Raw genomic sequence first — 72089 nt, forward strand, 5'->3', positions numbered from 1 at the left:
GTAGCAGCCAAAAATATGTTCTTAAGAGAACAAAGAAAGGCAGGGTTTATAAAGGCTTGTGTGATTCTTTATCTGGCCCTCTTTATGCAAATGCAGGATTCTGGTTAGGTTAGGCTAATTGGGACTGGTTGATTTTAACATGCAAACGAAGTAGGCTGGTTGGCAAAATGGATTGGTTCCTTTTAAAGCAAAGAATGTAGATTCTCTGGTTGTCATCCTGAGGAAGAGATAAGGTCCAGGCATGACTGAGAAGTTCAAAAGTTCATGGAATAACACGCTGGGTAGAATGTGTGCAAGATAAACTTCATCATGGCCTCTTGGCTCCATTTTAGTCCCCCTGATGTAAATGACTCCATTTTGGTCATCTCTGTTTACAAAAGTCACCTAAAAATTAGTTAATCTATTGCTTTGATGCTTGTAAGCATCTTATGGGATCAAAATATCTACTAAAGCCCAGTGGTTTCAGGAACAACTAAATGATTATAGGTTCATATTGTGAATTGGGTTTTTGAAGGTGAAATCAAGTTGTCTTGATGGAATTTTTACCTCTAAAAAAAGAGCAATAGCTTTTGTAGAGGTTCAGAATGAGTTACCCCAAGATGTGCCTCCGTGGTATATAAATTGTTTTGAGTTATAGGCAACAAAGACCCAGTGGGCTCAAGAGAAACTTCTGCCCTCATCCCTTAACTACCTGGCAAAATCTTAATTATGGACCTTGCCTAAAATTAGAGATTATCAGTTATAACCCATCTATAAGATGAATACAACTGTATAGTCAAATATATGGCATATACTGTAGTTCTTTCATTTTAGTTTCTCTTTTGTATAATTAATATTTTCCATTTGTAATTAAAAGTAATTTGTGAAAATTGTGTAAACATCTTCTATCTGAAAGCAAAATTTTCACTGGAAACAGTTAGGTAGGACCATCTTATCCAAGGCTATTGCAGAGGGTAGAGGTCAGAACTGAGACTGAACTAAATTCTGTTGAAAAAATGGCTGGATAATAATTCTGTTGAAAAAATGGCTGGATAATGTTTAAGAGCTGGGATAAATTTGGAGAAATCATAGTCCATCTGTCTTTCCTAATTGGACTTATCCAAAGGAAAAGTAAACTTTCTGTGTCTTAATGACAGGAGACAGGGTTACACCTTGGAGGAAGGTGCCTGCTGAAGTTGGTTAGGCTTTGCACTCCCACAGAAATTGGGAGATAGCTGAGCTGTCTTCCCTAATGATTGCACTTCAAATGATGGCTGTCAAGTCATTTAGAAAGAAGGTTCTGGGTTTGAAAACTATCAGGAAGTTTTTAAGGATATCTACATCTTAAAAGGACAGAGAAAGAATTTGCAACATCAAGTTTTCTAAAGCAAAGGCACAGTGGAAAGGGAGATCACAATAGAAAGCCTCTGAGAGGCAGGAAGTAGCCTCCTAAATGTGGGTTAGCCCACAGAAACATTAAGACCTTGGTGAGGCTTATGGAACTTCTCTGTCTAGATTTATAGACATTGATTCTTTTGCCTAATTTTTTCTCTTTTTTTAACAAACATGTTTTTCTAGCTTCCCCCTACTCCCAGTTTTAAGTTCACAACAATATTGAGAGGAAGGTACAGACATACCTCACATATTTTCTTTCTTTAAATGTGCATAACCTCCCCCACCAGAATGAGACATTTGTCACAATCAATAAACGTATGGTGACACAGCATAATCACCACACTAGGGATTATTCTTGATATTTAACATTTGATGGGTTTGGACAAATGTATAATGTTAAAAAAAACAAAATTCAACTGAGTGAATTTGAGAAGCTAATTAGATTTATTAAGAGATTCATGAATCAAGCAGCATCGTATCTAGCAACTAGAAGGGTACTCTAAGGGATTGTACAAAATGGAAAGTTTTTTATAGGGAGAAATGTATGGCAAGAGGGCACTCAACAACCAAAAACACAACAGGATTATTTTGGGGCCTGGACATCTTGTCTTTGGGGAAAGAGAAGGGGTAATATGCTATATCATGCAGATTGCCTCCTCTTTCTATGGTATATCTAGAGGGGCCCTGTGACACATTACCTTAATGGTGCTTGACCAGAAAATTCCATACTGGTTGATTAAGATTATGTTTCCAGAAGTTGAACCCAGTTGTAGTGCATCGACCTATGAACCAGGAGGTGACGGTTCGATTCCTAAGATTCCCAGTAGGGGGTGGGCAGGAGGCAGCCGATCAATGATTCTCATTGATGTTTCTCTCTCTCTCTCCCTCTCCCTTCCTCTCTGAAATCAATACAAATATATTTAGAAGTTGAAGCTGTAATTGGATCAGGTGTTAAATCTAGGTTAGGTAGCAGAGGCTTTTTGCATGAGCAATGCCATTTTAGGCCTTTTGTATTCTTTTTAATTACGTGTATTCACCATTATAATATGTTAATGTAAGAAACATTTAAACCTGTGAAGAATTTTTGTAAGTTTATTTGAACCAAACTGTAGACAATGCCGGGAAGCAGAAGCTCTAGAATTGAGATAATGCTCTGGAGAAAGGCAGTTTTGCACCTTGTTTTATACATTACAATCAAAAGAGGAAACATCTCGGACATGAAATCCATTGGTGACAGATTAGGGAGGTAAGAGAAAACAAAATGGGGAAACCTCTTGGATTTGATAAAAAGTAAAATGATAGACACATACTTCTTTTACTTAAGTGGTTTCGGGATAGTTAATAGTCAACAAGTCACTCAATAACCATGAGGGGATTTGTGGTGTCCACAGAGTGGTGTCTGTGCTGTGAGAGGCCCAGGAAAAGGAAAATTACTTTGACTTTCCATCTCGTCGTGGAAGAAATTCAGCTTCTGGGGCTGCACCAAGCCCAAGAGGAGGGCCAGGGCCCAGAGAAGCTGGGCCATTTCTCCGGCATTGGCATCTGGAGCTTCAGCAGTCTGGTTTAGTTTAAAAAGTTGTCATTTATACTTTAGGTCTCTGCGTTTGCAAGGCTACCACACAGGCTTTCCCTAAGTTAGTCGGGTTGGCATGTGGCCCCTTTGTGTCCACAGTATCACAAAGAGTTTCGCTGCCCTCAAACTTCTCTTTTCTTTCATTCACTCCTCTCCTCCAACACCTGGCAACCACTGATTGTTTTACTGTCTCCAGTTTCACCTTTTCTGAAATTTCATATACTTGGGATCCTATAATATGTAGCCATCTTAGATTGGTTTATTAAGGTTTTGCAATGTTTTTCATTGCTTGATAGCTTGTATTGAAACAGTATAAGCACTTGGGCCTGGGAATGAAAAGAAAAACACACAAAAAACTGGGTTGCAAGGAAGCCAAGGTAAGACCAGGTGGCCAGAAGATATGGAAACCACTGTTCTGCATGCACAGTTCAAGGTTTGGTCATACTACCTTAATAAAATCTACCTGAAAATTTCTCTGGGCTTTCCTATTTCTATCTTGAGGAACCCAAGAACCCCAAAGTCAGTAACAATATCTACTTATCATTAGTATGAAAATATATGTGCTTATTTCATTCAATTGTTTACAATACAGACTATTGCCAGAGGAAATAGGATTAGTCCACAGAGTCCTGGGAAATGCATTTTGGGGACCCACACATAGGAGAACTTGAGGAATAGTGGCAAGTTTTATTGGAGCAAAAACAAAGGACTGCCCCCCAGTACCTGATATGGCTCAGCTCCATCTCGTTGTGGGAGAAGTCCAGTCCCGGGGGCACGGGCATCTGAGGCTTCAGTAGCCTGGTTTAGTCTCTATTCCCATCTGGCGATTTTCAGGGCTGCATTTCAGTCCACACAACTGCAATAAAGAGAGTATATGCAAGCCCCAGGCCTTTGTTAGGCTTTGATTGTGTCTCCTTGGGTTTGGAAGGGGTATACTTTCTATCAAACTAAGCAATTTTTTTCTTCCTAATTGATCTTGAGCTGGTTCTGGGCCATCCCCCACCCCCTTCAAATCCCTTTTCTGGATCTTCCTGGGTTCTGAGTCCTTATCCTATCAGGTCTGTTTCTCAAATTTTCCCAGGCTAGATTTCTCTCTTTTGCATGCCTCAAAGTCTTGCCTTATCAGCTTGTTTTTACTGCTCATGTGCTCAGCAAAAGAATTTGTCCCTTACTGTTTTTTCTCCCCCAGCCCTCCAGTAATCTATGGGAAGGTGCCTGTTGTTTTTTGGGGAAATTGGAAAGCCGGCCCTTCCAATTCAAGGGATGGAGGGATGTTAACCCCCTTGGCAGAGCAATGCAGCTCTCCCCTAGACTAGAGCTTCTGGAAGTTATAGCCTCCAGATTTAATTAGGCTTAGTCAGTGTAGCTCCCTTCTCTTTTGTTAATACCTAACTAGCTGCCCACACTAACAAGACTACTCTTATTTATTGTGATACTCCAATACTCTCAGATGTGGTTAGTTGGTACTCTTTAAAGGTGGCTTCTAGGTTTTCATTTATGCACCCATTATATTTTAAGTTCCTTCTTATTTTATTTTATTTATTTATTTTGTGTGTGTGTGTGCAAAAGATGTTTCAGACTCATTTTGTACTGCTCTTACCTCAGCTATTTCTTGAAGAATAATACTTCCCCTAACAGTGATATTTAGAAATACTAGGTATACCTATTGCTGCTAGGATGTGATTGCTTCTAGGTCCCCTCAGCTGACAAATCTAATGTAGGTTAACTTGACTTCCAAAGTTTCCTCATTCTTCATTTGAAGCTTACATTTTTTTCATAGGGATTACCCTGGTTCCCAAGACATCATTATATTTACTTGTTTGTTCAATATGATAATTTACATCAAGTCATTAATCATTTCAAAATTATTACATCTGAACTACTACAACATATAATGCCAGTAAAGACGTGTACATTTTTTGTTTCCTTTTTTTACACTGACTTTATATTGTTTTTCCACTATGTCAAAAGTTACTTGGCTTAGATTATGATTGTTCCACTTTTAATATGGTTATATTATTAATTTGAAATGGATTTGGTCTCAGTTTTTTCTATTTACATTAAGTTTTAAAGTTATTATTCCTTTATATATGTTGATTTATTTAACATATGTAAAGCAGTAACATGTTTATTAAAATCAAAAGTATAAGAAAAGTTATATTAGAAAAATGTTTTTATTCCCTATCTCTTCCCTTTCCCCCCTTTCCCTTTTCCAACTATATGCAGACGCAGACACACACAAATTTGTTTTTTTCTCTGCTTTTTTACACAAAGAAGTATTCACACTATATACACTCCTTTGAACTTAGGCTTTCTTTCTTTTTTATTTAATATAGGTTGGAAAACATTCCATAGAAATTTATATATATATATATATATATATATATATATATATATATATATTCCTCATAGTTGCCTAAGCACCCTATTGCATAACTTAACTTTAACTTTGTTATCAACTAGTCTTCTATGTTTGGTAATCTAGATAACTTCCACTTTTTGTAATTAAAAATATTGACAACAACAGTACATGTGTGTTATATTTTCCAAATGTCACAGCCATTTATTGTAGTGGAAGATAAAGAGAACAACTATTGAACCAACACAAAAGTCACTACTTCCTCTTACATTATAAAAGAGGGTTATCAGAGTTAAACTATTAGTGTGCTTTGTGCACCCTGAGAAAGAGGATACTTACCATGAAGGGCTCCTGGTGGCTAACTGGACTCAAATTGAAAAAAAAAACAAAAACACACACACACAGATTCTAGCAGACATTTCTAAACAGGTGCCGCGCACTTAAGCCATGCTTCAGGGAGAAGCACTGAACTGCCTGCCTACCTGCACTGTGTTCTTGCCATCTGAGCAAATCCTTATTTTAAAAGTTGCTGGAATCTTTTTTTTTAATGTTTTTATTGATTTCAGAGAGAGGAAGCAAAAGGGAGAGAAAGAGAAACATCAATGATGAGAAAGAATACTTAATTAGCTGCATCCTGCATGACCCCTACTGGGGATCAAGCCAGCAACCTGGGCATCTGCCTTGAACAGAAATTGGACCCTCACGTCTTGGTTCAGGGAATAAGGCTCAACCACTGAGCCACACCAGCCAACCAGTTCCTGGAATCTTATTTCAACCAATAGGATTGAATCGTTGGCCATACAAGAGGAACTGCACTGATACATCCCCATTAGGATCTTCACCAGCCAATCAAAGCAGCTCCAATATGACCACTCAAGACAGTGCTTTTTGCACCAAACTGTGAAGATTTGGAGTCTTCATTTGCATAAAGGCAGACCAATCAGGGACAAGGGCAGGAACTTCTGTCTATATAAGTCAGCTCTTCTCTGGCTTGTGTACTTTCTCTTTTAACCAAAACCTGAAGACTGCATTTTATCAGGCTGGAGCTGAAACACTAAAGATGTCTCATTGGACTAAAGTGAAACATAGCAGAGCAGCACAGCAGAGCAGGGCAGAGTGTTTAGCTGGAGACTAGCCTTGCCCCAGGGCCACCTCACCCCAGAACCCCTAACCCCAGGGTCTCCTCACAGCTGTGTTGTTCCACATCCATACTGCTTTACAATTCAGCTATAACACTATTGAGCTGTTCCAGAGCCATGCTATTATCACAGCCTTGTATATCACAATTGAGCTGTTTGCACTGAATAAAATTTCATTCTTCATTGCACCCCAAATTGGAGATTCCTATTGGTGTTGAATTTTATGATAAATAAATATATTTTCTAAAGAGATATACATGAAAAAATACTTTATGTGAAATTCTACAATATTGAACTTGATGATATCCTGGACAATGAGTAGGAAAACAATATGTGTGTATTTGTGTTTGTATACAGGCACATAGAAATGTAGAATCTGAATGCATATGTAATATATTCACTTCTAAAGTTATAAATTTTCTCAAACTGTTGAAGAATTTTGTTCTTTTATTTAATTAGCTGGCCAATATTTATTAAGTAAATATATTTTATGCCACTGTCCTGACCTCTCATGTCTTTATAATTTGGTATGGCTTATGTACTTTTGTTTAGTTTTATAGTCTATCTCAGTACTGTGGGTAGGACAAAACTCTCCTCACACCTCCTAGATTCTTTTGGCTTGTCTAAAAATTAAATCTACATGAGGTATATTAACAAGAAAAAATAACTAAATGTAATTTGTATCTGTATTCATGGAAACCCCACATACACAATAGAGTCAGAGACCTCCACATATATGAGAGATACAGAGACAGAAATTTAAAATGAGGTAAATATGGCATTCTGAACTAAGGATGATGTAGCTTCAAAGAGTCATTGTAGATCAATAATAGTAGATGTTCAGTAATAAGTAGGTTTTCCTGCCAAATAGAAAGATTTAAAAATGTTTATCTTTGATAATCTCTTACAGGCAAGGTTTCTAAATAAAATTCTTCAAGTAGTTAAAGGGGTGTGGGGATGGTCAGGGCATAAGATTATCTTGAGCCTGTGAGATCTTGGTTGCCTTTAGCTCAAAATAAATCACGTATCACTGAGACATATGTGGGAATGACTAGTTCTGAACACCTACAGTATTTTAAATTGAAAACCTTGATTGAAAAAAATTTTAAGTATAATTTTACTAGAGGCCTAGTGCATGAAATTCATGAACTGGCAGGGTCCCTAGTGGCTGCCAGCTGCCAGCTGCTGGCCGGGGCCTCCCTCCCTTCCCCCAGGCATCCTTGCCCCCTGGTCAAACTCCCGGACAACTCCCAGTCACGGGGACAATTTGCATACTACCATTTTATTATATAGGATTGATTTCAGAGAGGAAGGGAGAGGGAAATAGAGATAGAAACATCAATGATGAGAGAATCATTGATCGGCTGCCTCCTGCACGCCTCCTACTTGTGATCGAGCACACAACCCAAGCATGTGCCCTTGACTGGAATTGAACCTGGGACAGTCCAGTCTGCAGGCCAATGCTCTATCCACTGAGCCAAACCAGCTAGGGCTGGTTGAAACTTTTAATCTGATAAGACAATATCCAATGAGATGATGATATTGTACAGGGTAATTTTTCTACTTTTCAAGTACCTAATAAAGCATAATGTAATTTTACTTATTTATTTTTACCTTTATTATATAACCAGGTAATTCAGAATGAGAATCATTATAATAAATATCTAGAATTGTTTACAGTAAAATTTCTTTCCATTTCACTATTACATAGACTAGAGTCCCAGTGCACGAATTCATGCACCAGTGGGGTCCCTCAGCGTGACTTGTGGGATCGGGCCAAAACTGGCTCTCTGACATTCCCCGAGGGGTCCCAGATTGCGACAGGGTGCAGGTCAGGCCGAGGGACCCCACTGGTGTACGATTGGGGCTGGGGAGGGACGCAGGAGGTTGGCCAGCCAGGGAGGGACTGCAGAAGGGCTCCAGGGCATCTCCGACCTGTCTCTCTCAGTCTCCATCAGCCGGACCCCAGCAGCAAGCTAACCTACCTGTCAGAGCATATGCCCCCTGGTGGTCAGTGCACGTCATAGTGAGTGGTTGAGCAGCCTTAGCATATCCTACCTAATAAAATAGTACTATGCAAATTGACCGCACCTTCGCTATGCCCAAGCCACGCCCATAAGCCAAAGCCACGCCCATCAGCCAATCAGGGAGAGTATGCAAATTACCCAACAAAGATGGCAGTTAATTGCATACGCTGAGGGAGGGAGGAGTGAAGACTGAAGACAACTTAGAAGGAAGAGGGAGGAAAAGCGGAAAGCAAGGTGACTGCTGGGCAGGGTGGAGCAGGGCAGAGCGGAGCAGGGCGGGCGGCAGTGGCGCACAGGTGCAGGCGCGGAAGCCACAATGGCGGCAGCGGCAGCGCATGCAGCCGCAGTGGCTGCTTGCAGGATTCTTCCTGCAAATGGGCTACTAGTCATTAGCATATTATGCTTTGATTGGTTGAACAGATGACCGGATGACCAGACACTTAGCATATTAAGCTTTTTATTATATAGGATACTTCCATCATTAGACATTAAAAAAAAACACACACAAAAAAAACTTTAGAAGAAATTTAATACTAATTTTATCAAATTAGGTTTATAATTTTGGAAGTACTTTAGGGATAAAATATTTGCTAAAGTAGAGAAGGTAGGTTTATTTGTTAACATTTTGCTCAAAGAGTGCTCATAAAAAAATACCATATTGAATATTCCTGTTATTGAAGAATACTTTAATGATCATGTTATTTTTCTATGACAGTAATGTTTACTGTGCTTACTGTGTACCATTGTCTGTGTGAAATATTCTTCTTATCTAAGCCTTACAATTCTCTAATAAGAACTATATATGTAATATGTTTTCTTTATTCATGTGTTTGTGTGAAAGAATAATATTCATATATACATATATGTATATATATATGTTCATGTGTGTGTGTATGTGTGAGAAAGAGAGGGAGGGAGAGAGAGAATAAATGTATCAAAATGAATAAATCAGTTAGAAAATCCAGTATTATTTTCTCCTCTATTTTAATTGAGAAATGCTCAAGGTAGTCTTCAAAACTACGGAAATATCCTCAGAATGTGTTCATTTTTAATGACCAAGTCCACCAGAAAATAATAAGGAAACTCTTTTAATATGGTGTAAATTATAAATAATAATCAAGGGGGAAAAGACCATCAAATTGCTCTCTGCACTATAACGTATATGACAAAATCACCAATCATGTGGGTATTGTTTATATTAATTCAATGGTAGATAATAAACAGAAAGAACACTATATAGCTTTGTTGATATTTTGGCTTAAAAATAAGAGCTAAAGAAAAAAATTCACAAATCAGTGACCTGATAGCAAAACTGGCCATATATTCTTAATATATAAGACAAAGCATAGGTTAAAAAAATTTTTAAAGGCACACCTATATATACTGTCAAGGAGAAAGAATATTTAATTCCATTATTTTAAGTTCTTTAGGCTGATATAAGAATTAACCTTATGCACTCGGATGTCGAATGTGACTCGACACGGTTAGCATTAGAATAAAGGAATCGAGAAAAAAGCAAGCCAGTGCAAAGGGTTAAATTGACATGAGACCATTAACAGGAGAAAATCAAGTTTAATTTTGTATTAACGGAGGTCTCATAGATATGGGACCTAAATAAATGACCAAAGCAGGAAGCTTTTTTACTTTTTAGACAAAGAAACAATAAATTTGTGAAGAACTGACAGGACAAAGAGACTTAGACTTGGGTACTAATTAGCGAAGAAACTAAAGAGTTTGTTTACAGTCTTCTTGGCCCTGAATTTTCTGTCTCCGGGGATAAGGATGCCTCTTAACCTCCTGGTGCATGGAGGTTACCTTTCACACAGGAAACTTATTTCTTTCTTTCAGGAAGACAGAGAGAAGGGTCAGAGTGTCCTTCTTGCACCAGCTGTTTCTCAAGGAACTTTAATTCAAAGTAATCAATATGCCAAAGTGGCATATTTTGGGCTGGCAAATTTTGCTCCTCTACAAAACTTTTTACTATAGTAATAAAAGTTAAAGGGAAAACAAATACAATACAAATTTTATAAAACTTGTGTCTTAGAATAAAAACAAATATAGTAGTAGCAATAGCAAACAACACCATATCACGTTTTCTACCTTATGTTCAAATTTGTCTTTAAAATTATAGTAACATAAAATGTAATAGTGCTTTTTCTTTGTACACACCTATGATATCCTGAAAATATCTGGATATATGCAAGAATAAATATCCTTGGCCCATCCAGTATTAAAGCAGCCTGAAATAAGGAATAATGGCTCAGGTTACTAATTACCTATGTGCAAAGACTATGCTGAGACCTTCCCCAAAATTTTCCCATATAGTTACCTTTCAGTAACTATAAGTGGCAAATAAGAAAACAGATATACAATTGTAGGTAATTTGCTTAGAACTAGTGTACCATTTGAAAACTTAAATAATCTGATTCCAGAGATCAGTGAGATTAATAGTGTTTTGTTTGCTTTTATTCCTTTTTTTAAATTTAGTTTTCCCAAAATTCTTCAGATTTTTTAGGGGAATGTCCAATAAAAAAAACCTTCAATGGTCTTGAGTCCTGAAATGAAAAGCTTTAAATTAGGTTAGTAGCCAATGAGAAGTTGTTGATGATTTTTGGATAAGTCAGTGATGTGAGAAGAAATATGAGATGATTTATCAGTTAGGATATATACAAGAAAATTTTAGATTGAAAAGATAGATGATTAAGGAAGCTACTAATATTTTAATAATCTTATATACAAAAGGAATATTAAATAAAGATGCTCATAATAGAAATGCTATGAACACAAATTAAATAAGAGCTATGAGAGTAGATTTTACAAGAGTCAGTAATTGATACTGGGCAGTCATTCCAATGGGAGATCTTCAGAAAGGCTGATGAAAATTTGTAACAGAATGGTGTGAGAGAGGTTAGTAAGATTTATAATTAATTTTATCTACAGAAAATGTAATGTGAAGTTATAGAAATAGATTAAACAAACAAGTAAAACATTTTTTGAGTAAACGAGTAAACCTAAGAACAGAAATTTGGGTAAAAGTCATCATTTATAGGAAATAGAGAATGAGAAGACTTGCTAAAAGGGACAGAGAAAAAATGTTGCATATAGAAAAAAGTGGAAAAAATCACATTCCTGGAAGATGAAGAAAAGAGTTTAGAAAGACTTAAGTACAATGTAAAATTAGAGTTAAAGAGATAAAACCGTGACTTCAATGCTGTAATGATTTATTCAAAGACATTTAGTAGAAACATGGTTATCAAATGCATATATATTATAGAGTCATGAATAAATACAATAAAATGTGTAAATCACTTTTTTTAATTTGGAGTACATTGCAATTTAATATGTTAATTAAAGCATAAAAATAATGTTTTTGTTATATGCACATTTTAATGGAAATATAATTCACCACTTATATTTGATATTCTTGGGATCCAAATCCAAAATCTAAAGTAGAAGAGTTTAGTTTGTGAAGGAATAAGTAAATACTTCTCTTTAAATCCAAAAGTTTAGGAAGCAGAAACATGGGGAGTAAAAACAAAGAAAAACATTTTGAGATAGAGAGGAGAGTTGATTGCAGGAAAATGAGGAGGTGAGAGGACTTACAGAGTAGAAGCTCACATTTTTTTAAAAAGTGGAAGAAACATTTTGAAAGTTCTGGAATGAATAAGGTAAGAAATCAATTTACGCCCTGGCTGATGTGGTTCAGTTGGTTGGGCATCCTCCTGTGCACAAGGAGGTTGACGATTTGATTTCTGGTCAAGGGCGAAGGCTGGGTTGCGGGCTTGATCCCTAGTAGGGGGCATGCAGGAGGCAGCAGATCAATGTTGCCCTGTCACATCCATGTTTCTCTCTCTCTCCCTCTCCCTTCCTCTCTCTCTAAAAAAAAAAAAAAAATCAATAAACTATTCTTACAAAAACAAGAAATCAATACAAGATGAATAGAAGAATTATAGAGGATCAGAGAGTGTAAATTATTTTATGATTCTTTTCTGGGCTGCTCAGTAGCTGTAATAAAAGAAGATAAGATAGGAAGTAAATATTACTGAAAATCAGGAAATAGACAGACAAGAAGATAGAAATTTTATTTTTGATGATACATTCTAGATTGTCTGTGAGTTTACAAGTGGCTAACCATGAGTTAAAATTTGGCATGGAGGCAAGTGAAAATTACAACAAGAAATGATGAACTGAGTAAATAGTAACTGTTTAAACCTTTAGTAATATGAGAATGTAAAATTAAATTGGTAGGAAAAAAAGAATAGAAATCATTTAAAAATCAATGAGTTATATGACAACAAAGAAAAAAATTGACTGTGTTAGGAAGGTAAACAATTTTCAATAGTAATATTGACTTCGAAAGAGTTTTTAGTCAAAATATAATAAATAGGGAAGTCAAAATACCTAAAGATATAGGGAAAGAATAACTGTTGGAAGGAAGTTGGAAATGTCAACATTGTGACTGGGAAGTTTTAAAGAATATGATTTAAAAAAGAGAGAGTAATGGGAAAGATCCTACAATATCCAAAACAATTTTGAAAAAGAATAATAAAGTGAGAAAAATTATTCTTTCTCATGTTGAGGCTTAGTATATAACTATAATAACCAAGACAGAGGGATTGAAAGATGGGTAGACACATGAGTAAATGGGACAGAATAAAGATCCAGAAAATAGATCCAAGCAATTATGTCCAATTAATTTTTATAAAGGAGCAAATGTAATTCAACAGAAGAGAAAAATATGTTCAACAAATAGTGTTTAAACACTGAGGATCCATTAGCAAATAAATGTATCCTAGTCAAATCTCATACCTCTTATAAAACTTACCTCAAAATGGATTATGGACTTAAATATAATACATGAAACTATAAAACTTTTAGAAAATAACATGAGGAAATCTTTGGAACCCAGACTAAGCAAAGAGTCTTTAGATTTGGCACCGAATGCACAATTCTTAAAAACAAAAATTAATAAGTTGGACTTCATCAAAATGAAACACTTTCGCTCTGTGAAATATTTTAGAGGCTGGGAAGGGACTGCAGGAGGTTGGCTCCAGGCCATTTCCGGCCCATCTTGCCCAGTCCCAATCCAGGCCAATCAGCCAAGGAGGGACCGCAAGAGTGCTCCAGGGCATGTCTGGCCCATCTCACCCAGTCCCATTCAAGCCAATCAGGGCCATCAGGGCGGTCTCACCCAGTCCTGTCTTGTCCAGTCCTGATTGGGTCCAATCAGGGCCAGCCAGCTAGGGAGAGTCTGTGAGAGGGCTCCAGGGTGTGTCTGACTCATCTCACCCAGTCCTGATCGGCTAGACCCCAGCAGCAAGCTAATCTACCGGCCAGAGAACCTGCCCCCTGGTGTTCAGCGTGTGTCATAGCAACTGGTTGAATGGTCAAATGAATGGTCGGACACTTAGCATATTAGGCTTTTATTATATAGGATAATATAATACATAAATATTTTATATTATATATATAATAAATAAATTTATTATACATATTTTATAAATGTTGTATTTTTCATATTGGCCAACTAATGACAATTTTGTTAGTAAGAAATATGTAATTAAAGACATAAAGATAATGAATGATAATAAAGATTATATTTTCAGAGAGTTGTAATACTATAAGGTAAATCTAAAATGAATTATTTCAAATTAAGCTATCTAATGACTAATGGTTCAGTAATAGTGAATGAAATGAATATAAGTACTTATAGTTTAATGTGTTAATTTTCCAGATTAGATTGATTTTTCTAATAGAAATGATGAGTTAGACAATGAATATGAGTATAAAATAGTTTTAAATTCTAAATTTAACAGGTGCTAAAATAAATAATGCAATTTATTTTGTGAATTCTTATTTTTGCTTGGACAGTTATTTATAAAAATAAAAATACTACACAATTGTCTTATCAATGCGTTTTTCAAAATAATTTTGTGCAAATCAAACTGTCACTTTTCTGCTAGTAAATAAAGTTATTATAAGTATTTCAGTGCACAAAAAAGCATGATATATACTGTTTGTTTTTATTTATTTTTTGTTTTGTTTTTGTTAATCCTCACTTTAGGATATGTTCATTGTTTTTGTTTGTTTGTTTGTTTTGGTTGTTTTTAGAAAGAATGGGAGGGAGGGGATAGAGAAAGGGAAACATCAATGTGAGAGAGAAGACATCGATTGGTTGCCTCCCTCGCGTAGCCAGGGCTGGGATAATGCAATCGAGGTGTGTGCCCTTGACTGGAATGGAACTCGGGACCCTCCGTCTGCAGGCTGATGCTCTATCCACTTAGCCAAACCAGCCAGGCATACTGTTTATTATAAAAATACTTTGCTATATATACATAATGTTGAATTATCAAGTAAAATAATCACAATTCAATTTGAAACATTTCAGAAATATTTCATTGGAATAATAAGGAGGGGATTTGGTAAAGTATCTGAGATGGGTGAACATTTAATTACTCTTATAACAGAAAATTTAATGTATTGATATAGAGAACCAATTAAAAATATTAGAATGTTTTATTCTTTGGAGCAAATTGAGTATATGTTAAAACTTATATATGTAAAGTGTAGAATGCATTCAGTACATTTTATCATTTTAATGTAAATTTATGCTTACATTTTTAATTTCTCAAGAAATATTTCTGAATTTACTCATTATAAGCAAATTTATTATCAATGTAGTGTTTTCAAATAGTGGTAGGCTATGCATATTAATTAGGACAGCCTTATTTAAATATGGAACTATGGTTTAATGACAAAAAGAGAAAAAATATTCCAGAAATTGTGGATAATCAGTACACAGTATTTTTAATAAACAAAGTTAGCTATTCATGTCTTAGTCATTCTTTGCTACAATCTTAATAAATAATTTTTATGTATAATCTAAGTTCACTATTTTCTATCTCAAGTTGTAAGATGGAAACAAGTTTCTAAGAAAAGATGATTGATTTTATTTAAATTCCTTGATCAAAGTCAGCTAGAGATCTAAGTCATCAATAACCTAAGTGAAGATTAATTTTCACTCATTCCTGATTTTGAGTTGTTAGTAAAAGAACATTTAACTATAGCTAACTGTAATAAAGTCACCAGAGAGCCTTAGTAACATGTTATAGCACGTAAAAATTCAAGAAAATTGATAAATAATACACACACATACATAAAAATATACATGCATACTTTCAGAAACATATATATATATATATATATATATATATATATATATATGTCTTTGTAAGATATTGGCTTATAAGACATTTAAAATTATTTTACTAATGTGACAAATGTACATTGCTTTTCTTGAATATCTAAATTATTTTAATTTACTTAATTTTGCTCATGTGGTTTGCCCACACACAAATGCTTTCTGCTGCTTCTTCCAGTCTAGAAAATGTTTGAAGATCAATTTCGAATTTTCTTTGATATAAAATGTCTCCTTTTTGCCTCTAATCTTGTCATCAGACTTGTTCTCTGCCCTGCCCCAGCACAGTGCCAGACCTCCCAGCTCTTGACTCATGCAGGAAAGAATTCAAGAATGAATGTGAGTGAGAGTCTGAGTCCAAGTGAGAGTAAAAACAAGTTATATTCAGATAAAGAAGCTAGAACATATTGCTGTGAAAGAAGCAAAAGTACATGTTCAGTAGATGAGGGTGAACTCATGAGTGTGTTGCACAGTGGTCAGCCAGTTCCCGAAATTTTATGTGGGTTCTTTCTGCACTTTATGGTGCCAAATTTTGACTTCACCTTCTGCTTGGGAGGGTGTTTTGTTCCTAATATGGTTGGTTCCATAAGTGTCATGGTGTTGATCTCCCTCAGCTCCCCTTCTATTCGGGGTGTCAGTGTTTATTATGATGGTATAATGAACTTTGGAGTCAGTCTCTGGTCAATTTTTCCTCCATCTTGGATTAATCTGTTTTTAGCCAGTCCTTGTTGTTGACTTCTGGGACGGACCACCCAAAGCAGGAGTTGTTTGCCATAAACTGTTTTCCCTTTGATCATGTGTGGAGGTGGAGGCTCTGACAAGACGATATAGCAGCTTATCTGCTCCTACTTTCTCATTCCACTTGTCAGGAGTTTTCCCCAACTTCTTTCTACCTTGCTGCAATCCCTTCCATAGTTTCCGCGTGATATGAAACCCCCACGTGAAATCCAACTTTTACAATACACTAGCTAAACTTTAAAAGAAGCCATCAACAAAACAACAAGAAAGCCCACTGCATGGGAAAACATATATGCCAATGTTATCTCCGATAAGGGTTTAATCTCCAACATTTACAGGGAACTCATACAACTTAACAAAAGGAAGATAAACAACCCAATCAAAAAATGGGCAAAGGTCTTCCTGTCTGTGTCAGAGTAGCGGGTGGTCCACGCCGAGGGACCCAGACGCCCGGCTGCTTGCTAAGGATGACCGAGTGGGAGACGGCTGCCCCTGCGGTGGCAGAGATGCCCGACATCAAGCTCTTCCGGAAGTGGAGATCAATGACCGACGACGACGTGCAGATCAATGACATTTCCTTGCAGGATTACTTCGCGGTGAAGGAGAAATATGCCAAGTACCTGCCCCACAGCGCCCGGCGCAACACGGCCAAGCGCTTCCGCAAGTCACAGTGCTCCTTGGTGGAGCGCCTCACCAACTCCATGATGGTGCATGGCCGCAACAAGGGCAAGAAGCTCATGACCATGCGCATCGTCAAGCACGCCTTCAAGGTCATTCACCTGCTCACTGGTGAGAATCCCCTGCAGGTCCTGGTGAATGCCATCATCAACAGTGGTCCCCGGGAGGGGAGGACTCGACCCGAATTGGGCACGCTGGGACTGTGAGGCTACAGGCTATGGACGTGTCCCCTCTGCGCCCTGTGAATCAGGCCATCTGGCTGCTGTGCATGGGTGCCCGCGAGGCTACCTTTCAGAATATCAAGACCATTGCCAAGTGCCTTGCAGATGAGCTCATCAATGCGGCCAAGGGCTCCTCCAACTCCTACCCCATCAAGAAGAAAGACGAGCTGGAGCGTGGCCAAGTCCAACTGCTGATCCCTGGCTGCGGCTCTAATAAACCTGTCTGCCTTCTGGGCAGCATCGCCTGCAAAAACAAACAAACAAACAAACAAAAAATGGACAAAGGACCTAAATATACACTTTTCAAAAGAGGACATACAGAAGGCCGAGAGACATATGAAAACATGCTCAAAGTCACTAATCATCTAAGATGCAAATCAAAACGATGATGAGGTACCATCTCACAGCTGTCAGAATGGCTATCATCAACAAATCAATAAAGGACAAATGCTAGCGGGAATGGAGAAAAAGGAACTCTAGCGCACTGCTGGTGGGAATGCAGACTGGTGCAGTCACTGTGGAGAACAGTATGGAGTTTCCTCAAAAAATAAATAATGGAACTCCCATTTGACCCAGTGATCCCACTTCTAGGAATATATCCCAAGAAAGTAGAAACACCAATCAGAAAGGATATATGCACACCTGTGTTCATAGCAGCACAATTCACCATAGCTAAGATGTGGAAACAGCCTAAGTGCCCATCAGCAGATGAGTGGATTAAAAAACAGTGGTACATCTACACAATGGAATACTATGCTGCTGTAAAAAAGAAGGAACTCTTACCATTTGCAACAGCATGGATGGAACTGGAGAGCATTATGCTAAGTGAAATAAGCCAGTCAGAGAAAGATAAACATCACATGATCTCACCCATTTGTGGAATAGAATGAACAACATAAACTGATGAACAAAAACAGATCCAGAAAAGAGAAGCATCGATCTGATCGTCAAACCTCAGAGGGAAGGCAGAGCAGGGTGGGGGTAAGGGGAAGAGATCAACCAAAGGACTTGTATGTATGCATATAAGCCTAACCAATGGACACAGACACCAGGGGGGTGAGGGCATAAGCGGGGGGGTGGGGGGAGGGGCAATGAGGAGATAAGGACACATATGTAATACCTTAATCAATAAAGAAAAAAAAAAAGTAGGTTCACACTATGAGCTAATTCAAGGTAAGGTTTTCTTGAAAATGAATAGTCCATGCTACCTTTTTTTTTTTCCAATCTGGGATATGTCCAACACTTTGGATAATGGAGTTAACATTTACCTTATTAAAATAAGACAAAAATAATCATAGTTTTAACATGCAAGTGTTTAGAGATCAAAATTCTTACAAAATTTCACTGTCAATAACACCAACTACCATTTCATGGTACTTAACAAATTGAAGAAAAGCCTAGAGAAGCAGAATTTATACAATTTAAATGGAGCGGAAAGTGGTGGTGGGATATAAGGGGTCAATGGGGAAAAAAAAGGGACATATGTAATACTTTCAACAATAAAGATTTTTTTTAAAAAGTTTATAGCTTCAGCAGTACAAAAAGCTTATAATTCCTTCCAAGCTGCTTGTATTTTCACAACTTAGTAAAGGATCAACAAGTACCTTAATATTTTCCTTTAAATAAATATATACTCTGCCCTGGCCTGTGTGGCTCAGTTGGTTGGAGTGTCCATACACTGAAAGGTCCTGGGTTTGATTCCCAGTCAGGGCACATGCCCAGGTTGAGGGTTTCAATGTGTGTGGGAGGCAAATGATCAATGTTTCTCTTTCACAGCAATGTTTCTCTCTGTGTGTCTATCTCTGTCTCTCTCCTTCTCCCTGCCTCTCTAAAAACAATAAAATAAACAAATAAATAAATAAATAAATAAATAAATAAATAAATAAATATATACTCTGAAATATTTATTTACTCAGATTGTTTTTATTTTAAAAGGAATTCCAAGTATAGCTTTTGATAATTGTTGGCATTTAAAAAAGAATATTTTCAAATATTCTTTTCTGTTCTAGAAATTTATTCACTATATTTTGTATGAAAATCTTGATGTAGGCAGCTCGATAATAATAATTAAGGAAGGTAGCCAAGAGAACCAGACATTATTCAGCAGAGTAAATTAGTGAGCATGAGCCTGCTTGCTTCACTAGAAAGTTACAGCTTCACACACTCCCCAGCCATCCACCTGTGGGTTCCCTGAAAATCATTGGGGGAAGTGATAGAAAAACAAAGGGTAGGTAAACATATATGCAGTGGAAGCTAACATTATGACCATAGAGGCCTGTCAGTCCAGCCTGGGGAAAAGATCAGATTGCATAAGAGGTACAACCCTGTAAGATCTAGGAAATAGATTAGCTGTGGTGTGGAACCATAAGAATCCCACACAAGCTGGGGAAGTTAATTGGTCATTTTGAATAAGCATTTGGTCCTTCCCAAGCCCAAAATAATATATCCCACATAACAGATAGAGAGTTCTCTATTCCCACCCATGTAACACACACTTGCCCCATTCATCTGCACATTCTCTCCAGAGCAGCCATGAGGGTTTAGCAGTTGCCTACAGCCCAGGGGTTGCTCAGACCTGAATATGGACCCCAGCCAGGAAAACAAGCTAAGCACAGTTTACAAACCATTTGGTGATAAAGTCTAGACTGGTGTTATTTAAAACAACAGCACAGAATCTTTGCACCTCGTCCTTTGTTTTGGGCTTAACGAAGACAAGATTGGACTTTTCCCATGGTGACACAGATAAAGATGAGATATTGGGAATTAATGGTAGCCTTCCATTTCCACCCCAATGAACTTTACCACTGAACCACATGCCCCCATGTGTGAGTCTCTCAAAATTCTTTTCATGGAACTATGTTAAAGAACACAATTTCCAAGAGCAATAGTACCTAACATCTTTGATTATATACATAATTTTATACTGCTAAATGTGTCTATTTTAATAACATAATTCCCTAAAACTTGTGTGAGCAGTATGTACAATATTCATGTAAAATTATTTTTAAAAAGGCACTTTAGACTTTCCAAAAAGGTGGCAGACTAAGTGGAAGCTACACTGACACTCACCCAGGACCAACCTGGAATTACAAACTGAAATGTAGAAAAAGACATCCTGAGTAATTAACTGAAGACTAGCAGGAGAGAACCCTGATAATCAAGGACAGAAAGTGGAGACCACATAGAGAATGGTAAGAAGTGCAGAAGCAAGAGAGGGCTTTCCAGGCTCCCACAGATAGCAGCTGAAGTTCTGGAGGGATATTTCAACTGTGGGGGGTTCCCACTAATAACTCTGGGGTCTAAACCCCAAACCTGGCTCCCCAGGTCAAAGCACCAGAACTGATTAAGATGCCCAAATAACATCTGGTTGTAAAAAGCAGCAGGTTTGCTGTCTGCCAGGGAGAGATGGCTGGAAATGCGGCACCCTGATAAAGGGGCAACACACAACATTTTGGGTGCAGCCACTCATCTTGCCCTCTGGCAGAGGGAGAGCAGAGTGGACCTGAGCTGTGTAAGGATATTCCAGGGTTGGAATTAAAGCTCTGGTGGCAGCTGCTCGATTGCCTGTGCTGAGTCATTCCGCCATACTACAGAGGACATCTTTCTCAGGCAGACCTTACCATCCAGGCAACTTTTGTCAAGGGGGAGAATCAATTGCCCTGCCCTGTTGGAAAAATACTCACCCCATCCTGTGGAGTTTCTGAAGCCCATTAAGAGACTGAGAATAACAATTAGCCTGCAGGCAGAAGCAATTGCCCCACTCTGTTGGAACCTCTCTCCCCAACCTGTGGAGTCTACACCTTGCAGGGATCAATAGCCTGAGGCTCATTAAGACTGAGGATAACAGACTGTAGGCAGAGGCAGATCTCTGGAGGCTTTCAGTCTTTTCCGGACCTCTTTCTGGACGTGGAGCTAGAAAAAGCAGACATTGGGGAACATCTTTGTCTCTTTCCAAAGGTACCCAGTCTCAGCAGAGTGAGCCAAAAGCTGTGAATTTCTAATAGATCCAAAGTGTACACAGGGACAGCCACAAACAGTGTATAGCATTGTGCAGCACCAGAGATTGAGAGTCATAGCATATCTACCCAAACAGGCAGCCAAAATGGGGAGCCAAAAAAACAAGGCCCAAATAAAAGAATAAGAGAATACTCCAGAAGGAGAGGTAAATGAAATGGAGATAAGAAACTTATCAGACATGGAGTTCAGAATAATGACAACAAGGATGCTTAACAGCATGAGAAAAGACATAGAAACTATGAAAAATGACCAGACTGAAAAGAAGAAAGACATAGAGCTAATAAAGAACACATTAGAAGGAGATTAGGAAATTAATAGAAGCCAATGATCACATCCTTTCATTAGAAGATAGGGAGAAAAAAAATCACACAAAATGTGTGAACCAAAATGAAAAACAAAAACAAAAAACAGGAGGACAGCCTAAGGGAGCTGTGGTACAACATGAAACATAACAATATTCACCTCGTAGGAGTACAAGAAGGTGAAGAAAGTGAGCAAGAGATAGAGAAACTCTTTGAAGAAATAATGACCGAAAACTTTCCTAACCTAGTTAAGGAAAAAGTCACACAACTTCAGGAGGCTCAGAGAGACCAAGCAAGAAGAACACAAACAGGCCCATGATCAGACACATCATAATTAAAATGCCAAAAATTAAAGACAAAGAGAATCTTAAAGGCAGCAAGAGAAAAGCAATGTGTTACTTACAAAGGAGCTCCCATAAGACCATCAGCTGATTTATCATCAGAAATTCTGCAGAATGGAATGGTATGAACTATTCAAGGTATTGAAAAGCAAGGATCTAAAGACTACTATACCCAGCAATGCTATCATGCAAAATAGATGGTGAAATAAAGAGTTTCCCAGACCAAAAAAAAAAAAAAAAGACTAAAAAAAAAGACTCACACAAGTTTTAGGAAAGTATGTTATTAAAATAGACACATTATCACCACCAAACCAGCATTGCAAAAAATGCTAAAGGGACTGCTGTAATGAGAAGAAATATATAGATAGAGAGAAACATGGTCATATATAATTAAAATGGCAATAAATAAGTACCTATTGATAATATCCTTAAATGTAAATGGATTAAATGCCCCAATCAAAAGACATAGGGTAGTTAAATACATAGGAAAACATGAACCAAATATCTGTTGTCTAAAAGAGAGCCACCTCTGCCCTAGCTGGTTTGGCTTAGTAAAAAGAGAATCAGCCTGTGGACTGAAGGGTCCTGGGTTTGATTCTGGTCAAGGTACATGCCCAGGTTGCAGGCTCAATCTTCCTCTCCTAAATCAATAAAAATATATTTAAGAGACCCACCTCAGAACAAAAGACTCACACAGGATGAGAGTGAAGGGATGGTAAAAATTTTTCTATATAAATAGAAACAAACAAAAAAAAGCTGGTGTAGAAATATTCATATCTGACAAAATAGATTTCAGAATAAAGGCCATCAGAAGAGACAGTAAAGGACACTACATAATACTAAAGGGATTGTTACAACAAGAGGCTATAACGTTGGTAAACATATATGAACCTAAGATAGGAGCACATAAATACATTTAAAAAAAACAACATACAAATAAAAAAACTTCTGGAGGACTTTAAGGGAGAGATTGTCAGCAATACAGCCATAGTAGGACATTTTAACACCCAGCTGAATCACTGGATAGATCTTCCAGACCAAAAAAAAATAATAACTAATTAATTAATAAGAAAAGAGTAACTTTAAATGACACACAGGATCAGATAGATTTAATTGATATATATAGAATATTTCACCCCAAATTTGCAGAATATACATTCTTCTCAAGTAAACATGGGTCATTCTCAAAAATAGACCACAGGTTAGAACACAAAACAAACGTCTACAAATAAAAGAAGATTGAAATCATATCAAGCATCTTCTCTGATCACAATGGCATAACTTAGAAAATAGCTACAATAAAAACACTCAAAAAATTCAAGCACAAGAAGGCTAAATAGCATGTTATTAAACAATGAATGGTTTACCAATGAGATCAAGAAAGAAATAAAAAACTTTCTGGAAACAAATGAAAATGAGCACACAATAACTAAAAATCTCTGGTACATAATAAAAGCAGTCTTGAGAGGGAGTTCATAACTCCTTTACAAGCCTACCTCCAAAAACAAGAACAATCCTACCTAATAATAGACAAATATGCAAATTGACCACACCTTCGCTACACCCAAGCCACGCCCACAAGCCAAGCCACGCCAACCAAACAATCAGGATGCGTATGCAAATTGCCCAAACCAAGATGGCGGTTAATTTGCATATCAAGACAGTGTAGAAAGAAGCGAAGAGCTACAGAAGGGAGCAAAGCTGTGGAGAAGCAAGCAAGCCGGGGGGAGGAGAAGGGAGGAGCGGAGGCAGGGCAGGGGAGAAGGAAGGAGAGCGGGCGGGCTGGCGGAGAAGGGAGAAAAGCAGGCTGGCTGGCGGAGAAGGGAGAAAAGCAGTTGGGCTGACGGAGAAGGTGGGGCGGGGAGAAGGGAGGAGCCCAGGCGGGGCCGGGGGAGAAGGGAGCAAAACAGGCGGGCTGGCGGAGAAGGCAGGGCGGGGGAGAAGGGAGGAGAGCAGGCAGTGTAGTGTAGAGTGCTGCAGGAAACCCTATTGCAGGATTCTTCTTGCAATGGGAATGCTAGTTATGAATAAACTATCTAACCCTACAACTTAAAGAATTAGGAAGAGAACAAAAAGAAAAGTCCAGAGTAAGTAGAAAGAAGGAAATATTAAAGATCAGAGAGAAATACATTACATAGAGACTAAATAAATAAATAAATAAATACAAACATCAAGGAAACCAAGGGCTGATTCGTGAACAGATAAAAAGATTGATGAATCTTTAGCCAGTCTCATCAAGAAAAAAAGAGAGAGGACCCAAATAAATAAAATCAGACACAAAAGGGTGAAGTACCCACTGACACCACAGAAATAGTAAGAATTAAGAATAAAATAAAATAAAATAAAATAAAATAAAATAAAATAAAATAAAATAAAATACTATGAAAACTATATATCAACAAACTGGATGAAAAGAGGAAATAGGCAAATTTCTAGACAAGTATAATATTTTAAAATTGAATCCAGAAGGATCAAAAAACCTGAATATGCCATTAACAACTGATGAAATTTAAGCAGTCATCAAAAAACTTCTAGCACACAAAAGCCCACGTTATGAAGGCTTCACAAAAAAATGTTTGTTTCTTTTTAAATATTTGTTATTTATTTATTTTTTTTTAGAGAAAGAGGAAGAGAGAGGTAGATAGAAATATCAATGAGAAAGAAACATTGATCAGCTGTCTCCTGCAAGCCCCCAACTGAGAAATGAGCCTACAACCTGAGCCTGTGCCCTGACCAGGAATCCAACTGGTAACCTCTTGGTGCATGCAACAATGCATAATTCACTCAGCCACACTGGCCAGGCATCACTGGGGAGTTTTACCAAATATTCAAAGAACCAACACCTATTTTCTTCAAATTATTTCAAAAATCCAAGAGGAAAGAACACTTCCAAGCTCTTTTGATCAGGTTACCATAAGCCTAATTCTAAAACCTGATAAGGACACAACAAATAAAGAAAATTACAAGTCAATAACCCTGATGAACATAGTTGCTAAAATCCTCAACAAAATATTAACAAATCGGATTCAGCAATATATTAAGAAGACCATACACCATGACTAAGAAGGTTTATTCCAAGGATGCAAGGCTGGTACAATATTTGCAAATTAGTAAATGTGATTCATCACAAAAACAAATTGCAAGACAAAACATCACATGATCATATCAATAGATGCAGAAAAAGCATTAGACAAAATCCAACATCCATTTTTGATAAAATCTCTCAGCAAAGTGGGAATAGAGGGAGCATATCTGAACATGATAAAGGCCACATATGACAACCCTACAGCCAACATCATACTCAATGGACAAAAACTAAACCATTTCCCCTAGGAACAGGAGCAAGACAGGGATGTTTACTTTCACCACTCAATTTCAGCATAGTACTGGAAGTCTTAGACACAATGATCATACAAGAAGAAGAAATAAAAGGCATCCAAATTGAAAAAAGGAAGTAAAACTCCCATTATTTGCAGATGAAATGATAGTGTACATAGTAAACCCTAAAGACTCCACCAAAAAACGACTACATTTAATAATCGAATTAATCAATGTAGCAGGATACAAAATTAATATCCAGTAATCCCTGGCATTTTTATGCACCAATAATAAACTCTCAGAAAGAGAAACTGAAAATATAATCCCATTTACCACTGCAAGAAAAAAAATTAAGATACTTAGGAATAAACTTAACCAAGGAAATAAAAGACTTGTACTCTGAAAACTACAGGAATTGAAAATAGATATAGAGGAAGATATTAAAAAGTGAAAGAGCTCTAGCCAGTTTGGCTCAGTGGATAGAGTGTTGGTCTGTGGACCAAAGGGTCTCTGGTTCGATTCCGGTCAAGGACATGTACATCGGTTGCAAGCTCCTCCCTGGCACATGCAGGAGGCAACCAATCGATGTGTTTCTCTCACATCAATATTTCTTTCTGTCTTTCCTAAGGGTGAGGATTAGCAACAACAACAACAACAAAAGTGGAAGAATACACCATGTTCAGGGATTGGTAGAATTAACATCATTAACATGTCCATATTACCCAAAGCAATCTATAGATTCAATGCAATCCATATTAAAATACCAATGGCATATTTCATTGATCAAGAGCAAATACTCCAAAGATTTATGTGGAACAACAACAAAAAAAAGACCCCAGGAAGTGACAGCGATCTTGGGAAAAAGAAAAAAAGTTGTAGGAATCACAATACCAGATATCAAGTTGTACTACAAAGCCACTGTACTCAAAACAGCCTGGTACTGGCACAAGAACAGGCAGATAGTTCAATGGAACAGAAGAGAGATCTCAGAAATCAACCCAAGCCATTATACTCAATTAATATTTGACAAAGGAAGCAAGAGCATACAATTGAGTCAAGACAGTCTCTTCAATAAATGGTTTTGGGAAAATTGCAAAGGCACATGCAAAAAAAAAAAAAAAAAAAAAAGCAAAAGCAACTAGACCACCGACTTATACCATACACAAGAATAAACTCAAAATGGATAAAATATTTAAATGTAAGTCATGAAACCACAAAAATTGTAGGAAAAAACATAGGCAGCAAATCTCAGACATCCTTCTTAGCATTATGTTCACCTATACATCTCCTAGGGCAAGGGAAACATTGGAGAAAGTAAACAAAGGGGACTGTATCAAAACAAAATGAAAAGGGAGCCCACTGTGTGGGAGAACATATTGCCAATGATAAATCCAGAAAAGGATTAATATCCAAAATATATAAGGAACTCATACAACTTAACAAAAGAAAGATAAACAATCCACTCAAAATATGGGCAAAGGATCAAAATAGATACTTCTCCAAAGTGGACATACAGGCGGCCAAGAGACATATGAAAACATGCTCCAAGTTCCTATCATCAGAGCTATACAAATTAAAACAACAAAGAGGTATCACCCCACACCTGTCAGAATGGCTACCATCAACAAATTAACAAATGACAAGTGCTGGAGAGGATGTGGAGAAAAAGGAACCATCATACACTGCTGATGGCAATTCAGACTGGTGCAGCCACTATGGAAAACTGTATAGAGTTTCGTCAAATAATTAAATATGGAACTGCCATTTGACCCAGTGATCCCACTTCTAGGAATATATCCTAAGAAACCTGAAACACCAGACAGAAAGAATGTGTGTTCCCCTATGTTCAGAGCAGCAAAATTTATAATCGCTAAAATCTGGAAATAACCTAAGTGCCCATCAGTAGATGAGTATATAAAAAACCATGGTACATTTACACCATTTAATTCTATGCAGCAGTAAAAAAGAAGGATCTCTTACCCTTGAGACTTCATGGAGATACCTGGAGAGTACTATGCTAAGCAAAATAAGCCAGTTAGAAAGAGACAATATCACATGATCTTACCCATATGTGGAATATAATGAACAAAATAAACTGATGAACAAAATAGCCCCAGTCATAGAAACATGGAACAGACTGATCAATCTCAGAGTGAAGGAGGGCGTGGATGGGTAGGACATGGTTAACCAAAGAATGTGTATTCATATATGCATAACCCAAGTACACAGACAATAGTGTGATGAAGGCCTGGCGTGGATGTGGGGAGGCGGACTAAAAGGGGTCAGAGGGAGAAAAAGGGTACATCTGTATTAATTTCAACATTAAATATTAATTTAAAAATGGCACTTTAAAGAACAGCTCCTCTGAAGTCTACTTTTTAAAAAGTACAAGGTTTTTGCTACTAGTGACAGCATGTTAAGATTATTGTATGTAAAAATTCAACATTTCTGATTAAGCCACCCATTTTCCAAATAATTTAAAACTTCTCATAACTACTAATTTCCAGGCAAAAGAGCAAGTGCATTTTCATAGCAAAACAAGTAGTTTAATTATGCACTGTATGTAAAAGAGGTAAAATTTGATAAAAATGATTTTTCATAGCAGTGTATTTCAATTTGTAGATAATAATCAATCAAATATCATAATTCATTTCAGAAAGAAATTAGAAAATGAAGGATAAATCTATTATAGAGCTAATATTGAGTTAGCTGAAAGCAGCAATAGAAGTAAGCTATTATAACTAAAGGCATTAGATGACAAAAATGAACATTCAAGCTCCTTTCCTAACTGTCTTTGTAATCTCAGGCAAGCTATGATATTCTCTAAATTCCAATATCCTTGTTCGTAAAACAAGAGGGTTGCCCTGGTTAATATCCAAAGGGATTCTACCAAATGGAATGACAGCACAATTGGCTAATTCTTATGCTGCCACATCTCCCTTGGAGGAGCCTCAAAACATAACACTTTCTAATTAACAAAAGCCTGCAGACATTCTAGAAACCAAAAGCATGCTGTTCTTCATAAATTGGCAGTGCTGCCAGTGGTAGGGCAGTTGCTACCAATTCAAAAATAATACCTGACTCCTAAAAGAAACTGGTTGTCTGAGGAATAAGAGGAGACTTTGACCAAAAGGGTCTTAATTCTCAGCTTGACTAAACTTAACGAAACTTCTTTCTGACCTTAGGCCCTTGACCTCCCTTTTCTTAGAACATTTACTTTAGAAATATTTCAATTGTAAATTTTTTCTCTACCTTTTGAGATGGAAATCTCCCCCCAGCCTCTTGCCAGTTTTACTGCCCAGAAATATCTTTCTTAAGGACCTGGGAGCCTTCCTTTTGAAATATAATCATGGAGGAGATGGCCTTTCTATTTCCCAGTCTCTGTGGGAAGGTAGGAGTTGAACTTCAATAAGCTACAAGTTGCAAATGCAAATGGTCTAATCACATTGAACAGCACTAGCACCCTTATAGCACTTTCCCACTAGTTCACCCCAGCACTTAAAACTCTCCAGCTTTTATTTCAAGATACTTGAATTCTGTCTCTCTCTCTCATTGTAATAATCTTGAGTAAAGTCTTTTCTGCCTGTGTAACTGTTCAGTATAATGCTTTTATGATAACTCAGGCAGGAAACGGGGTCTTTTGATATTAATAATATATACAATATAAAATAAAATTTTAATAATCAAATGACATTGAAACATTTAAACCCCAAATACTCTATTAAAAGAAGTGTTTTCAAAAACAATAATAGAGAGATGGACACAATAGAAATAAAGGCTTGGATACATGGAACAGACTGACAGCTTTCAGAAGTGAAGAGGGTGGGGGAGTGCTAATGAAAGAAGGTAAAGGGTTTAGCCAAAAAACATACAGTATATGTATAACCCGTAGACACAGACAACAGTGCTGTGATGACCAGAGAGAAGTGGGAGGGGACTGGGGCTGGGTGGAGGTGGGCAAAGGGTGGGTATGGGGACATCTGTAAAAGTGTCAACAATACAAATAAATTTAAAAAATAAAAAGAATGGCAGTGGAGATACCTTTTGGTTCCCAGGAAGGAGAGCCTTTGAATGAGATTTATTTAAAAGAGAATTGTTAAGGGTGTGCCTTCAGAATCATCCTGAAAAGAAGTGAAGGAAGCCCTAGCTGGTTTGGCTCAGTGGATAGAGCTTCCGCCTGCAGACCTAAGGGTCCCAGGTTTGATTTCAGTCAAGTGCACATGCCTAGGTTGCTGGCTTGGTCCAAAGTGTAGGAGGCAGCCGATAGTGATACTCTCTCATCACTGATGTTTCTATCTCTCTCTTACTCTCCCTTCCTCTCTGAAATCAATAAAAAATACATTTTTAAAAAAAGTGAAGGAAGCAGGATGGGAAGGGAGATGTTAAACACAATGTGGTTTCAGCTGGAGTCTAGCCTTAGCTTGATCATATGGTGAGCTCCAAGTATAAAGGGCACCTTAGAGTTACTTCCACTTGCTGGAAAAGGGCTGTCCTTTTTCATGTCATTGATACACCCTCTAAAGAGGTTGTAAGCTCCTAGTAATTTCCCAGTGAGATTGTTCCCATTGGTCCTGGGGAACACACAACTGATGAGTGCAGTTGTGTCCTTTCAGCAGCCAATACTTGCAGCAGCTGAAGAATGTGCGAACCTGCATAGTAAAGGGGATCTGAGTAGATGCCAATAGCATCTACAGTAGTTGGCTTGACTTTAGTTAGAAGAGGTTAAGTGAAGAAAGAAGTATCTGAATTTTAAAAAGAGAGAGGCTAAGAAAGTGTGCAAAGATGGAGATGGATTAAAAAGCAAAACTAATTCATGTCATTATAGACTAGAAATGAGTAAAGAAAAAATGAAGGTTATGATTATCCTATATAATAAAAGAGTAATATGCAAATTGACCACCACTCCAAGACACAAAACGGCCACCCCCATGTGGTCAAAGATGGCTTCCCCCATGTGAACACAAGATGGCCACCACAAGATGGCCTTCAGGGGAGGGCAGTTGTGGGCGATCAGATGAGCAGGGGAGGGCAGTTAGGGGTGACCAGGCCAGCAGAGGAGGGCAGTTGGGGGTGACCAGGCCAGCAGAGGAGGGCAGTTGGGGGTGACCAGGCCAGCAGGGGAGGGTAGTTGTGGGGAACCAAGCCTGCAGGGGAGGGCAGTTGAGGGTGACCAGACCAGAAGTGGCGGGCAGTTAGGGGTGACCAGGCTGTCAAGGGAGCACAGTTAGGTGTAGATCAGGCTGGCAGGGGAGTGGTTAGGGGGTGATCAGGCTGGCAGGCAGAAGCAATTAGGGGCAATCAGGCAGGCAGGTGAGTGGTTGGGAGCCAGCAGTCCTGGATTATGAGAGGAATGTCCAACTGCCCGTTTAGGCCCGACCCCACCAGGCAGTCAGACGTCCCTCGAGGGGTCCCAGATTGGAGAGGGTGAAGGCTGGACTTAGGGACACACACCCCCATGCACAAATTTTGTGCATCGGACCTCTAGTAAAAAATAAAAGAATGTTTAATTAATTTTTTTTCAAAATTGGAAAAGCCAACAGCAACATTTCTGCACTGCTTGAGATTAAATTAATACTATCATTGTATCCACAGAGATGATAGCCTATTTCTCAATAATTTAGGGCAGTGAAAGTAACATTTTTCTAAGTGGTAGAGGGGAAAAAATAAGGTTATACTTATAAAAGAAAAAAAAATATGTCATTTGAAAAAAGCCTATACAAGAGTACATTCTATATGGATTATTTAGAGGAAGCTTTAAAACAAACAAAAATAATATATAGTAGAAATATATCAGAACAGAGCTTTTATAGAGTGGATTGGGGATAGGAACTTAATAGAACCATGACTAATAATTTAGGGGTGATAGCAATGTTCTTTGTTCTGCAATTGAGTTTGGGTTATACATGTTGCATATATTATCCAGGCACAAATTTGTCAAAATTCAGTATGTTTATAAATTGTCTATTTTATTGTATCCTATATAATAAAAGGCTAATATGCAAATTGTCCACTTGGGAGTTTGACCAATCGGGAGTTCGACCGCTCACTATGATGTGTGCTGACCACCAGGGGCAGCACAGAACAAAGGAAGGCCCTGCCGAGAGCCGGCAGCTGGGGCAGGAAGGCCCCAATTGGCCCTGATTGCTGGTGAGGCCTAGAGACCCTACGCGTGCATGAATTTTGTGCACTAGGCCTCTAGTATAAAATAAAATAGTAAACTCTGAGTAATGATATTCATAATGAAGGACTTAAGAGGAAGTGTACTAACATCTGAAAATTTCTTTACAATTCACCAAAAAATGAGATGAATTGTGGAGGTACAGAAGAATGGATAAAGAAAGGTTCTGTGATAGAGTAAGTATAATAAAATGTTGGAGCTAAAATTGTGGTGCTGGGTATATGAATATTATTATAAAATTCTCAATTTCTTTGTATGTTTGAAAATATCCAGAAAAAATATTGAGAAAAATATTGAAAATGTTTTAAAAAATGTACAACTTATTTTAAATTTATAAAGAGAGTGTTAGTCCTGAGTTAATTTCACATTGTAATATAATGTTTAGAAGAGAGAAGTGGTAATTTATCCTTGCCCCATATTTTATGTTGAACAAGGGATGTTCATTATACAAATGGATTGAAAAAATAAGAACTTACCTATAACTGATCTCCTTAATGTTTTAGAATGTTGCTAGAAGAGATTTACATTTAATCCTCAAGGTTTCTATCAAATTGAACAATGGGATTTGTGCATCATAAGATATCCTTAGTGGACTGCAGAAAATTACAGTGTGCTGAATTTGCCAATTGTGAAATGCACAAACCAGAAAGCTAATTTCATAAACTTGTTGTGGAATAGTTGAGCTTTGAAATTGGCTTCCTGACATTTTTACCATTCTGAGAGTTAAACATACTCCAAATATCACAAGGCATCAAGGTGTAGTGTAAAAGTTGATTTAAATTCCCTTGTCACTGGAGAGAAACATTTGTTTAATTTTTAACCTGTTGCCTAACCTTTCTGATCAGCAATTTATTCATCTGTAAAATATGGTTCTCAATTTTTAATTTATATGGCCATGTGAGTAATACTAGTATGTTAGACAGAGTATATAAAGTTATTGACATATAACTTTTCATTATATGTTTTCTCATTTTTCCAATCTATTAGTTTAAGGCAATAAAAACACACTAATGCTTTAACCCAGTATTGGGTGAAATGGTGAAAGGGTCAATTGTATGGTGATAGATGCTAACTAGAATTATTGTGGTTATTACTTGGTAGTTTATACAAAGATAAAATTATTATATTGTACTCCTGAAACAAATATAATGCTGTATACCATTTTTACTTTAATAAAAATAATAATTTAATTTAATATTAATCAATGCTTATTACAATGTTAATTATAGTTTTAAAAATTTACACAGATATTTCTGTCTAAGGTTTGATAGTATTGTCTTATTTCCACAAAATGTGGTTGCATTGAGGACATGTTGTTACATTATTTGAACATCTAAGCCCATCTGAAAAATTACTATAGCAATACTTTGGAATGAGCACAAGGTACCCAAATTACAATTTTAGCCATTGCAAATTTATGTCATAATCTTGATAAGTGTATTACAAATATCATTGGGATCTACTTCATGTCTCTCTAATAACTTTTATAAAGAGAAAACCACAAACTACACACACACACCACCACCACCACCACCACCACCACCAAATACAAAGAAACAAAAAGAAAATGCAATAAAACATACTGGCAAAACCGTTGCTGTACATTTTGGGTAAAAGACAGAAAGGTGATAATCTACTCATCCAGACAGTAAGAAAGTGTTTGTGTCATATTGAAGTAACATGATTTAGTCACAGCTAATGTGTTTAAGGTGCCTTCTGGTACTCCTCTTTTCTTAATGTCTCACAAGTCAAATCTCTCAGTGACATATTTATGTCTTTGGTAAAGTCATATGCAATAGGACCAATCTAAATTAAAAGAGTTATTTTTGTAGCTATACTAATTAGGGAGGAGAAATAATTCAACATAGAACAAGGAACATAAATTGTTTAGGCACAAAATTGTTTTGCTTAGATTAAAAAAAAAGTGAAACTCACTAGCCTTAATTGTGAAATACAGTCATTTTAATTCATGGAATAAGAATAGTCATGACTCTCAGAGGTAGGGTGACATTTATTGTAAGAGGATTTTTCATCAGTGCCAATTTTGTAGTTTTGCAACATCCTGTAAATTTTATTAGCAGATGTATTATATATAATCTAATGACAATGAAGAAGGATAAATATGCTCATAATTACTTAGGGAATATGAAATGACCCATGACTTAAAAAATAAAATAGTAACATTAAAAATTTTAATTTTTTGTTACCATTTAAAATGGTAACATTAAAAAATTAATGGTGCTTTTTTTTTAACTTCTCATCTGTTATTTGCTTGATGTGTCTCCTTTTAACCACTGTCATTTTTGTCATGAAAAAATTTTACATCTGAATCTGGCTTGTTTTATGGGGTCAATCTATCTCATATTTGGTTTTCCTCTTTTCTTGATGTCTTCTATTTTTCCCAGTGTTATATTGTCTTTTCCAAGAGCCCTGACTTCTAATGATGTAAGAAGGCAGTTTTTCATATTTTGCCTTTAGTGATGTTTCAGGCTCAATTGCTCTAGGACCCACTTGTTCATCTTTTTGGTTGTCCAGGGTATCAGTAGAGCTGTCCTCCAACATCATATTTCAAATGAATCATTTTTTTTCCTACCAGCTTTTTTCACTGTCTAACTTTTGCATCTGTACAAACTCATTGAAAATATAAGGGTGTGGATAACCTCAGCTTTTGTCTCTAATGACACTCCTTTGCTCTGGATGGTCTTTCCTAATTCTTGCATTGCCACCCTTCGAAGTCTCAGCCTTCCCTTTTTTTTCTTGGCTGCAGTCTCTATTTGAATTGATAACTGAATCAAGGTAAGGAAGATCTAACAATTTCAATGTCTTTATTGTGTATATTGAAGTTGTGTATTTCTTTTGTACTCAGGATTTTTATCCTCTTGATGTTCAAATGCAGCCTGCTTTGGCACTTTTTCTTTGACTTTCATCATAAGTTGTTTTATATCATTGCTATCTCTGCTAATAAGATAGTGTCATCTACATATATGGTTACTAGAGGCCCAGTGCATAAAAATCGTGCACTCGGAGAAGTCCCTAAGCCTGGCCTGCTCACAGTCCGGGAGCAGTCAGACATCCTTAGCACTGCTGCTGAGGCTCCCACCACCACCGCTGTGCTCGCCAGCTGAAAGCCCAACTTCTGGCTGAGCGGCGGCCCCCTTGTGGGAGCACACTGACCACCAGGGGACAGCTCCTGCATTGAGTGTCTGCCCCCTGGTGGTCAGTGTGCATCCTAGTGACTGGTCGTTCTGCAGTTCGGTCAATTTGCATATTAGACTTTTATTATATAGGATTTATGTTTCTTCCACCAATTTTCAATCTTTTCTCCTATCTAGCCCAGTTTTCTGTATGATCTGTTCTACATACAGATTAAACAACTAGGGAGATAAAGTGCACGCTTGTGCACCTTTGCCTATAGAAAACCATTTTGTCTTTCTATATTGTCCTGACAGTGACTTGTAGTCTACCATACAGGTTATACAACAGGATAAACATTTCTTTGAGAGTAACCCATAGCTTTTCATAATTGACACAGTCAAAAGCTTTAGTATCTATATATATATATATATAAAGGGCTAAGCGACTATCTGGCCATCCAACTGTCCAGCTGGCTGGTAAGTATGATGAGCACTGACCACCGGGGGCAGATACTCAACACAGGAGTTGCTGAGCTGTGGTGACTTGGTAGCGGCCATTCTCAGATGACGCACCCCAGAACCAGAGAGGAGGGTGCCCTATTTCTTGCGGGGCCATGCGATTCCACCTTCAGCCTTGGGTTATGTTGTTGCTGGGGCACTGTCGGCCCTGAATCTGGTTTACTGCACACTTGCATTTGCGTTTCACACCCTGTACAACAGCAACTTTGCAGAGTGCCCTCTCGCACTCTGTGACTCCTCGGGGGATGTCAGAGAGCCAGTTACGGCCCAATCCCTGCAGGCCAGGCTGAGGGACCCCCACCTGCCAGAAGGACCCTGCTCACTCCACAAATGCCATTAGAGCTGCAGCAATGCCCCAGATGCAGCTGGCAGGGAGGGACTGTGGGAGGTTGGCTCCAGGGCGTGTCTGGCCCGTTTCACCCAGTCCTGCCCCACCAGCCACCTTCTAACTAATTTCCTTTCAATGTGCATGAATCCATGCATCAGATCACTAGTAGTCTATAAAAAATAGACTATGTCTTGGCCAGTGTGGTTCAGTGGTAGAGTGTTGGCCCACATGACGAAGGATCGCAGGTTTAATTCCTGGTTTGGATTGCAGGTTTGTTTCCTGGCAATGAATGCCTTTCCCCCCAACCATCCTTCCTTCCCGCCACTACTTCTAAAGGTCAGTGGAAAAAAATATCTTTGGGTGAGGATTAATAACAACAACAACAACAAATAAACTAACTATCTTTAGAATTCCTTTGGAGCACTCCAGTATCCAGTGAATGTTAAATATTAGATCTTAAATGACTCTTCTTTTCTGGGTCCAGCTTTAACATCTGGCAAATGCACCATATAAGGTAGAAACAAAGGTTGTATCACCTTGAGCATCACTTTACTTGCATGGGAATAGCAATGGTCCTATAGTTACTGCATTCCTTGTCATTTCCTTTCTTGAATATTGGAGTGTATATTGAATATTTCCAATTTATAGGTTGTTTATCATATTTATTGACATATTCTTGTTAGGATTTTGACAGATTCAGTTTCTGTGGCTTGAAATAATTCCATTGGTATCCCATTTGCCTCTGGTAATGTCTTTCTTTCCAATACTTTCAGGGCAGTTTTCACTTTTCTTTCTAGAATTACAGGTTCTGCCTCATGGGAATCTCCTTTAAAAGTATCTGTCATTCTTTTGTTCATTCTGCATAGATTTTCAAGAAAATGTTTCCACTTCCCTTTTATATTCTCCTGGTCAGATGTTGTGCTTCCTTGTTGAGTGTTCAGTATTCATAACCCTTATTTTAATTTCCCTTTTATTTATTGAATCTTCTGGTAGAGAATTCTTTGTGTTTTTTTTAATTTTTTGTTTTTATTCTCTTCTATCTTTTTGCATTACCAAAGTTCTCTTTATGTCTATGTGATAGTCATTGAAAAACTGGGTTCAGAATTTTAACCCTGCTTTTGTCAACTTTTCCTTTTGCTTCTTGTCTGTCTCTAACAATTTTTAGTGTTTGTCATCCATATCAATTTTTCTTTCCTTTTTAGTTATGTCATTGTATTTTAATGTTCTTCCATAATACTTCTAGTTTCAGTCCACAATTCTCTGGGTTCTTAGTCAATTAAGTTTAACAGTCCAAATCTGTTTTTAATGTGTACTTTAAATCCATCAGAAATATTATTTGATTTTATTTTGGCACTACAATTCTTGTAGTGCTCGTCTTTAGCTTTACTCTAATGTTTGACATTAGTTCTCCTGGTTTTTGTTTTGGCAGAGAGAATAGAACTTCTCCATCTCAGCTTCCAATTACATAGACTATTTTGTTTCTATATTAGCCATCTGGCTATGACCATGTGTACAGTTGTCTGGTTGGTTGTTTGAAGCATGTGTTTGCAATGAACAAATTGTTCACTTCATAGAAATCCATTAGCCAATCTTCTGCTTCATTAGGACCGATAGTCCAAATGTTCAAACAATGTGTGGTTTTTCTTTATTTTCTACTTTTGCATTCCAGTCACCTATAATTATCAATATGTCTGGTTTTGGTGTGTGATCAACTTCTTCTTGAATACTTGTGCAATATTTTTAATTTCATTTTCTTCAGTCTCTACAGTTAGAACATAGACCTGAATAATGGTTATGTTAATACATTTTCCTAGAAGTATGATCTATATTATTTGGTTAGAACTCACATTTCTGTTCTTAACTAACTGAGCCACATTTTGTCTCAGTATTAAAGCTACTCCGTTTCTTCTGAGTTTGTCATTTCCAGGGTAAAGCACTTTGTAGCTGCCTAGTTGTCTCACTGAAAATGCTTCACCTCAGTCCATTTTAGTTCACTAACATCAAGCACTGCGATGTTTAGATGTTCCCTTTTTTGCTTTAATTTCAAGTTCACCTTGGTTCATGTGTCTTAATGTTTTATGGTCCAATAGTATATGTTGTGCAGCACCTTACTTTTCTTATGCCTTTGTGCACATTCTTTTGGCTTTGGATTAGTGCATCATTAGCAACAATGCTACTTGTCTTTGTTCTTTGCTCTTTGTTTTTATGATTCAGATTAGATTTTTTTGTTCACTTGACCTAAATTTTTTTCTGTGTATTCACATCAATTTAAAATTTAGTAGATTATACTGATCAGGTCAGAATCTAGCAGGCTTCCTAACTCTTTTGCTTCTAGGAACATCATGATCAACTAGCCAACACCATAAGTTGGTGCAAGTCAGACTATTCTGATTGGTACTTGTACTTTTCTGTCCAAAGCTCTTTTGCTTTTGGTGGTTGAGTGCCAATACATGACCCCCTACCATGCTGGAATCCAATTATTACTACTGCATTTAGGTTTTCCACTTCTGAGACCTCAGTTCCAACTGTAAGGTCTATTCTACCTGCAGAGAAAAGAGTGATCACAGAGCTTTTCAAGGGCATTGGTGCTCTCCTCACTCATTTATCTCTTACAGTATTGGTGAAACATATGTCTTCTGCACTCTCCCAGTGTAGGTGAGTAGGTCTTTAATGAAACATCCTCTCTAAAATTCCAATCTCGTTACTATGAGAACTTGGTTCTTTTCTTCTTGAAGAAAAAGGCAAAGTGTAGAAAAGTAAGCTAGAATTTATTGATATATACACACACACACACTTAGGAGAGTGAAGCAAGGAGGAGTATAGAAAAAGCAACAGGAGAGCCTAGGCTGGATTGCTTTGGCTCACTGGAAGTCGGAGAAAAGCAGGTCTTTGATACCAGTTCAGGGGGTTAGCCTGGGATGAGCTGCCATGGCCCATTGCCTCCCTGGAGTTTAGGAGATATGTGCCTGTGGGGGAAGGAGGTGAAGGTGGGAGTGGCTCAGCATGCTCCCTGGAGGGACAGCGCCCTGGGACCTTTATTTTCCGGGTTGTTAAAGGCTGGGCATTTAGGAGAGGTCTTAGGGAAGAATCAATAGATTATTCATCAACTTTATGCTGATGTAACAAAATGAGATTTATTCCGTTAATTTGTCTGTCCTTAAGTGTGGTTGGCAAATGGCACTAATTAGGTTTCTGTTATCTGTCTCCCTGACTAGGGTGATTTAAGCTATTTGCCCTCTGGTTGGGAAAGAGAAGTGCAAACCATTCACTTTTAAGTATCCTTAGTTTAGGGAAGATAGAATTTACTAGGTGGCTGCAAACTGCTGTTTAACCATCTGTCTTAGTGTTCCTATTCTGCTTGTCCTGAAATTTTTTAAGTTTCTTACTATTCTGTAATGATCTCTCTAAGTATTTTAATTCCTTATTTTACATTAAACCAGAGCAGGTCTGACATTACCAGTAAATAGGCTCACTATGGGCCATCTTTTGGTCAATGTTTCAACCAATCATCCAGACTAGTAGAATCCTTCCTAACTCCTGAGTTACAACATTAAATGCTGAATCCCTTCTTAGTGAGCTGATAGCAATAATATATCCAACTCTGTTCCTTCCATCATTATCTCACACCCTATTTACTCCCACATATGTTCCCTGGATTTCTGCTTATATAAATTAGGAAACTCAAGTAGTTATTTTTGTAGAATAGTGCACCTCCTCATGGACAACACTTTACTTTTCAATTTTAGAGTCCTGCTAAGAGTGAATCTAATTATATTCAAAGCAAAGAGGAAGAGTGGGGGTGGGTCCTGAGGAATACCAATATTATTTTTCTGTCCTTTTTTTTCTCAACATTTTTTAAGTGGCAACAATCTCAGGGAAAGACTTTAGAGTTTTTTCAGGCAATTTCTCAGGCAATCCCCTTAAATGTAGTTTGGGAGTCACCTCCATTGCGGGTGGGGAAGCCTCTTTACTGGAAAAGAAGATTCATCAAAATTTAGGAGCTCAATGTGTTACAGAAAACCGAAGAAGAACAAAGCAATACCAGAGAGATGGAGTTACATTTATTACACGCAGGTCCAGAGGAAAATGTCTCTCAAATTCTGGGCCCCAACATGCAGGAATTATCCCTATTTATATGATTTTACCTTCTTTGTCTCCAAAATATGGAGTGCTTCCGGCCCCTTCTGCAAGTTCTTAAAGAGCCCATATGTACTGGGTCCTTGAGACCTCAACCAGAGGTCTGGCCTGGTGCCAGCACTGATAACCTTGTCTGGGGAAGTTTTAATGGCCTCTCTGAAGTGGGAGTAGTCTTGGCAAGCAAGAATTTACAGAAGCCAATTACCAGGGTTAAAATTTCAAACAGCAGTTTTCATATAAGATGGATGCTTCAAATGTACCTCACATTTTTTAGAGTAGGCAGCTAGGTAGATCTGAGCTGGGAAAAGTAGCTGTGGCTCAGAAAGAGTGTATGTGTGAGACATGACAAACTGAAAATAGACAACGTAGGTGGCAGGCCCCTATGTGAACAAGAAAGAAGCAGAGCCCCTCTAGGATGTGGTCAAACTAGTGGCATAACACCTAGATGAAGGATCCTTGTAGCTTAAACACAAATTTAAACACAAATTTTTTGAGACATGAGGGAGGGGTGACTTGATCCTTGCCTAGGGGTGTTTCAACCTAAGGGTATCAATCCTCTAAACTCCCAAATATTGGGCCACTGGGTTTGGTTTCGGCCAGCTGAATTGCCCACTCAGGTCCTATCTGAATGTCTTTCTTTCCTACAGATAAACCCTTGCCTGATTTTGCTGCCATTTGTTGTCTCTTGTTTGAATTCATTCCTACAAGCAAGATAAGAACTTGGGGGTGCAGAGTATTGTCTCTGGCCAGAGATTGTCCTGGTCAAAGACCTCCTTGACCAACACTGACAGCTTCATCATGATGTGCCATACATATCCAACCCAACTTAAAGGATACCATTCTGTCTAAATCAATGCCCTCACTTTAACAGTAGACATTCTCTAAGGCTGGAAATTTAACTTGTATTGTAATTGAACCAGTTGGGGTTTAATTTTTAGTCATCTCAGCCCTGAGGCTACAGGAGACAAAGGGCTCCTTCAAGGCATAATTAGAGGTTTCTGTATGCTTTAGCTGATAATTCAAATCATTGAGCTTGTTTTTTATTTCTTTTACTACTTTGTCCAGGGACATTAGGCATGTCTTAGTCCTTCTCATTATATTTATTAGTTTTTTAAAACTCTTGAGGATCACTTTCCTTCTGGGGAGCATGCTTGTGCCAGTCCCTTCTCCCTTCCTTTCCCCCACAGGCACACATCTCTTAAACTCTAAGAGACCCGACCTCACAAGGCTTGCAACCAGGGTAGTAATGGGAAGTGGCAGCTCATCCTGGACTAACCTCCTGAACCTGTAACCAAGGTCCCCTTTTCTCTGATTTACCAATGAACCAAAGCAACCCAGTCTAGGCTCTCCTGTTACTTCTTCTATGTTAACCTTTTCCTTGTTTCACTGTCCTGAGTATACGCTTGCTATGGCCAAACAATTCTTGTTTGCTTTGCTGCAAGAAAAAGAAAGAAAGAAAGAAAGAAAGAAAGAAAGAAAGAAAGAAAGAAAGAAAGAAAGAAAGAAAGAAAGAAAGAAAGAAAAGAAGGAAGGAAGGAGGAAGGAAGGAAGGAGGAAGGAAGGAAGGAAGGAAGGAAGGAAGGAAGGAAGGAAGGAAGGAAGGAAGGAAGGACAGAAGGAAGAAAAGAACTTGATAATGGCTTTGGTCTGGTAGCTCAGTTAGTTAGAGCATCATCCTGATACACCAAGGTTGTGAGTTTCATCCTCAGTCAGGGCATATACAAGACATACATGAATCAACCAATGAATGTATAAATAAGTGAAACAACAAATCTCTCTTTCTCTCTCAAATCAATAAAAAAAATAAAAAATTAAAATCTTGATATGTATCACATACATAATCATTCAGTGCCTTGATTCTTATAAGTATTTGATGAGGAGTATTCAATGGATATATTTTGTGTATCTCTATAAATAGTTAATTCCATGGACTATTAACTAATAAATAGTTAATTCCAATAGTAGTGCTTTCTTCATTACTGGAAATAGAGCCATTAATGTTTATAAATCTAATAAGACTGGAAGTTAATTTTTTAAATACCAGAAACAATTCAGAAAACTATCCTTAAAATTATGTTCCTCTAGAACATGTTTTGCACCAAACTCTGTATAAAGATTCATATGAAGGAATTTGGTCGCATGACCCAGGAGTGCAAGAGCCATAGCTGTATTTCCAGTCTAAGTTCAAAGGACTGAGAACCAGGAGAACTGATGGTGTACCATAAATTCCAATCCAATAACAGGCAAAGGCTGCTGTCCCAACTCTAAAAAGTCAGGCAAAGAGAGAAAATTCTTCCTTAATCTATATTTTGTTCTATTCAATTCTCCGTAGGTTTGGGTGAGTCCCACTCACATGTGGAGAAAAAGTTCTTTTACTCAATCACCAATTCAGATGTTAATTTTATCCAGAAATATTCTCATACAATACTCAGAATAATATTTGACCAAAATCATGGGCACTCAATTTGACATATTAGATTAACCATCCCAGTGTTCATTCTTATCCAAGCATCATTTCTTAAACTGATGCATGGATATATCTGTCCTTCCTCCTCCAGAACCTAGAACACACACTTCTTTTTTCTCTATCTTAATTTTAACATCTGGATCTGTCTGCTATGACATTCTTCCCTCTGGTTTCTCCCTTCTTCTCTGTTCACCCTTCTTTCAATTATTTTTCTACCATTTTAATTGTTAAGCTTCCTAAAATGAGAAATTGAATACATCTTACTAAGTACCAAATCACTCTGTATAGAAATACTACTTTTAACATATAAACCCACATGCAACATGATTTTTAGAGTTACAAAACTGGGATAAGGCATATGGTTTGATTGATAATACTTGAGGAGGTGTATGGAATAAAAATACATCAGAATTTAGTTATATATTTTTATTGCAAAGGGTGAGGTTAATACAAAAAGTGAGAAAGAAGAAATTTAAAACATTTAAATTTTAATACATTTCTTCTAGAAGACTATATAAGGTGAGTCAAACTTTAAAACAGAATGAGTAATACCACAAAAAAATAATTAAAAGTTATCACCAAACATGCTCCTTATTGCTGTTTTAAATTATCACATCTACTAAAATAATTGGTGGTTTTGGTGGGAAGTGTTATAATGTTATAAGAAAGGGGACCTGGCCTTACTGGGTCTGCCTAGGACCAGCAGATAGTGTGCGGATTCTTGACTTCTGCAGAAGAAATTTCACAACATAAGTCCACGTGGATTTTAGAGGACATTTATTAAAGCTGGGGACAGTGAAACAAGAAAGGGCTGGGGAAACGAGGCTAGGCTGGTCTGCTCTGGCTCACTAAGAAGTCGGAGAAAAGAGAGCCTTGGGGACAGGCTCAGGGAGTGTGCCCAGGAGGAACTGCCTCTGCCCATTGCTGCTGTGGTTGCAAGCTTAGTGGGGTCCTTTAGAGTTTAGGAGAGGCCTGCCTGAGTGAAAAGAAGAGGAGAAGTTGGGGTTGAGATGGGGTCACCTTCGTTTTCAGGGGTTTTAAATGCTGAGCATTTAGGGGAGGTCCTAGAAAAGGATCTCAACAAAATCGTCATCCATTTCATGTTGATGTGCCAAAATGAGATTTATTCCCTTTACTTCATCTGTCCTTCGATGTGGTTGGCAAATAGCACTAATTAGATTTCTGCTATCTCCCTGAATAGGGTGATTTAAGCTATTTACCTTCTGGTTGGGGAGAAGAAGAGCAAACAATTTACTCTTAAGAGTCCTTGGTTTAGGGAAGATAGAATTTACTAGATGGCTGCAAACTGCTTGTTTAACTATGTCTCAGTTTCCCTACTCGGCTTGTCTTGGATTACTCAATATTAACTCTGGAAACTATGTGTATAAGTCAAAAATTTAAAATTAAAAAGCCTATGTCAACATTATACAGTGTTATATTCAGTATAAGTAAAGTTATAAAGAATAATTATACCATAATCTGAGATAAGGTTGTGAATAAGATTATAAATGTGTATGAGGAAACAATACAGCTATTCAGTAATACAAAAACCAATATCGTCTATTCATCTTTAACTATAATTAAAAGGTTCTGTTCTGCTTTTGACTTCTTCATCAAATTAATTCTAGAAATTTAACACTAAGTATGAGAATCTGAATCTTTGCTAGCCAAAAGTTCTAGAAAAATCTGCAAAGATTGTTATTGAGCATTTTTAATACTTAATTACTATGTTGGGCAATATAGAGATAGTTTCACTAAAAGGTGAAAGCTGGTTTTCAATTAAGCAATTGCATGTTATTGTCAGAAACTTGCAGTAATTGTTCAGTGACTCACTTCATAAATATGTTTCTCCATAGTGCATTATACTTTTCTTCTATGGTACACTGACACTGTGAATATGTTAGAACCAATGAAAACCTTTACATATTTTGACCCCTACTAAGAGTATCTAATTGGATTTTTCTTTTATTTAATTTTTATAATGTGTTAGGTATCCAGTTCTCACTTGCTCAGCATGAGCATCTCTGTGTCTCTAATGTTGCCTTTAAGAGACAATGAATGGCTCATTAACTAACGACTGTAGTTGACTGTGATATTTACTTCAAAGCAATACAAGATAATGATACCAGTGACTGAAATCAGAAAATACAAAAGAATATACCTTTAATAAATATAGAATACAAAACACTAAACAGGATAAATATATGTAGGTCCAAATAGCAAAAATGCATGATATAGATTTGTTGACATTAATAGTCAAAGGAAAGTTGAGATATAAAAACAAAATAGATAAAACAATTTTCAAAATTGAGGATTCCAAGTAAATATTAAAAGGATATATTTATTTAAAAACAAACAGACATGCCCTTAAAATTACATTCATGCTTAAAAGACAAATGAGTAAAAATATATATATACTAGAGGCCCGGTGCACGAAATTCGTGCACAGAGGGGGGTTGTCCCTCAGCCCAGCCTGTACCCTCTCCAATCTGGGACCCCTCAAGGGATGTCCAACTGCCTTGAGGGCAGTCGGACATCCCGCTCACAATCCAGGACTGCTGGCTCCCAACTGCTTGCCTGCCTGTCTTCCTGATTGCCCCTAACCGCTTCTGCCTGCCAGCCTGATAACCCCCTAACCACTCTGCTGCCAGCCTGTTTGCCCCCAACTTCCCTCCTCTGCTGGACTGGTTACCCCTAACTGCCCTCTCCTGCAGGGTTGATCACCTCCAACTGCCCTCCCTTGCAGGCCTGGTCCTTCTCAACTGCCCTCCCTTGCAGGCCGGGTGCCTCCCAACTGCCCTCTCCTGCTGGCCATCTTGTGGTTGCCATCTTGTGTCCACATGGGGGCAGGATCTTTGACCACATGGGGGCAGCTATATTGTGTGTTGCAGTGATGATAATCTGCATAGTACTCTTTTATTAGATAGGATGACATTTCTTTCATTTTTTTTTAATCCTCACCTGAGTATATGTTTCCATTGACTTTTAGAGAATGTGAAAGAGAAAGGGAAAGACAGAGAGAAACATCAAAGTGAGAGGAATACTTAGATTGCTTGCCTCCTTCCTGAGCCCTGACCTGGGCCCCAGCCAGGGAGGAGCCTGCAACTTAGGTATATGCCCTTGATCAGAATCTAACCTGGACTCTGCGGTTGGCAAACCTAGACATTATCCACTGAGCCAAACCGTGTAGGGCAGGTTATGACATTTCTTAGCCCTCCAGCAGCGGACCTTCATTTTTTTCTCCAGGAGTGTGGTGGAAAAGCCCTAGATCACTTTTTTGGATTCTTATACCCAAGTTACTAAGAATATTACCAGTGGCATACAGGGAGCTTAGCCAATGAGTGGTCAGAAAAGGTATTTCCTCTGTAGTTCACACCTATCTCCTGTGATCTCCGGCTCCACCCCTGCCAAGGACTAAAGCCTCCAGCCCTGGGCAGGGACCCCCAGCTGGCTCTGATCGCCCTGCTCTACCCCCAGCCAAGGCCGCAAGCCTCTGTTTGAGGCTCGGGCCCTGGGCAGGGACCCCCAGCTGGTTCCAATTGCCCACAGAAACCCACAGCTGGCTCTATCGCCCGGCTCCACCCACGGCCAAGGCTGCAAGCCTCTAGGCTTGGGCTCTGGGCAGGGACCCCCAGCTGGCTCCGATCGCCCACAGGGGACCCCAGCTTGCTCTGATTGCCAGGCTCCGCCCCAGCGGCCAAGGTCCCAAGCCTCTGGCAGAGGCTTGGGCTCTGGGCAGGGACCCCCAGCTGGCTCGGATCACCTGCAAGGGACCCCAGCTGGCTCCGCTGGAGGGCTCTACCCCAAGCCAAGGCCTAAAGTCTCTGGCTGAGGCTTGGGCCCTGGGCAGGGACCCCCAGCTGGCTCCAATCACCTGCAGGGACCCCCAGCTGGCTCCGCTCGTGAGCTCCACCCCCAGCCAAGGCCTAAAGCCTCTGGCAGAGGCTTGGGCTCTGGGCAGGGACCCCCAGCTGGCTCCGATCGCCCTCAGGGGACCCCAGCTGGCTCTGATCACCAGGCTCCTATCACCAGGCTCCGCCCCAACGGCCAAGGCTGCAAGCCTCTGGCCAAGGCTTGGGCTCTGGGCAGGACCCCCAGCTGGCTATGATCTCCCCGCTCCGCCCCCATCCAATGCCGCAAGCCTCTGTTTGAGGCTCGGCCCCTGGGCAGGGACCCCCCAGATGGCTCTATCCCCCGCTCCATCCAAGGCCAAGGCCTCAAGCTTCTGTTTAGGTGTATTTGCATATTCCCTTTCTGATTGACCGGTGGGCGTGACCGGTGGGCGTGGCTTGTGAGTGTAGCGGAGTGATGATTTGCATATTACTGTTTTATAGATAGGATATATATATATATATATATATATATATATATATATATATATTTTTTTTTTTTTTAAAGGTTAGAGTTCTTGAATTTCTATTTGGATGATTATAGTTTGAAATAAATAGGTAAAAAACAACAATATCTCATTAAAAACAAAATCCTACCAGGACATAGAGACATACAATCTATAAGGGGGGCAGAAAAGAAAGCATGCCCCTATCTTATGTCCAAGTGACTAGTGCTAATCAGGGATATGAAGATCCTTTATTTGTTAAATGCCGAACATTTATTAAATGTTCATCTTTATGTTACTCAATCTCGTGAGACTTTTTTCTCACTTTCCTTCTATTTTGTATGTACTTCCTTTACTCAGGCAGTATGAGAAAATGAATTTTAAATGGGTGTAATTCCTTGTTGCAATGTATAACTTTGAGATTTTATCACAATCTGGAGGATATAACTCTTCTGAAGTGTTGTAATCTTATTTTTTCTAATTCTCACTTTGCATCCTAAGCCACTATTCTTTACTTTAATTCTCAACAGCTCCAATTCACACATATATTGCTTTTCATGTACTAGGCTGTCTGCAAGTTGCACCTACAGTGAGCTAGCATATGCAATATGAAAATTAAAGAAAACCCAGTGTAGCTTATTCACAATCATTACTAAGACTTATTTGTATGCCTTACCATTTTGTGAAAGATAGAATTTTATTCCTAGAATATAATTTATATGCCTACCCACTTTCTCTAAGTAGGCTCCATGATAGACACAAGGGGCAAATGACTTGAAATGTCAGAGTTAGAAGAAAAGCTAAAGTGGGTGATTCAAATTTTGCTCATTTTATAGGTGAAAGAAGAGGTCCTTTTCTGAATTCTTAAATGTGGGCATTGCAAATGAGAAGATCTCTTTTGAATGCAAGCAAATTTATTATAAACTACCAAAATATCCTATATAATAAAAGGGTAATATGCAAATTGACCCTAACAGCAGAACGACCCGAATGATTGCACAACCAGTCACTATGAGGCGCACTGACCACCTCTCGGTCCCTTGCCCAGCCAGGCTCCCATTGCTCGATGGCCAATGGGGGACCGAGGGTGGGTGGCAGGGAACGCCTGTGGTGTCAGGCCAAGGCCTCTGCCCCACCAGTCACCGCACACACAGAGGGCGGAGCCATCAAGTGGGTGGGAATGGTGGACCTCTCAGTCCCTCCCCCTGGCCATCAGGCTCCGATCCCCGATGGTGAACGAGGAATCGGGGGAACTGGGGGTGGGTGGCGTGGGGAGACAGGCAGCACAAGGCCAAGGCCCCTGCCCTGCCAGTCGCCTCACACACAGAGTGTGACCTGCGTCAGGGGCGGGGCTGGTGAGCGGGCGGAACAGCCGACCTCTTGGTCCCTCCCCTGGCCCCCAGACTCCGATCGCCCATGGCGTACCAGTTTCCATTAGTGGGAAGAAGATACAATAGAACAGCCTGGAAATAGAAAATATTTTTCCTTATTGATTCTTTATCACTGGGCTCTAGAGAAATAATGGCCAGGGCCCCTGCTGGGTCCCTCAGAGCCCTGTCTCTCCTCCTCCGCTCAGCCCTGCTGATCATCAGGTGTCCTAGAGCAGGAGAGAAAAAAGCTGGACTTAGCAATGCCACCCACCCAAGGGTTGGGGGGTAGCAGAGGAACATGGTGACAATATACAGACTTTGGAGTCACACAGACTCTGCCAGTTAGAGTTGTGTAACCTCTCTGAGCCTCGGTTCCTTCATCTATAAAATGGGTATGATAATAGTACCAGCCTCATTGGAATGTTACAGGGTGTGCATAAGATTATGCACATAAGGCTCTCAGCCTGGAGCTTGACAGGTACTGAGCACTCACTCTCATCACTGTGATTATCTGCCCCCCTGACCTCACAGGGCTTAGGAACTACAGTGCTTAAGTGGCAATGTAGGTAGGTGTGGGGAGCGAGCCTAAGCCGGCAGTTGGACATCCCCTGAGGGGTCCTGGACTGCAAGAAGGTCCAGGCTTGGCTGAGGGACCCCCTTCCCCCCCTCTCCCCAGTGCATGAATTTCATGCACCGGGCCTCTAGTATTATTATAAAAGAAATTAGATAATATAGAGAGATGATAGATAGATATCCACATATAATATCAAAATTGTCCTGTCCCAGTTTTAGATGAGGTATGAATGCAATCAATATTGACTAGCCTGGGATTTTTGAAGTAGAAGATTAGGCAAAAATTGATTACAGTCATGACTCTTGACCCCTTATCCACATGGTGAGAAAAAAAAAAAGACAATAAAAGAGAGGCTATTCTTTGAGTAGTTCTTTGGAGAAGGTTGTGTTGTGAGGAACTACTCTCCAGTGGTACACGGAGGAGTAAGTAGAGCTTCAGTCAATCCAAAGAAGAAAAGAGCTTGATTCATCTCTACTGTATTAATAGGGAGACACTAGACTTGTGGGTGACCCCCTCCCCCAACTTGGGAAATCTAGAGAGATAGAAATGTAATGGTTAATTGATTTGACAGGTAAGTGTGCAATAAATGCTGCTGTTACAAATGACATTTATTGCTAGAGTATGTGAAACTAGATAGCTCTCACGGATCAGAGTATGATTTAGATATCTGCCAGGCCCTGAAAATATAGAGCTTGTTTATGACAAGAAAAAGGTGACAACTTTACCATCTGCTTAACTCTCCACCTCCCAGCCTCTTTAACCCTACTCTGGCCACAATTTTGCTAAATGATTGAGATGTGAAAGCTGAAAGGGAAGTACATGCCATTCTTTCCTCTTACTACAAGAGGCCAGCAAGTGGAACGTCTCCCAAAATAGAGGATAAATCTAATTCTCAATCAGGTGTGAATTTTGATTACTATAAGAACTAGAAGTATGTAATAATTGAATTGAAAATGTGTCATTTCTTAATGTGACCATTTAAATATTAAAGGAATATGGTACTGCTTGAGTTTTCAACCAAGGGAAAAGGTAAAACTTTATCACTGAGCACATTTTAGAAAGACAACAGGAGAAAAAGATAAAGATACTTTCTGATTATATCCACAGTCTCTGTTGTCCAATGCACCATTACAGGGTGCAAGCCATTTGTGCTTTCAACAACAAAAATGTAGGAATAAGTATGTTTAGAAGATGTAAAATTTGTAGGAGTCCATTAGACTCAGCAGTGCAGTGGAAGAACTATTGTTTTAGTGCTCAATTCTTGTTTTATTACCCCTAACTCTGCAAATGGTGAACAACATGTTCTAGTCAACTTAATGCACTTTTTCACTCCAAATGAGTATTGTTTCAGGCGATTCAGAATATATAATTCAGTCTTTTAAAGGTAAATAGTCATTTCACAATTTTTTTCTCCTTTTTCTGTCTTTGTCTTTGAGCTGATTTCACTTCCCAGAAATTGAGGATAGGGTTGGTTTTGCTAGGGAGGGAAAGGTTTCCCCCCACCTTCTTGGTTCTCTGGGGCTGATCTAATAATTAAATTGACACAATGCACTCTAACATTGCAGGACTGTGAGTTAACTGGTCTGCTTCATGGCAAGCTCTACCCCTGCTCCTCTCTCTATACCAGACCAGGGTTGTATGGGATGGGCATTTGCAAGGGAAGTTCTCTCAGGCCACCTCCCCAGCTGCCATTGCTATTCTGCAGTGAAAGCTGAATGGTGGCAGAAGGAAGTAACCTTTCCTTTTCTCTAATTTCTAGGCAGAAAACTGGAAACTAACCAATATGACGGAAAACAAAGAAACAAATTAAATTCAATAAAACTAAAGCTACATCACTGAGATGTAGACAATTAAAATATTATAGTAAATGCAAGAAAAATTCAGTCACAAAATTGACATTTTAATCAGAGGCAAACATTTGCGATTTGCAAATGACATAAAATATTAAGCCACAAATACACCACAATAATTATTAATTATTTTTGTTTAATTCTGGAAATACATATGTGCCTACTGATATATGTGACAGTGTTATGTATATTTAAAATTATTGCACATTTTACATATAAGCATGTTCAACAACTTTACAGTGAATGTGCCCCTAATCCTTATTTCTGTAACTAGGGTCCCTTACTCCCAGTACCCCTCTTTTTCTCTCAATAGCCTAGACTTGATTATTTTTCTCAAATTTGTTTATTTTTATTCAAATTCAAAAGTAGGATGTGGATAAACTGATATTAATATAGATAATGGAAGAGGAAGATGAAATATAAGGAAAGCATGGTCATCAATAACTCTGACATCCATTCTCTATGTGAGATGTTGCTTACCTTGGAGAAAGAAAGACGGAAGGTAATCTGGTCAAATTTACCCTGTAAACATGTTAATTGGAAGATTTTTTTTTTTGACACATGCACTAATGATATTTATTTTCAGAGAGTCTTTAGATAGAGAATGCTTCTAGCAGGATGTATCTGTTTTGTCTAAGATTGCTTATGGCAAGCTAATCTAGAATATGAGGATTCAGAGGGCATAGATCCCTGGAAAAAGTCATGCAAGTCATATAGGCATACATCACTTATTTTATTGCACTTCACTTTTTTTGTGCTTTGCAGATACTGCTTTTTTTTTTTTACAACTTGAAGGAGAGACCTTCCACCAGCATCTATATATATATATATATATATATATATATATATATATATATATATATAAGCCTAAGCAACCCCAAATGACTAAACAACCAGTCGACTGGTCGCTATGATGTGCACTGACCACAAGGGGGCAGACACTCAATGCAGGAGCTGCCCCCTGGTGGTCAGTGCACTCCCACAGCCAACCTCCCACAGCTGGCCAACCTCCTGCAGCCCCTCCCCCTGCCAGCCAACTTCCCGTGCCCCCAGCTAACCTCCCCAGGCCCCGATTGGCCCGATCACTGGCCAGGCTGAGGGACCCCACCTGTGCACAAATTCATGCAGGCTGAGGGACCCCACCTGTGCACAAATTCATGCACTGGGCCTCTAGTAAGGATTATAAGTTGTTGAAGGCTTAGATGATGGTTAACATTTTTAAGAAATAAAATATTTTTCATTAACGTATGTTCATTTTTAGACATAATGTACTAGATAAACTGCAGTCTAGTATAAACACAACTTACATATGCACTGGAAAACAAAAACCAAAATGAAACAAAACAAAAAAGACCTGTATAACTTGATTTATTGAGATATTCATTTTATGGTGGTGGTCTGAAATAAAACCAGTAGTGTCTCTGAGGTATGCCTATAGTTAGTTATTTCCTCAAAATGATTAGTAGAGCTACCAAGTTGGTACTGGGATAAAATCTCTGAATGTGATTTTGACTTGACAAGTTGATTCTTTCTGTTACCTCAGATACATAATTCACTTCTACTTTCCAAATAAAGAAATTATTACATAGCATTATGACTTTGAAAATAGCATAGTTAAAATAATCATTATGGTGTTGTTTTAACTAAGATTTAATTATTTCCTATAAATAAAGTAGCTTATAAATTTTTAAAAAATTAAAAAGAGATGTATTATGCTGAGTATTTATTATAAAACAATTATGCTGTTCAGGAATTTTTGCTTTTTCAGTCCCCCCACCCTAGATTTTATTTCAAACCTACTAAAATTTAATAGAGTAATTAGTGAACACACATACATCTTCACCTGGATTCACTAATTATTAACATTCTCTATGTCTGTTTTATTTCTCTCTATAAATACAGACTTTATCCTGTTGAACTACTTAAACATAAAATTTATAGATTTTGATGCTTTACCCCTAAATATTTCACCATATATATATATATATATATTAAAACCATTGTTTTCATCCCCACTTTTTACATACAAGAAAATTAGTATTTGTACAACTACATTTCCTAATACAAAGTTCATATCTAAATGTTCACAAATGTTCCCAATAATATCTTTATATCTGTTCTTAATTTCTACTAGTGATTTTCTGAGGATTTTCTCACTTGTAGGTGACATACACCTAATTCAAACTAACTAAATATAAAAAAAAAAAATGCACTGGCTCACACAACTAAGATATGGATATATTTCTTACAGAGGTCTATCAAAGGGCTCAGTATCATGATCATCAAGTCTCTCTCTCTTTCCCCCTTCATCTTTCTATTTTACTTCCTCCCCTGTTCATGTCATTCTCAGATATAATTTTTCTATGTTGTGCACATATAACTTACATCATTCTTACATTTCTTTAAAAGGAAAATAAAAACAAAAAACTTCTCATCTAAGAACTTACCAGTTGTCTGCTGTTGAGCCACTGACTCATTCCTGAAATGATCATGTTGTTCGGGCCTGGGGCACAGGTCCACTCTTTGAGTCAAGTATGAAGTTAACTCAGCCTATAGCGTGGGACTGAGAAAGGAAATGAGTAGTTGTCCAAAATAAAAAATAAAATTTCCAGATCAATTTAACAACAGTGGGAGGTATCAATACAGCCTTGAGCTGAGAATATAAAGATGAATAAATGTTCCAAGCCAAGAAACTCACACTGTGAGGTAGAGGAGACAAACATATAAACAAATGCACAAAATACTGATATCAAGTGCTATAATAAAGTTATAATTCAAAATGAAGTCACAACACAAAAATACTCACTTAGATGCCTTTCAATCTAAAATATTTACATATTTACCTTCAAATGTAAAATCAATAAAATGGTTATTTCTACCCTTCATTCAAACAAAATATAACTGTATAATTATCACTTATTTTGATTTGGAAATTGTTTTTTATATTAAGTGTCTAAAGACTCCAAAATAGTCTATCTTGGGGTTAAAGGGTAAAAGTCCATTACTTCAATTCTATTTTTCAAACACATATTATTTCCAGACATTCTACCAAGCATTGGAATAAAAGAAGATTGTTGCTTTCAAGAAGCTGAAAGTTCAGAAAGGCTGCAATAGAAATCACCTCGGTTGTGGTGCCTTTCCTTATTTATGAGTCCCAGAGCTTATTCTTCTCCTTGACTTCACTGATTTCTCATTTCCTGTCAATGCCCTGTATGTTATTGGCCCCTATTTTGCTGTAACTTCTGTGTGATATGTGTTTTCTTGGTTCTTGGATATCTAACTAATTTCTGGCCCCATCATTTTCTTGACCCTAAATCTTCATGTATGTATACTGCATTGTTTCTCCTGACGTTTTTGACTTATTAGCATGAACACCTTTGTGTGATCATGCTTTTAAAAGCTTGAACCAGAACTAGTAAAATAATCTTATTTTGCCCTTCCACCAGAAAAACAACAAATCAAAAAGTTTTAAAAAATGTATTTTGCCCACTTTTATATATATATATGCCTTCAGTCTAACTCTATCAGTTTCCTTGAAATAAATTATCAGAATAAAATTCATAAAATTAATTAAAAATGGGATAAATTAATAAAAATTTTAAAGGCTCTTTTATTAATATTGGCAAATTGCTTTCTCAAAAGAAGGACAAATTTTTACTCATACCAGTAGCCTGCGAAAATGTTTTTCCTGATTCCTTATTATTCATGTTTACATTTACATTTTCCTTATCATTTGTTTCAAATCTTTGCAAAGTAGAAAGGTGAAAGATATTTCAACTAGTTTTGATTTATAATTATTTGATTGATTGTGACAATGAACATTTGGATTTCTTTCTACATTAAATATTCCTTTTGTTTTAAGGATACATTAGGATGTTAGTGCTTATTATCCTATCTAATAAAAGAGTAATATGCAGATTGACCATCATTCCAACACACAATATGGCTACCCCCATGTGGTCAAAGATCCTGCCCCCATGTGGACACAAGATGGCCACTACAAGATGGCCAGCAGGGGAGGGCAGTTGGGAGGCACCAGGCCTGCAAGGGAGGGCAGTTGAGAGGCACCAGGCCTGCAAGGGAGGGCAGTTGGAGGTGATCAACCCTGCAGGGGAGGGCGGTTAGGGGTGACCAGGCCAGCAGAGGAGGGAAGTTGGGGGCAAACAGGCTGGCAAGGGAGCAATTAGGCATCAATCAGGCTGGCAGCGGATTGGTTAGGGGGTGATTAGGCTGGCAGGCAGAAGTGGTTAGGGGCAATCAGGAAGGCAGGCAGGTGAGCAGTTGGGAGCCAGCAGTCCTGGATTGTGAGAGGGATGTACGACTGCCCGCGAGGGGTCCCAGATTGGAGAGGGTACAGGCTGGGCTGAGGAACACCTCCCCTCTGGCACGAATTTCGTGCACCAGGCCTCTAGTGTATATATATATATATATATATATATATATATATATATATATATACACACACACACACATACACACACACATACATATATGTGTGTATATATATATATATATATAAACACATAGATACTAATCTACATTCTAACATATTTATTATAAATATTTCTCTATTGTAATTTGTTGGCTTTTAAATATATTTTATTTTTTGGTTTAAACATAAACATATTGATCACTGTATTCATGTCTAACTCATCTTCATATTGTGATTTGCTACTCAAATGAAGCATACTGATATTTTTCCATAAAAATGCACATTTATTTATAAACACTGCAGCAAATAATTGAAATAATGTTGTTATACACTAAATAAATGATTGGATTTACCATAAACACAGATAATGACAGACATAGATAAGAAGAAGAGCCCAGTGTTTCAGGATCATAGAGATAAATCACCTCCCTTTTTTATCTACTACAAAACCATTTCATTTGTATTTTAGCCTAACTTAAGGACAAGATGTCTATTTAATGTAAATACATCATTTCAAAAGAATTCACTCTTACAAAGTTGCAACTGGGTTAGCATTTCTTTCCTGAGCCTTTTCAATTATCTTCATGTATCTTTAGGCATTCAAACCTCTTTCACCACAATGGCCTCCTAATAATTTTATGTTTGACAGTAATATCTATGTTAAAGATATGTTAACACTGATTAGGTGGGTAATCCACCTGTAGTGGTTTTCTTCCTGCTGATTCAGACATGAAGCCTGATAAACAGAGTTGTAAAATAGTAAGAGGCCATGAGGATTTGACAACTACCTGTGACTTCTAAGCAACATAGTGTTTTCACTTGTACCTTTTAGACCTAGTGAGGTATCTAATTTATGATTAAGGAGGTTGGTAAACAAAAGTTGTTTCTTTTTCCTAAAACTAAATAATTTTAAGGAAAATATCTTCCTCATTGAATTTCTGAATTATTGTTTAGATCTGTCAGCTTTGTCAACCTAAATGAAGGAGATAAACAGAGGCAAGTTCAAATTTCCAAAAGCGGAATTTATTTGGTAATAGTGGAGGAATTGCGATTCTGGAAAGGCATATTGGAGTAAACTGTAATTGAATGTGTTTAGGCTTTGTGGCAGGCTGTATTTATAGGCAAGGAGTGCAAAGAGGAGGAAGTCCAGCTGGAGTCCCAACAGTAAGTTCATTGGCTTGAGGACAAGGAGAGATCCTTGACAATTCGTTGGTCAGGAGGTAAGTTTCAGTCTTCTGTAAATCAGACACTTAATGAAAATCACTCTCTTGGTTCTTAAGTTTCATTCTTCTTAGAGTGCATGTGTGATATTTTCCCTTTTCTATCCCCTTGCTTCATTTTAGATTGGAGTTCTTTTGCAACTTCTATTCAATTTAGCTTCATGGCAGGTAGACATCTGCAAATTTGATTTTCATATCTAGTACTATCCATCATAGCTTACTTTGATTACTAGAGACCAATTTTGAAAACAGAATTCCAGTAAATTTCCAACTTTACTGGATAAAGAGAAGAAGAAAATTGAGGTCACCAAGTCATACTGGATAAAAGGAATAATGGCAGAAGAGCACACTAGGATATGCAAGCACCCAGGTTGCTCAAGTAAAACTGTGACTGACGATTGGGAACTGTAGTTAGCAGAGCTAAGTTTCTGCTGGATAGTTAATCTCTGGAAAGGTAAAATGCTATGAAGAGAGTAGCTTTCCAAGGTGTGGACTATCTTCTCTTATGTATATGACTAGAAGCCTGGTGCACAAATTTGTGCATGGGTAGGGTCCCTCAGCCTGGCCGGCCTAATTGGGGCCATCGACATCGGGGCCCTCTGGCTGGGGGGAAGGCCTGCAGGAGGTTGGCTGTGGGAGCATCTGTCCCCTGGTGGTCAGTGCACATCATAGCAACCAGTTGTTCCGTCGTTCCATCGCTTAGGCTTTTATATATATAGATTCCAATGACAGATTATGTTCTAGGCTAAATTGACACATTATTCTCACTGCAAGTTATAGAGAACAAAAAACAAAACAAAAACACAAATGTAGCTATTTGTGTGCATTTGAAAGGGAAAAGGAGAACCCACAATTTAGGTATGTGTTCTGACCTGGAATTGAACCCATAACCTTTTGGTGTATGGATGATGCTCCAACCAAGGGAGCCACATGAGCCAGAATAAGAATTATTTTTTTATATATAAACAAAGGTTTCACAGTAATGCCACAAAGCAATTTCTCAAACAGGCTTTGTAGAGCAGCCTTTGAAACTCCATCTAGTAATAACTAATGTGTTTATAAAACCAAATTTGCCTCAAAGGAGATATTTATTTACTGTAAACTCTCCTCATGATACCCTCTTAGCTGTCATCAGCTTTGTTGTCAAAGATTCTTTGAAGTGGCAATTGTTGACAGCCAGAAGTTTGTAGGCTTTGGAAATTTGCTATAGTGTTTCTTATCCACTGTGTTCCCTCTGAAAGATCAAAGCCTATTCACATAGAGCTCAGACATTGTAGATGCCAAAGATTTATTTAGCTTTTTACTAGCTTATTTCACAACTCACACCTCATAACAAGAAAGCCTGGAATTTTTTTTACATAAATACACAGAGTACACTTGAAAAACTGGAAACTATATTAAGGAGAAAAATTTCAAATATTATTATCTTCTGAAGAAAATCAAAACAAATAAAACCTACTAGTATAGACAAGGTTATCAGAGATAAGATATTGAGCTTAACTTTGATTTGGAGTATAATTTAAACATCATAAAACTACTACGCATTTAAAAACACCAACTAGAACTCAAAAATTATTTTCACTGAGATGCAATCAAGATTTGGGTAGCTTTTATTAACATATCAGTCAGGATATGTCACCTCTAAGACTATAAGATCACTAAATGGGTTTTTGCACAAATTTCAGGTACAAGCTCAAGTTCATTTCCAACCACAGATTTTGGCTTCACAACACTGACAGAAAATATGGCTTTTATGAATTCTGTAGGTTGTTCAAACTACAAACTGCTCCAGGAGTTACCATATGTGTTGGCATGACTCTCCAATCCAGTTTTGAAGGACAAACTAAATCTAATGTAAAACCTCTGAATATGAGATTGAGGAGTTTTTTAAAAATGAAATTTAAAAAATAAAAGAATTAAATTTAACAACTTATTATAGCTTCCAGACAGAAAGAGAGAGAGAGAGAGAGAGAGAGAGAGAGAGAGAGAGACTTAAATTTTTGCTTTCCTAGTTTAATAAAAGTGAAATTGTGGGAATAGAAGAGGTTGGAAAAAAATAGTAACCAACAGAGCAACCAACTTCAACTATGCTTTGTTTTCTTAAACACTGGACCATGTTACCTGAGAATTTGAGGTTAATATGAATCTTATTTGTTCTAAGTCAATGATCATTCATCCTTATATGGAAGTCCTGGCTTAAGGAATATGAAACATATTCAATTTTATGCTTTATTTATGGAACTTAAAAAATATATTTTTTTCATAAAAAAACAATTTTGAAATCTCTGAAGAAATTCAAGAGTAATAAAGTTTAGAAACTATATTGTATTCAAACCATGGAACCATGTTAAATATGAAATGAGGTCTGAATATAAATTAGTAAGATGTTATTAGACATCTAAATATGGGTAGCAACTGACCAATACTATTTTATACCCACCTCCCTGCAATTCTCCTTAAATAAACAATGCTACTGTGTTAATAATCTAAGGAAGGCAGATTAAAAGGCAGAGTGAGTCATTAATTAAGCTGAAAGGAATGTAAAACACAAGGGAACCACTAAGATACTCAAATAGCTAATCAACTGTTAAATTCCCAATTTCTGTGTAATGAAAGTGCTATGTTTGCGCCTTCCTTTCTCCTTGCTATACTTTGAATTTAACTCACTGTTCTTTTACTTCCCTAAGAAAATAAAACAACAACAACAAAAATTTAATTGAATTTATTAGGGCTACATTGGTTAATAACATTATATAAGTTTAAGGTGTAGAATTCTATAAAACATTGTGTGTATATTGTATTGTGTGTTCACCACCCCAAGTCATGTCTCTTTCTCTCACCATTTATCCCTCTTTTACCCTCTCCTGCCTCCCCCAACCCCCATTTTATCTTAGTAATGACTATGATGTTGTCTGTCTATGAGTTTTTTGTTTGTTTGTGTGTGTTGTTGTTTTCTTCTTTGCTTAATTCCTTCACCTTTTTTTTACCCAGCCCCCCTACCTAAAATTGATTTACTGTTAAAGTTTTCCATTAAAAAAATAAACATCATTTTAAATGCTTAGAAGTTATCTAGAGTATATATTTTAATAAGACAAAGATATTCCCAATGTTTGAAAAAAATCATTGCTAATTTTGTGTTTTTCCTATCATCATCATCATCATCATCATCTTTATTACTGTTACTATACTAGTAGCCCATCGAGTGATGTAGCACGCAGTAGGCTGCCCGCCGTTTCTACCAGAGCTGGCAGGAACCACAGCGTGATGCCGGGAGCCACGCTGCTTCCACGGGAGCCATGTGGCTTCTGCCTTGCCGCCAGCGCCCATGGGAGCCGGGAGGGAGCTGCACCAATTCCACAAGAGGCGCAAGGGAGCCACGCTGTTTCCGTGGAAGGCGGGCCCGCCGTCTCCTCTCTGGGCCTGTGCTCAGCTGTGGAGGCTGCGGGCCAGCCCCCCAGACCCCCCAGAGGCCCTCCGCGGCCGGGGCGGGACTCTTGCCTCATCACCGTGGCGAGGAAGCAAGCATTCTGCCAGGCCACTCACGCTGCCCACTCTCAGCGGCCGCCTCTCGCCCCTTCCCCCCAGGACTGGGAGACTCTGGCAGGGCTGGGGGACTGGGCACCACCATCTTGTGGCTATGGGTGCCGCCATCTTTGTGACAGTTAATTTGCATATTACCCTTTTATTAGATAGGATCACTGTTACTCATTTTCAGGACATCTCCATAAAATAATATAATCAATTTCTCAAAATTTGCCCAAATGATTACAAGTTAAAATCATGGGCTTTGAAAACGACTAGGAGCTTTGTTTACTCATATTTAAAATAAAAAAAATACCTACTTTCAAGCCTGATTTAAAGTTTATATAAATAACATATTTAAGCACACTTTGATAGACTGTATTACTTTTTACAATATTGAATGTTTCTATGGTAAGGTAGATTTGTTTCCCCTCCTCAGTGACACCAGGCCAATGATATAGATTCAATTTTGCCTGTTGTAATTGAGTAAAGTGACGATAGCAAATTTTTGGACTGGAACCTGTATTCTTTGTCCACCAGAATCGAAGAATGAATCCACAGACAGAAAGTGGTATAGCAAAGGTGGAGATTTATTGAAGAGCAAGTACAGTCTCCCACGTGGGGAGGGGGGAAAGAGTCCCACAGAATGGACTCCCATGTAGGGAGGGGGAAGAGTCCCACTGAGTTCCTTTTCCCTATGGCTTATAAAGGCTGCAGATCTGGTGCCTTGATATACCCTCTGATTGGTCACTATTTCCTTAGACTGGTTACTATAGTAACTTCTGAGCTCAAAGGTTGAATCTCACATGGGACATGTGAAGTTCTCCCCACCCCTCCTCCTTCCTTATTGTTTTCCTATTTCCTTTGGGCTTTTTTCTTCTCCTTCTGAATGAAGGGTTTCCTTCTCTTTATTTTGTAAATATGACCTTTCTTGGCAACTTCCAGTTCCCTTGTCTTATGGAAATATACCTGTTGCTGCTGCCTTGTCACTGTACCTGGCTTCCGTGTGTTATGGAAATGTACCTTCTCCCAGTCTGTGGCCCTGTGTTTTTTCATGGACCCCAATTCTAAAAAATCCCTAAGCCTGCCTATATCCCCATAAAATTCCTGCTTCAGTGATGTGTTTCATATGTGTGCAGAAGTTTGGAGAAATTGTGTGGTTTTCCATTATATCCTTTTTCTCTCTCTCTTCCACAGATTGATAATACTTCATGCAGAGCCGGTCCATCAGCTTCGTACCAGCATGAAGGTGATGTCAAGCAGAGTTGCAGCCAACTTAGGGTGGACATACAGCATAAAGAAGAAATAAGCCTTTGCTTATGTAAAACAGTGAGATTTTAGATTTGTTATTTTGCCACAAGATGGACTATCCTAAAAGATATAAGTACTTAGCCCATTGCTGATGCAGCATAAGCACAGTAACTATGGTTATTAATAATGATAAGAAACTTCAATAATCAGAATATTTCTTCTCTGATATTTCATGAGAAGAAACTGCACCTAACATAAAGAGGCAATACTATTGAATGTGAACTATAATTGAAAAAAAAAGATGGAAAATTGTATGTTATATGTTTTTCATCATAATAAAAAAAAACACAAAAAATTTACGACTAGTTGTGAATTGCAAACAAACTTTTGATACTGCTTTCAGTTCACATCATGGATTCCCTACTGAGAAAATATTTTAAAATAAATGTGAAGGTCCTTGAAAATGTAAATAGCTTCTTAAATGTGACCACTGAGGAGTACTTGAGTTTAATTAGTTAACAAGGATCTCTTCCTAAAAATTCTATTGTGTTGCTTTAGAAGAGTATAAGCAGTACATTTAAGAAGTCTGTGACCAATAAAATATTACTAGTATACTGCTGAAAGAAAAGAAAAGGTATTGTCCAGATTACAGAAACCTTTAAAACAAGCAGAAGTTCATTTGTGGGTATGACAAACACTGTTTGCTTGACCAAACTTGAGTCAGGCTCCCCCGAGTCCTGCCCCAACAAGACTTACCTTGTAGTGTTCAATTTTAGCAAGAATCCTACTAAGTCACTTTAGTGAGAATTCCTCACCTTTTATATCTGATAAAACTCCTAAAATTTAATACCCCCCAGGTAATATCTGATCACCCTAGCCTGCCTTTAACAAGAATTCTGTTGTCATTCAGTCAAAATCCCCCCAGACTTGATATCTCCTCTTAGTACTTTTCCATGAACCAATTGCTCCCACCCCCACACTTGCTACTTGAGTATAAATTCCTACCTGTTCTATTTGAAACAAACACTTATTTGTAATTGAGCCTATTTTTATTCCAGAGTTTCTTTTCCCCTACTACAATACATTTTTTAAATAAAATATATGTTTACTGCTTTAACTTCTATCTGGCTCTTTCCCTTTAACATGTATACGTTGAGTTCAGCACAGATTAACCCTAATACCAGATAGTAAATTTTGTAGCTGAACAGAACTTGCTATTTAAATTTAAATTCTCCAACTACCTTTTTAGCAATAGGAAAACTGACACCTCATGAGCTGAGGGATTTTCCTAATGAAAAACAAACAAACAAACAAAAAACACAGGACAAGAATACAGCTAAAATTATTTTTAGATGAGCAGTGTAAACAATGACCCACAAATAAAATACAACAATGTTTATCTGTTTGATGGTAAACAATAAGAGGGGCATCAAATGGTACAAATCTATGAATCATTAAAAAAAAAGGCTAATTTTTAAGTACTTTCCAAGGTACGGGATTTAGGAATACATTCTAGAAAGACATAGTTTATATATACAGGATGGGACAAAAGTAAGTTTAAAGTTTTTCATATGGAAAATAATATAATAGTTAATAAATAATAATGCAAGAATAAACTCTGTTTCACATACTCACAACTGTAAATCTACTTTTGCCGCATCCTGTATTTTTTTGTACCTGTGGCAACTTTTCTCAATGTGGTTTATAAGATATGACAAAACAGATAGCTAGATAACCACACATGTGAAGAAATTCAGGATAAGAATAAGTAGAATAGTTGTTTTATATTTCTGTGTGGAAATAACCTCTGCGAAGTTTTATGGCCAGTGCTAGGTGCTGGGTTTCATTGGAAATATATGACCAATGGTAAAGGTTTGAGATGCAGATGGAATAACTTATTGCAGAATATTTTTCACCCAAAGTAAAAAGGGAAACCAGAAAATATACATAAATACAAATAAGTCATCTATTTTATGGCACTGGAAAACTAAGAAGACAGCAAAGACTAGAGCTGAAATGTCCATTAAAGAAGAATACTGGAGAGGTAGCAAGACGTCTACAATCAATTTTATGGATACTAGAGGCCCGATGCATGAAATTTGTGCAAAGGCCTTGGCCTCAGCCCCTGCCCTCTGTGGCTTTGCCTGGAAGGAAGGACACCCGGTCTAATTAGCATATCACCCTTTTATTATTATAGATGTGTGTGGATTCCATGCCTAGCAAAAAGCTAAGAATTCAGACAACATCTTTGGGAACAAAAGCAGTAAATTGGAGGGACAAACTTGAAGACTTGAAGAGCCTCAATTTAAGTATTGGTTTATTCTGCCATGAGAATATTATTTTTTGTCTGCCTCTAGGAAACATACCTTCCTTTTGTTCCAGGAATTTGTCAAAATGCCTAAAGACAGTTTTAGAGAACAGGGGCTTCTTATGTATTTTCTTACTAATAATTTTTATTTTTAACATTTGGCAGAATTCAGCCTATGATTGACTTTCAATGTAACATATCACCTGGTAATAAACTTATGGGTTGTAGACATAGAAGGTAATCATAGCTGCTATCATTAGGTTAACCTTCAAATTTCAGTAGGTAAACACAACAGAACTTTATTTCCAACCAAGGGTAATGGATTTTCTATCATTTACAATGTTTGGCTTCAAAGGTTGTCATGGATACTAATATCAAAGAAGAGGACATAGACTTAGAAGTAGGTAGATCAATTTGGTCTATATTGTATTGATCAAACATAGTCACATGGCCCAATACAGAATGAAGGAAAACAGAAAATATTGTCCCAAGCTACACAACACTATATAGCACACCAAAATCCTTGGTAGAAAGACATGTCTTTTTGTATTGGCCCACTCCCCTGATCACCAAATATCTTTGTAGCTCCTTCTTCCAGCACCCATTAATACTACTTCTGTCTCAAGAGAAAAACTATCCTCAGCCCATTTAGACTGTTTTTATTAGTGCAAGTACAGAAGGCCAAAATTTGTTTTAACAATCACTAAAGTCTTTTATAAGCAGTCTCATGGTTTCTTTTGTAATACATTATTATAAAAAATTAACTGGGATTATTTTGAATATTCCTCCTATTAAATTCATATTCCAGTATGATACTGAAAGTCATTTCTGATAAATAATTCTCAGTTATTATACATTCCATTGTTTTCTTTTTTTAAAAATATATTTTATTGATTTGTTACAGAGAGGAAGGGAGAGGGATAGAGAGTTAGAAACATCGATGAGAGAGAAACATCGATCAGCTGCCTCTTGCACACCCCCTACTGGGGATGTGCCCGCAACCAAGGTACATGCCCTTGACCAGAATCGAACCTGGGACCCTTTAGTCCGCAGGCCGATGCTCTATCCACTGAGCCAAACCAGTTAGGGCTGTTTTCTTAACTTTAATATCTCTCCTATGAAAGAATTATGGCTATTTTGTGACTACCTAAAATAATTGGTGAGGAAAAACACTGTGTGTGTGTGTATGTGAATCTTTATTTTAAAGAATAAATTCACAGGGTATAGAATTCTAGGGTAGTGGGTTTTTCTCTCCCAACATTTTATTTATTTTTAAAATCATTTCTTATTCTCTAATTACAGTTGACATACAAAGTTATATTAGTTTCATCTGTTCAACCCAGTTATTAGACATTATAACACTTACTAAGTGATCATCCCAATAAATCCTGTGCTCATTTTGACACATACATAGTTATTAAAATATTATTGTCTATATTTCCTATGCTGTATTTTATATCCCCATCACTATTCTGTAATAACCAATTTATATTTCTTTTTTTAATATATTTTTATTGATTTTAGAGAGGAAGGGTGAGGGAGAGATAGAGATAGAAATATCAATGATGAGAGAGTATCTTTGATTGGCTGCCTCCTGCATGTCCCCTACTTGGGATCAAGCCCACAAACCAGGAATGTGCCCTGACCGGGAATCAAACTATGATCTCCAGTTCATAAGCCAATATTCAACCACTGAACTACACTGACCAGGTACAATTTGTATTTCTTAATCCCTTTACTTTTTTCACCCATCCCCACAACATCCCTCCCATCAAAATGTTCTTTGTATCTATGAGTCTGTTTCTGCTCGGCTTGTTCATTTATTTTACTTTTTTTGATTCCATTGCTGACAGATATGTATTTATTGTCATTTTTATTATTCATATTATTGACCTTTTTTTCCTTCTTTTTCTTAAAGAAGACCATTTAACATTTCATGTAGTACTTGTTTGGCGACAATGAACTACTTTAGCTTATTATTGTTTGAGAAGTTCTTTATATGTCAGTCAATTCTAAATGATAGCTCAGCTGGGTAGAATAATCTTGGTTGTAGGTCCTCCCTTTTCATTACTTTGAATATTTTGTGTCTATCCTTTCTGGCCTGCAAAGTTTCTATTGAGAAATCAGCTGATAGTTTTATGAGAGCTCCCTTGTAGGTAACTGACAGCTTTTCTCTTGCTGCTTTTAACATTCTCTCTTTGCCTTTAATTTTTTGCATTTTAATTATGATGTGTCTCAGTGTGGGCCTCTTTTGGTTCATATTGTTTGGGACTCTTTGTGCTTCCTGATCATATATATATATTAGAGGCCTGGTGCACAAAATTTGTGTACTCGAGGCGGGGATCCCCCAGCCTGGCCTGTGCCCTGTCACAGTGCAGGATTCCCGCAATCGATTGCCCCAAAGAGGCAGGCACTGCCCACCCATCTGGGGCTCCTCAATGGATTGCCCCAAAGAGGTAGCCTGGAGCTGGGGATCCTGCCTCCATGCCACGCAGAACTGGGAGGAGGGACCCCCAGGACCCCCAAGCAGGCCTTATTGCATGGAGCCGGGGGACCCCCAGGCAGGCCTTGCCTTACGGAGGCAGGATTCCCAGGCAGACTCTGTACCAAGCCCGCAGCATCAAGTCCAGCCCCATACACCTGCATGTGCCTGCTGTGTGCGCAGCCATCCTGTGACGGTGTGAGGGCATGATGGTGTGACGGCATGAGGGCATCACAGTGTAATGACTACTTAGGTTTTTATTAATAAGGATATTTCAGAGAGGAATGGAGAGGTGGAGATAGATAGAATCATCAATGATGGGCATGTGCCCTTGACTAGAATTGAACCTGGGACCCTTCAATCTGCACGTTGACGATCTATCCACTGCGCCAAACCAGTTAGGGCTTGTATGTCTATTTCCTTAACCAAGTAAGGAAAGTTTTCTGTTATTATTTTTTTCCAAATAAGTTTTCAATTTCTTGCTCTCTGTCTTCTACTTCCAGCATTGCCGTGATGTGAATGTTGGTGTGCTTATAGTTGTCCCAGTGGTTCCTTACACTATCTTCATTTTTTAAAAATCTTTTTGCTTTTTGTTGTTCTGATTGGGTGTTTGTTGCTTTCTTATATTTTAAATTGCTGATTAGATTCTTAGCTTAATCTACTCTATTGCAATCATTCTTCGTTTCAGTTAGTGTATCCTTCATTTCTGACTGGTTCTTTTTTATGGTTTCTATGTCCTTTTTCATGCTGTTGAACTTCTCACTAAGTTCTCACTGAGTTCCTTGAGAATCCTTATAACCATTGTTTTAAACAAACACTGAATCTGGTAGTTTGTCAGCCTCTATTTCATTTAGTTCTTTTAATGAAGATTGCTCCTGTTCTTTCATTTGGGATTTGTTTTTTTGTCTCCACATTTTGGGTGCTTCCTGTTTGTTTCTATGTATTAGGTAGAGCTTCTACATCTCCCAGACTTGGTAGAGTGGCCTTATGTGATAGGTGTTCTGTAGGCCCCAGTGGCATAGCCTCCCTGGTCACTTGAGCTGGGAGCTCCAGGTACACCCATGTGCACTATCCTGTTGTAGTTGAGCTTTGACTGTTGTTGGTGTCACTGGGAAGATTGACCCCAGGCCACCCAACTACAGTGGAGGAATTGCTATGTAGGAGTTGACCATTTTGGAGCAGGTCTTGCTTTAGTGCCCATTGAGTGTACCGCTTGTAGTGGTGTAATATGGTGTGGTCTGAAGCTGTCCATTAGGGTCACTGGCTCTTGGCCTCCCAGGAGGTGCCATCACCTACTCTGCTTGGGGCCACCCAGCATAAGCTACAGAGCAATCTGCAGATGGCTACTAATTGTGCTGGGCTTGGAGGTGACCAGGAAGAGCCAAGATATGAACCAAGGCTGGCTGCCCCTAGTGCCAGACCAGGGGCCACTTGGAAAGACGCATGGGATATCGAGTATTCAGGAGCCAGATCCTACTTGTTTGAGTGATTTTAGGAAAGTCTTAAGCATGAGGCAAAAGAAGCCATTTGTATGAAAAAGACACTGGGTGGGCTAGAAAGTTTGGTGGGACGGGGTCTCAGGGAATCACCAGGGCAGGGTTAACAATGTGAGCTAGGTTGATGGAGACTCATATATGGAGGCCACCTGCTGACTCTATTGGTCCAAAGGTTGGGATGGGTGGGGGGGTAGAGGGGGAGGGAGCAGTGTCTCAGAAAATGAACAATGGCCTCTGCCAGCACTTTTATCTTGCAGAAAGATTCCATCCACCCCACCCACCCCCCGCCTACCCCACCCCAGCTCTTGCCCTGATGTAAAACATTTCAGTTCCTCACTGTATGTCCCTGGTTCCTTTCAAGCTGCTGCCCAGAGAAACGAGTCTGAGTAGGTCTGCATGGGTTCTTTAAGAACTGCCTGGGACTCCAGCAGCCCTCTATCTCACTCAATCTCAATCCCTGTTGGTTTTTACAGCCAGGAGTTATGGGAACTTCTCTTCCTGGCTCTGGGATCCTGGGCTGGGAGGCCAGATGTGGGATTGGGACCCCTCACTCCTCAGTGGGGACCTTCACAGCCTAGATATACCTCCTGATTTTAAAACACCACATGCTCTGTGCCTCCACCCCTCCTACCAGTCTCAATTTGGCTACTCCTTTAAATCCCTAGTTGTAGGACTTCCATTCAGCTAGATTTCAGGTGGTTCTGACTTATGGTTATTCCATAGTTTGGTTTTAATTTTGATGTGGTTGTAGGAGGATTAAAGTACTGCATTTACCTATAACACCATCTTAATCGGTAATCTCTCAGCACTTTAAATATTGCTCTCTACTTCCTTCTTGCTGCATGGTTTCTGAGGAGAAGTTGGATACAATCTTATCTTTTTTTTTTACTTCTTTCAGAAAATTTTCTTTTTCTTTGATTTTTTTACAGTTTTAAAAATGATATGCCAAGGTGTATATTTTGGGGGTTTTTCACATATAACCTGCTTAATGTTCTCTGAGCTTCCAGGATTTGTGGTGTGATGTCTGAAATTTTGAGGAAATTACTGTCATTATTGCTCCAAATATGTCTTGTGTTTCTTCCAACACTCTCCTCCCCACAAATATCCCCATTAAAAAACTACCATTTGTAGTTTTACTACAGTTATCAGATGGTCTGTTCTTGTTATTCAGTCTTTGTTTAGTTTGCTCTTCAGTTTTCCATTTCTACTCATATATCCTCAAGCTCAGAGATTTTTTTACTCAGCCATATCCAGTCTACTAACAATATTATCAAAGGCAGTTTTTGTTTCTATTGGTGTATTTTTTATCTTTAGCATTTATTTTGGTTCTTTTATTTTTTTGCTCACATTGCCCATTTGTTCTTGTGTACTGTATATTTTTACCAGGAGTGTTCTTAGCATATTCATCATAGTGTTTTAAATATTGTATTTTTGTGGGGTTTTTTTTGCATATTAGTATGCCTTGTAATATTTTCTTGATAACAGAATATTATGTACCAGGCAAAAGGAACTGTTATAAATAGTCATGTAGTAACAAAGTGTGAGTGGAGGGTAAGTATTCTCTAGACACATTTAGGTTTCATGAACCTGTGCCTCTACATTGTGAACTTCACAAGTGTTTTTATGTTTTTTCTCCCCCCATCTTAGGTGCAACAAGACTGATAGAATGTGCTGGATTTGGATAGCCCCTTTCCAAAGGTCAGTTGGATTTTGATAACTCCCCAGTAGGTTACGTGCTGGTTAACTAGTTTCTCCTATGGGCAGACATTGTTAGAAGAGCAGAGTGTTTTCACATATTTCAAAATGGTTCCCTTTTACTTTCCTGTGCTATAAGTGGAGGGTAGTTTTCTCTATTTGCTGTGGGAGTTTAGTCATGCTTTTGTAGGCAAAACTCACAATATTGTAGAGACTTTTGGTGACTGGCTTTCCATGGAGTATTTAACTCTCAGAAGTCTCCACATAGAGTGTCCAGCACTTGGTCAATTACAGGTCAGGTTTTCTACCCCAGCACTGGTTCCCATAGTTGTTTCTCTGCTCTGGTGTCTGCTCTAGTGAGCTCTGACTTCTATACTTACCTGTCTGTCTGCCCAATGTTAATGGTAGTGGGTTGTCCTACGTCCTTCCCTCTGTTACTAATCCAAGAAGAGTTGTTGATTTTTCAGCCTATTCAGTATTTTTTTGTTTGTTTGTTTGTTTTTACTTCCTGTTAGGCAGAATGTTGAGTTCTAAGCTTCTAAATGTGGATCCTGAAACTAGCAGTTAAGAATCACAGTTTTTAATTTTTGCCATAGGATTGTCTTACTGAGCCTTATAGCTCAGACATTTCATACTCATAATTTACTCTTTGGAGATTAGAATTACTTAGTTCTATAGTATTTTGTAAGTCTCAAATTTCTGGATAATTCTCTATTTTGATTTATTTTGGCTTGCAGATCTGCTGATATTTTCTTAAGTGCATCTCCTTTTTCAAACATTTTGCTAAATATGACCAGTAACAATCAACAAACATTGACTTTTGTTTTTTAATTTATTACAGTAGAGTTGTAGGCTCAGTAAATATATAGTTTACTTCTCAACCAATCTTAATCAGCTTCACCAAATATTTCACTACTAGATAACATGGTGCAGTTTTGGGAAATGGTAGTACCAATTAGTTGCCAATTTTATACAGTTAAGTATAGATGATGAGAAAAAAAATGTGTTTCAGACACCACACCACAAATCCTGAAAGCTCAGAGAACATTAAGCAGGTTATATGTGAAAACCCCCAAAATATACACCTTGGCGTATCATTTTTCAAACTATAAAAACTATAAAATTTTAGTGCTTTGGCCACAGTACCTTATATTTGCTCATGTAAATCTCAATTAGTGGGGTGGTGAGAGTAACAAAAAAGTGTTATCCTCAATGTAGTTATTTAGAAAACCAATATGGCAGAAAAATCTTCCATCATCAATGTGTAGTTCTCAATATACATCACTAAGAAGAGAAAGGATGACAGGTAACATTTGGGCTCAGGCTTAGAAGTAGCATACTTAATCTCTGCCCACAATTTCTATGCAATCACATGACTGCTGAATCTACAAGAAGACAGGAAGTATAGAGTAACTCCACTCTACACTATGGAAGGGGAACACTAATCTTTGTTCTAGAGCTAGATATTTTCACAAATCTTTGTTCTATAGCTAGATATTTCCTCCCACATTCCTGCTTATTTCTTACTGCCAGAAGTTACTGATCTCACCCAAATATAACTTTATAAATTTTTTACCAGCCAAAGAAGTAAAATTAAGGGTAATTCAGTGCTTCAAGTGAATGTTGTATGGTCTTATTCTGTAGGCCTAACAAATGACAAGACCAGTTTCCTCAATGCTTAATATGTCATAAGACAAGGGAAATAGAGCAATAATGAGTCACACAGTATATAAGATGCAAACAACACATTTCTTATAAATACAACTCTTTTTAAATGTGAATTCAGGTTGAAATTTTATCATAAGATTTTTTCCAGAATGCTACAACAATAAATAGTAACTTCCTTATATTTTTATAGTGTTCCTCAGTGTGGGCCCACTGTAAAAAAAAGCATTAATATATAACATTGAAAAATACAGTAATAGAAATGTTGCCTGCTGATGTACTGGCATTGTTCAATGGAAATTATTCAACCACTTAGAGCTGAAATGTAGACCTTTCAGGAGTTCTCCTTCCATTTTAGTTTTTCAATAGAATGTTAGTAGTTGCAGTAAATTTGAGGTGATCGCCCTGAGAAAGAACAGAATTACAGATAGCCTACCAACTCCTAACATCAGGCTCACATGGTTTAAAAGTCAGTGGTACAGAGGGAGGAGTACCATTTTCTTTTGGAGGGTGAGGATTCTAAAGCAGACATTATTTGAACCCCCAAAATGTCATTGTTAAAGAAAATATTTTCCAAAATTTGCTACTGTCCACTCTGCCACAGAAGAATAGATAAATGAGGGCCAAATAGAGTCTTCCAAGGATCCTGGCTGTAAAATTATTAGGTTGAAAAAAATATATCATTGTATTATCAAGAATCTTTAGAACACTATTATTGATACTAAATTCTTGCAGTTTTAACCCATTTATTTTCTAATCCATGTAATCATAATAATGGGTGATATTTGAAAATAGCAAGAGTTTTGAATATCCATACATTGAACCAAATAAAATCACCTGTTAACATTAGTGAAAGATATAAAGGAATTGTTTGAAAAATATAGCCTTATAGAACTGAAGGAGCTGATTTTCTCCAGAGTGGTTTGCATTTTGTTCAGTAAATGTTAACATATTTCAAAGTGATATTATTGTCTATGTACTTTCTGTCTTTAATTACATAGAAGAGTGAATTGTCTATTAGGTCATTGGTCGATGGTGATAGAAAAACTATATCATTGCCATATAAAATGTTGTATATAGGTGTCCTAAAATATGTATACACACACTTTGAATAATTATAAAGGCAATGATTATTAAAATACATTTCATTTTCAAAATTGAGCTATCAGCTGTTAAAGGTGTGTATACATATTTTACAACATTAAACAGGAAAGTGAGACAATAAGCATAACTGTGATAAGCCACAAGGTAGAAGAAAAGTGTGAAGCCTTGGGGACAGGTGAGAATGAATCCCTGATTTTCACTTTGGAAATTGTTACTAGATTTATCCTGAGATCTTTTATTCTGATACTGCTTTCCCTGGAAGATTTTAAGTGTAGTTCAGTTATTTTCCCCCACACCCCTGCTTATTTCATACTGCCTGTCTGTAAGTCCTTAGAATTTAATCTATTAATGATTATTGTACATTGAGTCATAGGGCATGAAAAGGTCAATAAGAACTGTCAATCACTTTATACTATTCCTAATAGATCTTCCATTAGGTGACATGGCAAATAAAAATGCTCAATGGCTAACAACTGTGGCAAAACTCTATGTAATCAGTTATTAGAATCCTGGTCTGAGAAGTTCTTGCACATTATCAAGAAAGAAGGAAAAAGGAATAGCACAAATATATATATATATATATATATATATATATATATATATATATATATAAATGTATATATATATATATATATATTCCCTCAGAAAAAATTAAAACTTCATTCAGAGAGCAATATATAATATTTCTTTTCTAATTGCTAAAGTAATATATACCCAATGTAAAACATTTGGAAAA

The 72089-nt window shown here is 37.9% G+C and overlaps 1 pseudogene across 1 annotated transcript; it reads left to right on the plus strand.

The window, feature by feature from the left end:
- Positions 1-16875: 16875 nt before the first annotated feature.
- Positions 16876-60661, plus strand: LOC307104060 (small ribosomal subunit protein uS7-like; annotated as a pseudogene). The gene is made up of 3 exons: positions 16876-17489; positions 55707-55774; positions 60550-60661. The product of its transcript is annotated as a small ribosomal subunit protein uS7-like (transcript).
- The last annotated feature ends 11428 nt before the right edge of the window (positions 60662-72089 follow it).

Source organism: Cnephaeus nilssonii (assembly GCF_951640355.1).
Source record: "Cnephaeus nilssonii genome assembly, chromosome: 8".
Classification (NCBI taxonomy): Eukaryota; Metazoa; Chordata; class Mammalia; order Chiroptera; family Vespertilionidae; genus Cnephaeus; species Cnephaeus nilssonii.